This window comes from Anticarsia gemmatalis, chromosome 6 (assembly GCF_050436995.1).
Source record: "Anticarsia gemmatalis isolate Benzon Research Colony breed Stoneville strain chromosome 6, ilAntGemm2 primary, whole genome shotgun sequence".
In the NCBI taxonomy this organism is placed as follows: Eukaryota; Metazoa; Arthropoda; class Insecta; order Lepidoptera; family Erebidae; genus Anticarsia; species Anticarsia gemmatalis.
Genome location: NC_134750.1, coordinates 5,901,810 through 5,973,898, shown reverse-complemented (window position 1 = coordinate 5,973,898; position 72,089 = coordinate 5,901,810). Strand labels below are relative to the sequence as shown.

The 72,089-nt window shown below is 33.2% G+C and overlaps 5 protein-coding genes across 5 annotated transcripts; 4 read left to right on the top strand and 1 right to left on the bottom strand.

Moving 5' to 3' along the window:
• Positions 1–34,540: 34,540 nt before the first annotated feature.
• On the bottom strand, positions 34,541–39,189 carry LOC142973875 (cytochrome b5-related protein-like). Its single transcript, XM_076115898.1, has 5 exons — positions 38,767–39,189; positions 38,193–38,596; positions 36,749–36,937; positions 36,065–36,295; positions 34,541–35,484 (listed from the first exon to the last, which is right to left on the bottom strand). The coding sequence occupies exons 1-5, from the start codon at positions 39,016–39,018 to the stop codon at positions 35,154–35,156; spliced, it is 1,407 nt and encodes a 468-aa protein (XP_075972013.1). The 5' UTR covers positions 39,019–39,189; the 3' UTR covers positions 34,541–35,153.
• A 1,143-nt stretch (positions 39,190–40,332) lies between these two features.
• On the top strand, positions 40,333–43,195 carry LOC142973593 (cytochrome b5-related protein-like). Its single transcript, XM_076115447.1, has 5 exons — positions 40,333–40,754; positions 40,867–41,270; positions 41,554–41,739; positions 42,167–42,397; positions 42,854–43,195. Exons 1-5 carry the CDS (start codon positions 40,500–40,502, stop codon positions 43,137–43,139), a joined length of 1,362 nt encoding a protein of 453 aa, XP_075971562.1. The 5' UTR covers positions 40,333–40,499; the 3' UTR covers positions 43,140–43,195.
• Positions 43,196–44,155: 960 nt separating this feature from the next.
• LOC142973874 (cytochrome b5-related protein-like) lies at positions 44,156–47,020 on the top strand. Its single transcript, XM_076115897.1, has 5 exons — positions 44,156–44,530; positions 44,809–45,212; positions 45,470–45,655; positions 45,840–46,070; positions 46,426–47,020. Exons 1-5 carry the CDS (start codon positions 44,276–44,278, stop codon positions 46,703–46,705), a joined length of 1,356 nt encoding a protein of 451 aa, XP_075972012.1. The 5' UTR covers positions 44,156–44,275; the 3' UTR covers positions 46,706–47,020.
• A 12,295-nt stretch (positions 47,021–59,315) lies between these two features.
• Positions 59,316–61,532, top strand: LOC142973592 (ommochrome-binding protein-like). Its single transcript, XM_076115446.1, has 2 exons — positions 59,316–59,591; positions 60,431–61,532. Exons 1-2 carry the CDS (start codon positions 59,589–59,591, stop codon positions 61,295–61,297), a joined length of 870 nt encoding a protein of 289 aa, XP_075971561.1. The 5' UTR covers positions 59,316–59,588; the 3' UTR covers positions 61,298–61,532.
• A 475-nt stretch (positions 61,533–62,007) lies between these two features.
• LOC142973591 (ommochrome-binding protein-like) lies at positions 62,008–64,614 on the top strand. The gene is made up of 2 exons (XM_076115445.1): positions 62,008–62,126; positions 63,102–64,614. Exon 2 carries the CDS (start codon positions 63,102–63,104, stop codon positions 63,948–63,950), a length of 849 nt encoding a protein of 282 aa, XP_075971560.1. The 5' UTR covers positions 62,008–62,126; the 3' UTR covers positions 63,951–64,614.
• The last annotated feature ends 7,475 nt before the right edge of the window (positions 64,615–72,089 follow it).

Genomic DNA, 72,089 nt, shown 5'->3' with positions numbered 1-72,089 from the left:
ACTAATATTATAAATGCGAAAGTAACTCTGTCTGTCTGTCTGTCTGTCTGCTACTCAATCACGCCTAAACTACTGAACCAATTTGCATGAAATTTGGTATGGAGATAGTTTGATACCCGAGAAAGGACATAGGCTACTTTTTACCCCGGGAAAATGACGCATTTCCCGGGAAAATTCAGGTTTCGCCACCGAAGTCGCGAATAGTCAATATTATAATGACATTGAATTAACAAAATTCCGTTGTCATGGCAACAGTGTCAACAGTTTTAATGGCGGATATGCTTTAGCGGCGAGTTTAATGAGATATAAATAATTTTGAGAATATTTTTCGAAAAAAAAAGCATATTTTGTTGTTAAGGAATAATTAAGCTTTGTATTAGTAAAAAAAATCATTCACGCGAGCGGAGCTGCACGGGTCAGCTAGTAACGATATAAACAGACGACCATTATTGTTACATACTGTTTAATAACGTAACACGAACACTTATTTTTAATTTAATAATTTGTAATTTATGAAAAAAAGATATTATAAATCAACTTTGTATCATAGATTTTTCTGGACAATGTAGGACACGTGACCGCCTCGCGCAGTATACCTCCAGCCTCTTTATCCCTTCGGTCACGATTTGATTCAGTATTAAAAAGTAGTAGTAGTAAAACAAAATAAAACTTAAATAGTGAAATTTTGAGTTAGCCGTTAGTTACAGCTCTCATACATTATTTTAAAAATAAAACAACCAGTAAAATATTCGTATTAAAATATAGACGTGTGTACGAATAAGCCACTTTCCCGCGAATCTCCCGAGGGAAACTACTGAAACTACATTCTCTACATGTAAAGAACTTATGGTGTAATCTAATCTCGGCTAAGACTGTATTTCTTGAGTCCCAGCGAGACTTGAAATGAGAGCTTTTAAACGAATATTTTGGTCTTGTAGTAAATAGCATTATGTGGGCGTCTTAATGCTTGTTTGCAGTATATTTTAACCTTTTTACTATAGCGTGATCCGTAGCAAAAAAACATCACTAGGTATTTTAAATCAATAACGATCCTAATTTTCAACACCTATGGTGGAAGCAGGAAATGACTTACCTCCAGCTTTTATGAAATAATGAAGATATGGTTGTGTTATCGAGGTCCTTGTCGACCTTACTTGTGATGTATGTAGTGATTTTAAGTTAGTTAGATAATCTTTAAATGTATCTATTCCACTTAAAACATTATAACATAGTAACATAGAAGAGTCCCAACAGTTTGTTCTTCGTTCGTCCTAAAGTGTCGTACCACATTCCAAAAAAATATTCGTTCGTCCCTCAAGTATTCTTTTCTGACGAATGCTGACTTGTCTGAATGCATTAAAAATACAAAAAAAAATGTTATTGATGTTAATAATGCGTTCAACTGCAAACCGAAGGTTTTTGCGAGTTTGTAGTTTTGTACTTCAAGTAATGATGTAATGAATGTAGAGTTTAAAAATTATTTAAAAAAACATGCCTGAGTCATTTATCACTAAAACATAAAAACGAAACACAATTAAGTAGACATATTTATCCAGAAATCATAAAAAAATGTGTGCCTTTTGTAACAGCCTTGAGTCAATGTCATTTGACAATTAGTAGTCAGAGTCACTATACTTAAAATTGTGTGACGTCAAATCATATCAGGATTAAAATAATTTCATTATAAAATAAAATCTTAAGATGACATCATATAGGGCTTGATTTCTTTCGCTACAGGTAGAGAGCTGGGTAGGTTGGTAAACTCCATTTGCTCGAGAAAAGGTCTAGAAAAATCTATGTTTGATTCGCTGATGAACAATAATTAACTGGCTTTTAGTAAAACACATTCTAATTTTAACCTGACTTAACAATAGGAGGTTCCACCGTAGCTATAAATAACAGTTTAGAACTTTTTACTTAACAACTTGTTCTACACACAAGTAACTACCTATTTATTTCATATTTTAGAAACGAGTTTCTTAAATAAATATAACCAGAAATTTAATGAACTTCTTAGTAAACATGAATACTTATTTATAGATGATATTTATTAAGATTACTTCTATAACATATTATAGTGACTCAATGTTCTATGATTATTCATATATGTGAATCGATATAATAAATGCATTGCAATTGCAAGATCAACGAATATGACCTATGCAGGTGTTTCAAGGACCACATCTATTCTATACTAATAATATAATGCTGAACGGTGTGTTTGAACGCGTCAATCTCAGAAACTACTTGCTCGAATTGAAAAATGTTTATCGAGTTTTAATAGTCCATTTATTAAGGAAAGTTATGGCTACATAGCATCATGTTATGACTAATATAAGTGGAACAGCTTAAAGAATTGTTAGAAAACGGGGAAACCGAAGACCACGCAGACGAAGTCGCGGGCGGTCACTAGTTTATAATAAACTAGAGTTATTATAGTCTATTTATGTTGTGTACTTTACTATTCATTTTAATTGGCGGCCATTATGCTTAAGCATTACACAACGTTTGTATGTAATCGTTGTTTTCTTTATTAAGTGTTGCAGTTTTAATAAAATGTTATATGCTAGTTAGTTAGCAGATAATATTTTAAATTTTTTAATTTTATAGATAATTGAGTGGAAGAAACAATGTAAAATTTTATTGAATTACCGAAAACGTTTTATGTAAAGTCGTCGCACGTCTATTTTTTAATCTTAAAGCTACCTTTTGGCTGATATACGTTTTTATAATTAAAACAGAAAGTTCCTAACAACTTAACTTTTTTTTGGCACTGGCCGAAACGTCAAGCATTCTATTCTGTAAATATTTGCGTTAATTCTCGTATACCATTATAAAAAAACACCTTAATTGTAAAGTAATAAAAAATACATTTTAAATAACAAGTAGAAGCGGCAGATGGATCGCACGTTCTTGATATTTTATTACATATACGACGGTCATAAAGTATCAGGGAAGCGTGGGTGAACTATAGCTGGGCTAGGTGTTGGTGCAACGTGGATAGGTGCTACAAGCAATAGGGCTGCCACTTTCTTAAAACTACACAAGTTTTATTCGTAATATCTATAAGGTAAACTGCGGTAAACTGACTGTTGCCAATGGTTTTTCCAATGCAGTTTCAATATAGGTATCTTACAGAAACAAAACAGGAAAGTGCCTTTAACAATCATTTGAAACTTGTATGCACTAACAATTTTAAGATTTTCGTACGAAACTTTAAACTTTAAACTATCAAATTTTTTGATCAGCACAACATGTGTTTTTCTTCCACTTTTCTCTATCAGCCGTTAACTCCATCATCATCTCATTCTTTTATTTTCCGCACTTTTCACTGGTCTATTTTTCCGTCTTCGTCTACTCATGTGCCCGTCGTGTCAAATGCCATGTTACATTGAACTTAATGTTTCATTTATCTATTTACTACTCATAGAAAAAAGGTGTATAATATTAAAAAAAAAACATTTATCTATTTACTACTCATAGAAAAAGGTGTATAATATAAAAAATAACTACCAATACGAACGTGGGAACCCTAATTGAAATCCAAATAGTGTTCACGTTGAGTGGCATATCATTAAGTATCTATCTCCCGTTCGATGTAAGTAAAGCTTTACAAATAACCCATTTGGAAACTTTCTCTTTGCTTCAATAAATTGTTGAAGTTAGGAACAGAATCATACTTTTATTATAAAGGTATACTGAAAACGGTGTAAGTACGATTTTTTCTCGAAATAAAATTACGTTTCCAGTTTTAGATTGAATAAAATGATAATTGATAACGACTTACTACGATTGACCTGTTATCTACTTGAATAAATGCACTTGCTTCGCTTGAATTACAACGGTTATACCTTAAAATTTTACATCACTACTTTCTTCGAGAGTCACTCTAACTATTTATGAAACTCGTAAGAAAATCATCGAGTAGATTTTGAGTTTATAGTAAACTAGCTGACCCGCGCAACTTCGCTTGCGTCACATAAGAGAGAATGGGTCATAATTTTCCCCGTTTTTATAACAATTTTCGTTGCTCATCCGCCCCTATTGGCCGAAGCGTGATGTTATATAGCTTATAGCCTTCCTCGGTAAATGGTCTATTCAACACAAAAATATTTTTACAATTCGAGCCAGTAGTTCCTGAGATTAGCGCGATCAAACAAACTCAGCTTTATAACCTCGTAGCTAAGTAACAACCGCGCGCATCCATCTCTAAGGTTAAGCTACGCTTGTCGAGGTTGTTCCGTGGATGGGTGATCATATACTATAATATAATACTCATAACTACTTAAAAGAATATAAAAACAAATTTATTATAACTAACACGAAATAAAACTATCCTACAAATAATCCTACAATTTATTATAACTAACACGAAATATTTAGTGGAAACTATTTCAAACTAATATCAATTCTAAAGAGTATAACCTCAACTGATTAGAATAACGTAAGTAGCATAATAATCAAATTTCGGTTAAAAATCTCCAAAGCGTAGGCTTACCCAGCTAAGACATAAAACGTAATGATAGTGTTATTTAATATTGCCAATAGCGCCATCTAGTGAAAGCGCCAGTGCAACTGTTAAAAGCGGTGGAGCGGTTTCTTCCGATTGTCGCTGTTTTCCGTGCTAATGACATATTTTCCCGGGGTAAAAAGTAGCCTATGTCCTTTCTCGGGTATCAAAATATCTCCATACCAAATTTCATGCAAATTGATTCAGTAGTTTACGCGTGATTGAGTAGCAGACAGACAGACAGACAGACAGAGTTACTTTCGCATTTATAATATTAGTATGGATTAGTATGGATAGTCAGAGACGGCGAGTGGACTTTTTATCATATTATATTATAGAAGAGGAGGTTTGTAAGCGAGCGAAATTGCGGACGGGAGAGGTAAATAAACTAAATATAAAGAAAAAAAATGCTTAACCTAGTAGTCCAAATACTACTAAATTCCGCAATATATAATATTGAGTAATTCAGTTGCAATATTCAAAACATATATGCAATTTTTAATGCAGTTCTAGTCGCTATGTTGAAATGGCCTTCTGAATTTATTCGTATTTTATATTTATATATCTATACGTTCTGTAATATCATTATTTATAAGTAGTCGTTTTTCTTGCAAAATCAATCATCAAATATGATTGTTCTTAGAAATTGGCAAGTTAGCATAATTTATAAAAACAAATCTTCCTCATTTCCTAGTACATGAGATACTAATTAATATGGAGAAGAGAACGTTTGTATTTTTGAATTACTTGAATAATTTGGTGCGGTTTTTGGTTGCATTCCGCCAGAACAGTTTTTAGCCCTTTTCGCTGTTCAGATTCAAACAAATCTTTCGGTTAGGTACTACATAGTTGCTGATAGGGTAAAAAAAATGTCCGGTCTTGTTTCTCATGGACAATAACAAAGACGATACTTTTTACTTTTTTAGATAATACAATAGAGCAATCTATTTACACAGAAGCGAGAAAAGCAAAACAAACTTAAAATAGATTTGAATTGCACTCAAACATATTAAAAGTTTCTCTCAAATATAAGCGAGGAAGTCGTGGGAATGGACGAAAATAGAATAACATTTAAACTCCGTAAAGGTCAACAATTTCGATTTATTCATGCTTCATGTTTTTAAAGTTAAGTAGCCAATATAACTTCTATACAACATTTTCTATTAATAACCAGTTGTGAATATAATGGGAGCGAAAATAAACATATCAACACAATGATTGTATTTCTCCGAAAGGCAGAGGCGTACAGCCACAATAAATCCCAAACGTCACGTATCCATAAATATATTTTATTGATTAGAAGTCTAATTTTTTTGTCTCAGTACCAAAATACTTTTATTCAGTTAACACCATATATTAACTATTTTAAGACTACTTATATAATCTGGTAGAAATTATTGTCCTAGTCTTTTATGGTTACTAAAATCAATCAAATGTTTAAGTTGCATTTATTATTTAAAAAAATGGTAATAGCTAAACGAGAGGTATCGATTCTATTTAAGGATCTTTATTCGTTTCCTTTTTTTACGATGTTTGATACACTTACGTTGAACTCACTGTTCAGTGAAAGAAGAAATAGTGGTAAAAAGTGGTAATATAAATTTATATAAATTGAAATAAATTCGACAGTTTATTAAATCGAAAGCCAACTCAAACATCTCTCGACTACAAACACAGATAAAGAGAGTAGATTACATCAGAACATAACGACACGAGACTACTCGTATTTATATTTCTAATGCAAATCCTAATTCAAATTTAGCTCTGCCAGAAATTCTCATGTAAAATTCTGCAGAATATCACTACGACAAATTCAAATAAGGCCAGCAGCAAAAGCCAGTATTTTAATAAGATTACCCGAAGTTCGTCAAAGATGTAAAATAAATTCAAGTTCTGGCCATGAGCTGAACTTTGATCCTTTTGTGAATTATGAATTGTAAGTTAATAACTTGGTCCAACCCTTTGGTGTTTGAGATCGATTGCAATCTTCGTAATAGCGTTCCCCGCTAGGCTTGACGGAAGCGATTGCATTTATAATTCTATTATCTCCAGCTTCTCTCCTTTATGCTGAATTATAATTATTTTATATACCTTTATATTTTATGAAAATAATATTGAAGTCCAGTTCAGTACTATACTTTCTTTTATTTGTGCCCTATAAAAGCCTTCGTATATCTTTACCAAATATAGAATTATCAGAAAAGGGCAGAATATGCCCCAACAAAAAGACGTCAGATATGACATGACAATGACATTTGTCCTTTTCATTTGTTGATCAATTTCAAGTAATTTCGTGATATTTTTGCTAACGTTATTTCTCCATAGTTTTCTGTTCCTTATCTTTCCTACCTCTGTAGTCTTCAACTAAGATTCCTTGGGAGTTTAAAGTCAATCTGGGAGTCCCTGGGACGATGCCAAGACTAATTGCCAACATTACATACAATGTTTGCACTGGAGACATACAATGTTAGTTCCTTAGCTTGGGAATAACGTTTGTGTTAGGATCAACTTACTTAGCTTTATATTTTTAAAAGTCTTGCTGTAAAACCCGTCTATATTTTGTTGTGATAGATAATTTCTGTATATAACTACGAATTCCTATTGTGGTCGACACGTAATAGCTCACACGAATAACTCGGATCATTTAAGTTCACACACAGTCATCCTATTCCAAACTAAGTAAAGCTAACACTATGATAGACATATAATAATGTATTCTGTACACATAAAGATTAATATATATCGAAACTCACAACAGATACCCGCGCTGTACCGCGATTTTGTACGACTATCGACAACCGGCTAACTATCGAGAAATATTTTGCGTAATAAATTTTAAATGTCATACTGTCGATACTCGATAGTGCCAACTTTAATGATTCACACTAATATTTGTTCTGATTTTCAAGAAGTAGCTATAAATCCCGAACGTCACGTATCTATAAACATTAAACATATTTTATTAATTAGAACGTGTGTTTTTTCCAGTTTCGGTACTGAATTACTTTCATTCAGTTTATACTCTATTATACAGATAGTCGTAGACTCAATTTTTTTCAATTTTTTCGATTGTAGCTGCAAACTACAATCCTAATAGTCTCACAGTTTTCGAATGTTACGACGGCACCTACGTTAAAACAATTTATTTAATTTATATGAGTACCTACGTCCAAATGTCAAGAGTATTTGAATTTAAGACAAGTATGTTTCAATCGCAATTATCTTCTTATTTGTTTTCGATATAAATTCTATTTTGGATGTTTCTATTTCGGTCTTTAAATGTAAAATAAGTACTTAATACCCCTCGTTATATCATTGCCCATTTATTGTTTATTCCGAATTGTATCAATCTGAGCTTCATCGAATGAAAATGTTAATATAAAAGAAAATAAAAGCCTAGATTACAAGAGAATTGTGGTCATTTTATAAATTACTGTTATTTGTGGTGATATATTGTATAGACTGAGAATGATACGGTTTATTTAATTTTGTTCTCATCATTGGGGTATGCTAGTTGTATTAACTAGTTTATGTTTTTTTCAAACATGCCTATTCAATAAAGGACGGAAAAGGCACTACAAGATTTGTCTACCGACGGTAGATGATTTATAATTAATAGCAATTTTGAAAACAAAAAAACTAACTAACTAACAAAGGTAACAAAAGGCAGCCAAATTACCAGTGAACATAATAAAGAATTTTCATTATTTTCCCGAAACTAAATTTTAATCTACGAAAAATATGTAAAAATAATGTATTTTCAACACATTGAATTTTTCAGAGATTCGTAAATAAAGGTCTAAAAACTGCAGCTTAAAAACAACTCTTTAATATCTCTTTTCATATAATCTCTCAGAAAGTTTCAAAAGACTAAAACTGGCAAAGCAAAGCCATTGAAATGTTTCTCGCCTGCTTGTACCTGTATCTTTTATTTTTTGTTCACCTTTAATGTAAAGAAAATTAAAAATGTTTTTCACTTCGCTAGCGATTTTCGTTACGCAATAGATGTTTTTACGGTGTTAATAAAACACCTTATTATTGTTCATTTTTTGTTTTACTAATTACGGTTACAAAAGATTTCATTCTCTACACGATTTGTCTAGAAAAATGCGATGTTGGTGCATTATTATTACGAAATGAGTTATTGAGGTTATTATCAAGAAAAATATAGAGCTCAAAAATGAAAGCGATAAGTATCGTATTTATCAACTCATTTAGAGTATATTAACTGCTATAAATACAAGCTTTTCGCTTTCATCAAACGATATAATGAAGCTGTAATACTGTTGAAAATCAGTAGCTCATTCAGTGTCTGAATGTTCAGTGTGTTCAGCAATTTGCCGGTACCGTGTCCACACGGCTATCTTGATGAAGTTTGGCGCACAATTGAGATTTACACCGACTTACCTTATTGAATTTGTATAGTGTTTCCTTTGGTGAATGCCGGCCAGATTCATTTGTGGTAGCCTCTTTGAAACCGACATACTTAGTTAGATAGTGCTGCCTAACATTGGTTGGGTGAATGTGATTAGTTTATTTCGGTTGGGAGAGTAGGTGAAGATGAAATTAGTTTGTTTGTCAGCTTTTGATATTTTTAACTCGTAATCTACGCGAAAATTATTCTCTACAGAATAAAATGAGATAAGCATTTTACCAAATAAAGAATGTTTTTGGATTCTTATCCCAACAAAATTTCATACTTCAAAGCGAAATTACCGTACAGCTTTGCCACAGTTTTATTTCTATAACGCGGTGTAGTGACTTTACGGTTAAGCACTTTACCCAAAAACATTTACAACTTGAACAGCTGACACCATTTCCTTTTTACTTTTTCTGCGTGAAATATAAAAGCGTATACAATTCAAATACTTCAATAAAAAGATTCACTTCCAAATGGACATAAAAAATGTAACTACAGCTTATAACAGAATGATGTGTACTGGAAAATAGCCTGCAGTTCGAACAGCGTTAATGTGAAGGCTGAAAATATCATAAAAGAAAGCAATTTTTCACTTAAGCGGCGTCGTCGTAAATCCGCGGGACTTGTTCGGAATTAAGTGCACTTTTGTTGCTCATCACTTGTTCTGGGTGTAAATGTGAAGGAAATTTTGCAAAGTCGATTGGATTTCCTTTTCGCTAATAGATATTACAAGGGGATTAGTGCTTGTTTGTAATGGGGTAATAAGTTCCGAAAGTAGTGAAAATTTTCAAATCCTTCTTCAATAGCAAGGTATTTTTATTTTGACATCATATATTTCACATTTTATTTAATAAAGACTGAATAACTGACAGCCTCGTTACGGTCGTACAAATTTTTGTTATGTGGATAACATTGCTGGTTTTTTTTCTGTTTCTTTTTATTATTGTACATCTTGCAACTTCAGCCTATTGTGTACTTCGTCATAACGATTTGCATTTTAACATTAAAAAACAATTAATAACTCATTAAAATTAGCAAGACCAATGCAAAACAAATAAAAATACACTTTTAATAATTATTATTATGTTCATATTTCGGTGAAACATAAGGCAAATTAATATGTCTGTGAACTTCCTTAACACGTCATAAAAACATTTTCTTGAGCGAATAAAGTTTTTCGGCTATGCGAACACATACTTTATTTAAAGCAATTTAACTTTCCTGTCTGAATATTCGTCCTTTTCCCTTAATAAGCAGCGTGAGATGACGAAAATCGAGTAAAAAAGTCTGTCGAGTTTCTTCCTAACTTCGTACGTTTTTTGAGCGGAGAAGAAAAAAATAATTGCCAGGTTTAAAAGGATTCTTAAAAACTGCACTTAAGAAGTTACTAATTCATAGCTTTGAGGCATTAAATAATATGCAGCTCATAATATTTCGAAAAACCAAGTACTTAGTTGAAGATTTCGCCAGTTTTCTCACAAAAATCTTAGCATTTTTGAAACTTATAATTAAACTGAGAAAGATTTTTGTATACGTTTTTTCTTCAAGTATAGTGTTAAAAACAAATTGAGTGGTTTTTCCCGTAATTCAATTACCGTAAGTGGCTAGTGTATTTTTCACTTAAGTTAAATATTTCCTTTTTCGAACAAATGGTAGTGCGATCCTGCGCATACATTCACGCTAAATAATGCTATTTTGAATGAGGGTTGCGTTTCTACTTTGGCAAAATGGTGCAGCTTTGACGCTTTCCATTGAACCGGCATCACATTTGGTATGTAGGTATACCTTCACAGACGAAGACAATTAATTTATTTTACTTTAAAAAAACCATAAAATTAAGTAATATATACATATTTAATTGTTGTAAGTAGGGAGAGATCAATAATATCAAATTTTAGTTTTGTTTATTATTGTCATTAGCTCGTGGCTTGGTTTACAACAGCCGCACGGATCGATCTCTGAGGTTAAGCTATGCTTGTCGAGGTTGTTCCGTGGATGGGTGTCCATCTTATACATATTGAGTTCTTCCGTGTTTCGGAAGGCACGTTAAATTGTGGGTCCCGGCTGTCATTTTCGAAGATCTTTGACAGTCGTTAACAGTAGTCAGAAGCTTGAAAGTCTGACAACCAGTGTTAGTTAATGCCTAAGTAACTGGGTTGTGGAGGTCAGATAGGCAGTCGCTCCATGTAAAACACTGGTATCCAGCTGCATCCGGTGAGACTGGAAGCCGACTCTGACATAGTTTGGAACAAAGGCTAAGCGAATATATATATTATTATCATTCTATTTAATTAAAATGTATTGTTTAATAAATTTTCAGATTATCTTCTCATTTTATTACAATCAGGCACCAAATAGCCCGCAACATTCTCTCCCGACCTACTTTAAAAATTTAAAGCAAAAAGTAAAAAAATCCGTGAAAAACATTTCCCTACAAAAAACAACTTAAATCTTTGACCCTCTATTTAAGGACCCTAAAGGTAAGATGGGTGTCTGATTCATTCAACTCCATTAACAGACCCCAGAGAGGCTATTTTATAAACTTATTTGTAATAATCTACAATTCAAATTGAACTGGAAGTGGCGGCATGTTGATAAATTTACATTACTCGTTACTTAAGGTTTTCGGCTGAGTGTTTCATCATTTTCATATGTAAACATTATGGGGGTTCCGGATTTAAGTTACTAACAACCTGCTTTTATCTTTGACAGGATTAGAGTGAGTAAATAAATCAATATTTTTGATTTCTTTTTGTAGCAACATGTTTTCCTCCGTCTTTTTAGGGATACGTATAAGACCTCGCTGTATGCCTGCCTGTTGGTCTGTTGAAACAGACTGTTGAAATAATTAACCAAATAGTATGGAATAAGGGGGCTACCATAAAACGAACATGATATATTGCTATTTTTTTTAAATAATGGTAAGTCACTCTTCGTGCGCTAGATCAATTCGCACTTGGCCGATTTTTAAAAATAAATTGTAGTAGTCAGTCTTACAATTCCTTAGCATTGTCTCGCAAGTCAAAACACTATTCTACTAATTTATTTAAGAGAAACATTACAAAGCACTATTGTTGGAGTGTTTGACTTGTATAAAACACAATTAGCTTTGCTCAAATTTAGAAATAAACATTTAAAATGCAGACAATCTCAAAGTGTTTGGACATAAATTTTCTTTTCAAAATTGACTACACTAACAAAATCTCAGTACGCCTGTAATTATAAGAGTTCAACATCGGCTTAATTACTTAAGAGACTTTTGCTGTTAATTTACTATCAGGCGTTCTAGGCATTTCGGCGTGGACTTTGTTTTACGATAATTACGCTGGGAGAGATGAATTATGATCGACGTTTGAAACATTCATAATATATATAAATAAAAATGAATAAAACCTTTAAACAACTATGTAAACTAAACTTATTGTATCAACCACATTGTAAAACTTTTGGCGATTGAAAAGAGTGGCCGTGAGTTTCTTGCTAGTTCTTCTCATAAGGCTCTACCCCTTTTTCGAGCTAGTGGTAGATTCAGTAATTGTAACGACTATCATAAGTGTCATTATTTGCCCTAAATGAATAAATGATTAGATTTTAATTTTGAAGTTGTACCTACTATGTATGATTGTCAGAATGAAGTCGGGCCAGCCTGCTAGTTTAATAAAACCATTTCGAAGCCTAAAACTGACATGACGAATAGCAAATATATAAATAATAATAATAGTTTTCTAGACTCTGCTGTCATGAGTTTATTTAGCTTTGATCTTTTCATATCCCAGTAAGTATCGATGTCCAATTCATACTGTGTGATTTATTGAAGGAATAGTTACGTATGGAACATAACCCATTATTCTTACTCAACACGAGTAATCTCGGCTGTTGCCAAGTTCAGGTTTCGGCTCAACAGTGACCTAAATGTCGGCAAGCTCTAACATATTTGTGGAAATACTTTATACTTATTGCTATTACAGTAGCATTTTATAAATGTAAAATTTATTTAAATACCCTAGATTATCATATAAACAATTTTTTTTATCTGTTGGGTTTCTTATAAAAAGTCGTTATATACTAATAGTTTCGTACAAAACAGTAAAATACATTGAAAATAAATTCAGTAGTCAATTTGGGAGTAAGATCAGTTAATATTATGTTAATATTCCATAGTCGTTATATTTATAGTGTTGTAAAACTGAGCAACCTGTAGCATACTATATTTATTTACTTTATTCTTTAAGAAAATATCAAGCAGAGTAGCGTAAGCCAGAATCTCTACATCGGTAAGCTGACATGGCGTGACAAAAACCGATTCAAGCCTGTAAGTAGCTTGTAACACCTGACTACGTTTTCAGTTGTCACCTCTTTACGTATGACATTTTAAATGTATTGTGCGTGAAAAATGTACGAGCAATAGAATATTTTCGCTCGCGATGCTGTAAAAAAGTCATTTGTACGTTTAAATACTAAGTTTGAGAAATATAATAGAAGCAGATGAAACTTTCAAGAATTTTACAACCACTTTCAAAGAGAGTTCCGTAGAATTAGCAGCTAGAACCATAAACAGCTTAGTTATTCTCACCTCCGTAAAGACTAATGGAAGTGCAAACATAAAAATACTATATGCTGGAATTTACGACTGGCTGCGATGGTTTCATTTTTATATTTCATTCCACGCTCCATAGGACACGTTAATTGAACCTTAACGGTCCAAGAAATGGGGCATTTATTGACTTTCAGTACAGGGTTGTAAATCGTAGGGGTTCAAACCGAAACCTCCGAAGTTAAGGGAGCGTGTGATGCGAAGGCTATTTGTCTTTATCTTAATGTTAGGGATAGTGCACATTGTTACGAGGGATGATGAATTGTCGCGTGCTTACATTGTTCTAATAATGTTATCTGTGCGTTGAGGTATAGTGTGTTCTTTATGACGAATTTAAGTACCTATTGTACAGCGTTATATTATTATTAGCTTTCGGGTGATTTTATTGAAGGTATAAAGTTATTTATCTTCAAATTGCGTTTCATATTTTATTAGTGTAGATACCATATCAATATAAAATTTAAAAAAACTAATGTTTTTTTTTAATAAACAACGACAGAGTTTTAGACTTCTAGATATTCATTTGTTCTGAAGTATGGCTAGACACTTTATACATACAGTATCCCTATCCTCCAGTGAGCCAATTTAATTCAGTAAAATCGAGTTCATAAGAAGAGTTTCTAAAACTTTGTTTATACAAAACTTTTTCTAAAGCGACAGAGCAAATACAAATTCTTGTGAAGTTCTGTGTAATTTCATTTCCACGTTTCAATAGAATTGTATTGTTTTCATTGAACAACGTTCGCAATGAATACAGTCGTAATTCCTTTAAAGTTAATTGGAGTTATCCAAGCGCTGCATCTCAATCCAGTACCAATTAATATAATTAGAACTGACTCGTGTTTGAATCGTATTTTTGAAATGATTTTTCTGATATTGAACAAAAAATTGCACAAAATGTTTTTCACTTTTCTTTGATGAGTTATCGCTTCAAGTTTTAATTTATTCGTGAATTCTAAAGCCACTTGAAATAATATAAATAATCTTATTTTAATTTATGTTTTTTGCAAAGATGATTTGTTATTCAAATACCTATTATTTGAAGTTTAAAAATAAATTACAAAGTATTTCTTTTAGTTGTGGATCTTTATCGTTACTTATTTTAACCCCAGGGAGAACGAATCTTCAGAATTATGAAGTAAGCGATTGATAAACTTTGAATACTTTAAAAATGAATTAGTTCCTTATAGCAAGAAGCCATTGGCTAGGTACAAAAATAAATCGAAGGGTTCAAGTTCTAACTTGTTGAAACAATGTGTAAAACATTGCCTATATTTCCAAGTACCTTACAATACTAAACTATTGCATCGATATTTCGAAAATCATCGACAAATTTATCTCGCTCTATATGCTCACGTATTTCAAGTATGCGTCTCGTTCGAGTGGATTCGCATAGTGTACTTTCGTCCTGTTTGACACTCGTGGATGTCATTGTTAACTGCACGCATACGTGTGATTTCAAATTACTGAGTTCGACTCCTACAATTTTATCAACCAACGGACCGTGTCAGGCTGCATTGGTTTTTTTCGAATATCGATACTGGTTGAAGTGACTGCAATTATTTTGACTGTCTGATTGCGACGAAATTGGTATTAATAGGTATGAATTGGTGAAATGGTTTTCCATGAACGGATGTTTATTGGTTTTGATAAATGGTATATTTTTACAGTCGATTTGCGATCGAAATGGGTGATAATTTGTTGGAATAGCTATCAAAGAATTCTCAATTTCGAGATGATATCAAGAATAACTTACTGTATGAATATAAAGGTTCTAGTGCGTTCCCATTTTTAGTTAGTTTTTTGCAGCTTCTTGATACAAATGCGTACTAGCCAATATATACATATACATATTACATATACATACGTATTATCAGCTTAATCGACACATTGTCACTAGTAGAAAGCAGGAAAGGCGAGAGCTGGTAAAGATTAAATTATTAGAATTAAAGACACTAGAACAGAGCGCAGTCGAGGTTTCTTATTTATTTGCTCTTTCTCGCTGCTTTCTAGATAATCTAAATGTGTCCTAATTGGAAACCAATTTTTACTTTGTTTATTTTAGAGGTGATTTTTAAATTATCAAACAACTACTTAATTTACATAAAATAGGTTTTAGATTTTCCTTGATCATGTACTAAGACTTTATCGGGGCAACATACATAGTTACTCGAATGAAGTGATGGAAAATGGAAAAGTCTACATTTCCAGTAACAGATTTCATGATAAAAAGTATTTGGAAGCTTTAATTTATTTAAGCACACAAATCGTATAAACAGCTGTCAACGGTGAGTGTGTGAGTTAATGACCTAACTTTGCATACAGACTGCTGCGAAAACTAGCACTTTTATTGATATCCCAATTCTGTTGTTCTAAATATTTTCGCGGTATGTTTTCAGTGTTCAACATTTTCTATTAAGCTACTAAGCTGGGTACAGGTCAGCTACGTGACTTTACTACGGTCATACCCACATTATACAGACAGTTGAGCAATTACAAGTATATTGTACCACCGCCACAGACCTTACAAATAAATTAGGGATCCAAATTAAATTGTACACCTGATTAAGAAATTAAATGGTAAAATAATTAAGTTTATTAGGAGTTGCCTTGTTTAAAATTATGGTAATACAGTAAAACGATTTTGGATGTGGATATACAAACAAAAATTAACCTATTACGGTCCCAATGCTGTGTCAGTTCCTAATAGTAGGACTGCCGCTTGCCAAGTTCAGGGAGACTACAACCCTTCGAAGTGCTTAAATAACTTTCAACTTGCAATATTTTCTACACAAGCAGGTTTTTTCACGGTGTTATCGAATTGTTACCTCATTTACTATTTTTATTCAAACTCTATTAGATATCAGCATATTGAATTTCACTTATTTCTCGAAGATCTATATGAGATCGAAACGATGCCGAAGTTTGATTTGTTTCAGCAATCTAAGCAATTGAAATAAGTTTGATGTCATTTTGAATTTCAATAACATCGCCATCGTCACATTCTGAATGAAGTCTCCATTCAGTCTACCTCCGATCTTCTTTATATTTAATCGCAAGAGATATTACCCAGTAGCACCTTTTATGGAGCTCTTAAAACAGTTTACACATAATCGAATCAGAGTGCATGATGTGACGATAGCCAACGTCGCCGCGTCGGTTTATAACGTCGTTAAACTGTATTGAATTTATTATCACGAACATTCTTACCTACATGTTGAACGTGAATGTCTTTTTGAAACTAATTTTAACTGATATTTTCCCAAGTCGTGAATTAGTTTAGTTTTAACGTACAGTCATCAACACACTACATGCCTAAATATTCTTAATGATTATGTTTTTTGATTATTATGTTATAAATAAAAAACTTTGTCCTTACCACTCCGTCGGAAGGTTATGATTTCGATTACCTGAAATAAAATATTTGTGTGATAGAAGTAACTTGTGTCGTCATTATGCAATAGAAGTTTTTAGTGCAGTAAATGTATTTTTTGAAAAATAGAAGAACCGCACGTTTTAATAGACCAATTCCTATTACAGTATACGATCGAATCCATTTTGGATCGAATTTACTTGATCAAAATCGATCCACAGCTTTATTAAATTAATTATAAACGAGTATTTACATTTAGTGGGCAATATCTAACGAATTTAACTGAAAATCATCATTGGGAATGTGTTATTGCCATTCCTGGCTAAGTGTTCATATCATTTAATCTATGCAATGAATACCTGATCATATTGACCACTAAGCGACATGAATGTCCAGAGCATGAATGAGCACTATCATATTTCAATTATTGCAAACATTCATATAATCCCACTAAGTTATTGCAGCGTTAGAATAAAAAAAAAATCAAACAACATAGGTATCGAAAACTAGCTAACTAGCGACAAATTTTGAAAATCTAATCAGCGCCCCTAGCGGGCGTCGCGAGAACTATTTTTGCAGACCATTTTAAATGTAGAATTGATTATAATATTATCGATGGTACCGGCTGTAGAAAAACTCGCCACAGGACTCTCGTGTCTCTTATTTATAACTAATAAATATTTTTTACATTCAATTTTCCTTATTTCGCTACAACTTAGAATATCTATTTTCATAATATTATAATAATAATTTATGATAAAGCATGCAAAGTGCGTCAAACGTCAAAGATCAAGTCTCGAGACCTTTCGTAGATCGAGCCGTTCTAAATATAATAATTATATTTTTGTTACTGCGTTTAAAGTTATCATTCGTATACTGTCGGCACAAAACATTTTAAAGGGCTTTGACCTAATAAATATAATCTTAAAGTAATTAATTATACAGATATTTCACACGAAGAAGTGTGTCGAGCCAAGGTCAAAAATATAAATATACTAGAATTTGTACAACTTAAGCAAAAAAGTGGAATTCTATTCTATTCTATGGAAGTACCATCGGAAGCTGTTTAGTATTTTAAAAATAAATTTTTTTATGCGTATGGCATTACAGGCTAGTTAACGAGGTTTTTGCTAAGCTATTTTTGAGTTAGTTATCCACGTGATGAAACGGGTAAAAATTATATAGGTAAGTAGTAGGTCTTTGGGCAGCCAACAATTTTATTTTATACTAGCTGACCCGCGCAACTTCGCTTGCTTCCTGAGTGACACTATGTTTTTTATTTTAACTTATATTTAATTTATTTTAATTTATATGGCAAAACAACGTTTGCTGGGTCAGCTAGTATTAGTATAGATGAAATCGGACTTGTATTAATTAGCTAGTCTTACTCTAACTTTACGGGTAGCAACATCACCTATACTAATTTATAGATTCAGTATGTTCGAGGACACTGATCCAAACTCGTTTGGAACTGCGACACCTGTGTAAAACAATGAGTCGGCAAATATCTCGCTTTGATAGTGCAGTTACTAAGGCTTACGTGTGACGTCACGGTAAAAGCTTTGTACACCGAGCGATGATGGATCACTCATCAGAGCTTCTATAGTACAGAATGCAATACATTGTAGGCTCGCTTTGATACGACACCGATCGAAACAAAATATTGGATTTTTATTTGCTTTTATGCTATCAGAATTAAAAGATGTGCAAATCCTAAAGGTCCCTAAACATGACGACAATTTAAAGAGCTTACTAGAGCTTTTTATTTCTCAATGTTTCGGCCATATAATATTGACCTTGGTCGAAGGATGACTAGAGACCATTGAAAAAAAGTAATTTTCGTAATAAAACGTCGTCTGAGATTACGTCGAACTAAAATCAGCATTAAATAGATAAAGTAATTCTAAAAGCAAGTATTACATTACACTTGGGAAAACTTATTACTTTTTAAAGCCTAGAAAGTCTTTGATTACTCAATTTGAGATTCAGATTTGATTGTCAGCTATTTTCATTGATAATAGTGTTACGGATTTTCTCTTTTAAAAGCATTTTTTTAAATATTGTTTCAACCACTTTGTTAGTACCACTTCACTACATAGGTACATGTAGTAAAAAGAAAAGTCGTTTCCCACATGTCTCTATGTAGATCTTTAAAACTACGCGACGGATTTTGATGTGGTTTCTTTCAATAGATAGGGTGATCCAAGATAAATGTTTATGTGTAAAATATGTAAAAGTTTATTTGTGAAAAAACTGTTTAAATCCGGCAAAGCTGGGTCGGGCAGCTAGTTTAATATAATGTTAGTAAATATAATAAAAAGGTACATAAAAGTGAGCGCAGGGTGTCAACAATGTTGGCCTCTGTTCTTGCACAGAATTCTCGCTTCACGCTATAGACTTCCGATGCTCTTCCGTTGCCACAGGATGTCGCCTAGTCCGGCTACAGAGCGTTTTTATTTTCCTTGTGAATTTTATTCTAACATGATTTTATTATATCCTAGCAGTTTCTCAAAAGACTTTCTCGTTTGATTTTAATACTCATGAGTTTTATTATAATTATTGGACTCAGTTTGCCAGTTTTAAGTTATTAAATATACGGTATTAAATTATGCTCTAGTGATAAAGCCTAATATTGTTAAGTATATTTCCCTGCTAAAGTACTGTATTCGCAGTATGTCTGGATACGTAACTAACAAATTCATTGAAACACAAGCTCTAAAACAAAACAGGGTGTCAGAAACACTCTCCATTCAAATAAAAAGCGGGCTATTAATCTTTGCGGTTTGACAACTCTGGTGCGACTTAACCAAGCAAAATTGCATTGTAACGTTGTAAAGAGACGTGACCAAAATTTATGTTCGAGCGACGGGTGTTGGCCAAATTTTCGTTGTCAGTGGCCAAACTACTGGACTCCGTGCAGGATAAGTGGATTAGCCGGCCGACGTTGACGAACGGCCAATGTTCACCTACCTTTGTTGAATTATTAGTGTGGTATTTACCCTTAGAAACCGACTATCACGGAAAAGGGTTCTCGAGAATTTGCAAGTCTACGTGTAAATTTTCTTTTGATCTTACCTTTATTTATGCGTAAAATGATCTGCTTTGCATAAAACTTGCGATTCACAGACAAACAGATAAATATTATCGCCTACTGTATATGTATATTTGTGAAGTCACGTAGAAACGTAACATGTAATGTTTTTACAATTTCATCCGCTGAGAGTAGGCTCTCGGATTGTGGATCGACGAAACTTTAAGCCGCTTACAAGCCGGTTTGCCACAAGAAATCTTTGCTCTCGGAAAATTCTCAATTTTCATACCTGTCGGCCATAAACCCCTTACAAAGTAAAATATAAGATCATACAAGACAATTACATCGTAGTAAGACAATAAAATATAGTATAGGGGTCAGCAAAAAAAATAAATGTGCCTAGTATTATTATCATCTCTACGCGGTTCTAATATTAACTGTCTAACATACTAAAATACACAATTTTGGCTTTTATTCCAGTAATATTGTTTAAAGAAATTTTGGGAAACAGATAATATCCAAAACTGAATATCAACAATCAGATCCGTTTACATTCAAAATATTTTTTCGCCGCGAGACTGCTTCGTTTTTCTTAGGTAAATACTACAAAAAATGGAAAAGCCATCACTTTACTACCAAAAATTACTCAAAATGTTTCGATGGACGCCCACTTTTCACTCAGAATAAACAAACCTAAGTAAAAGTATACGGTAAAGGAAGCTTTGGTTGATTTAACGTTGATTCACGCAATTGTGAATGGACAAACTTTTATTGTATCTCAGAGAATATTACTCTAAGCGTAACCTGACAAAAGGTGCTGGCTTCGGGGATTGTCGAGTTCGCTTCGACTCTCAACTAACGATACCTATTATAAATTCAAATGCGCTATAATGAGCTCCTTTTCTTTCCTCTAATATTGCCATTTAGTCGCAGCATTCAGAAGCTGAGTGAAGCCCGTTTTTTGGCACTTTATTCAAATAATAATGGCGAACGGATCCTCTGAAATCCAAATTAAATCTTTCTTGGGGTTACGTGAAAATGTATCAATTTATTGATAGCCCTAATGGTTTTGTACGAAATTAATTCTATTAAATACACACAGTAATACCGACCTTTATTTAATGTTTAAAGAACTGAGTCGCAATTAGGACCGAGCTAATAAAGATTACAATAAAAGTCAATGTTTCTGGCGAAATCTGGTAATGGTCATGAACAGAAATGATTCTGTTGGGATTCCACATAAAATGAGCATTATACAGATTAAGGATTTGCGTTGCGGACTGATTTGATTGGAGTATCATTCAAACAATGTACCGAATAATTTATCAGAAAGGTCAGACGATAGTTTATAAAATAAAAGAGTCTAATTTATATTAGCTTTTTACGCAGAAATAGCCAGAGTTAAAATGTATCAGAAAATTAACATACAAATCATTTTAATCATTGAATCATAAAGCTTGAGCGATGAGCTTTTAAAATATTCTTTTGAAAATTTTGCGCAATAAAAGTTATCTTTATAGAGTTTCACTTGTAATAACAGAGCAATGACGTGTCAATGTCAATTAGTGAATTCATAGGCTAGCTGGCTTTCGACCCAGACTAATACAATTATGTAAATGGCATAGACGTGCCAACTCATGAAACTAGACTTCACTACAAAAGTGCAAAACGGACTCTGATTACATTTTACATTCCAATGCCTTTTGCATCTGTAGTCTGTGAATAAATTCGTGGAAAATGAAGCAATGTATGTAGTTTAGCAAATAAAATACGAGCTGTGGTTCGACTGAGCGTGGTAAATAAAATATGTTCAGAATTAAATGGGCTACTCCATTGAACGTTTTTACGCTTGTTGTGTACGAACTAGAAGTGTTTTTGTAGTATCGTAGAAATGTTCGAGCATTCTGCGTTTATGCATTATTTTTATTCGAGCTGTATAGATTTTTTTAGACACCAAGCATGTATCAATTAATGGTTATCTATACATCATATAGAAAATATATTTTATAGAATAGCTGTGTATTTATTTTAATATAATTAGATCCTAGCTTCACCCTTTAGAAATAATTTTAATTTAGAAAGTATTTAAATAAATAAGTTTCCCATATAAAACTTATTTCAAAACAGGCACTTGAAATGCACTGATATGCTATCATATGATATCTATAACTATGATATGATATCTATAACATTAACATAAAGAGTTAATCGCACTGACTAATCCGCAGTAAAAAACAATCGCACCGTGTTTTACGATCAGTAACAGTGTGGTAGTTTTAATCGTCTATTCAAACGACACCGCGGTCAAAGGGTTCACGTGCGACATTTATCGCAAACGCGTTGTGTTATCTGCGTAAAAGCGGGTGCGAGAATGATTGGTGCATTTGAACCAACACTGCACGCTCAAAACGCGTTACAGCGGGCACAAAGCAGACAAAAATTAGGTTTGTTAGAATTCGGCATGGTTTATAAAAAAAAAATTAACCTATGATTGTGCCACTGCTGCAATACTCCGGTCAATTTAGACATTTGACCCACGACAAATTCAGGGGAAGCTGAAAATTCTTAAAATTGTTTAAATTATAATTATAAACATTGTCTTAAAAGTCCCAACCGATCCCATGTAAGGAAAAAATTTTAGCGGGGTAATAAGGTCCAAGAAATGAGTTTTTCGCGATTTTCTTGAAAACGGTAAGTTTTATCGCAAAATTACCCCAGACACAATTTGTAGATCAGGGAATTTCCTATAAAAAAGGTATCAATAATTTTTTCCCTAAAAGCCACCGCTTCTGAGATATAACGATGCAAAACCTCTGGAAAAGGATTATGTATTGAGAACCATTCCAAAAGTTTTCGTTAGTCTTTAGCATCTTTTTTTACTCGTGAATCACTTGCATCAACATGCTGCTCGGTCGTATCCATCCTAACATTAGCCAGATCTTCTAATTTTTCACAAACTGTATTCATTGCATTTACTTATGACACTCTGTTTTGTGCTTCTTCCCCGAGCAATACCTCCATCTGTCTTCATAGCTTTCATCATAGACTGCTCAATTACCATGTCCGTTGAAGTGCCACAGCTTAATTTGTCTGAACGTCTCACAGTGAAGAATCCTTCTGAAATTTTTTTATAGACTTCAGGATCTATGAAATTCTCTAATTGTAGCATATCCTGCAAGTATAGGTGTGCAGACTTAGCATACGGAAAATGTCCAGACGCGTGAAAGTAAGGAAGCATTTCTTTGACGCAGTTTAAATGAGCTTTCCAATCCCCCATACGTTCAGCTCTTAAAAACTCTTTAAGAATTGAAACCATATAAAAATATTGAATCCAAAGTTCCTCATAATCCTTAAGTTTTTGATTCAGTTTATTAAGTAAAGCTCCAGGTATTTCATCATTTTCAATATCATTGTATGAAAAAATTTTATCTACTATATTTTCGATATTAATTATTAAATCATCCATGATGTCATCGATTTCAACTTCTTTTAATATTATAATTGCTAAAGCAAGTTGAAGTAGTGTATGAGTGTATTATGACGCTCGCAATTTTTTGCATCGTTATATCTCAGAAGCGGTGGCTTTTAGGGAAAAAATTATTGATACCTTTTTTATAGGAAATTCCCTGATCTACAAATTATGTCTGGGGTAATTTTGCGATAAAACTTACCGTTTTCAAGAAAATCGCGAAAAACTCATTTTTTGGACCTTATTACCCCGCTAAAATTTTTTCCTTACATGGGATCGGTTGGGACTTTTAAGACAATGTTTATAATTATAATTTAAACAATTTTAAGAATTTTCAGCTTCCCCTGAATTTGTCGTGGGTTTACTGATTTTTTGGTCTAATTTGACCGGACTACAAGGGGCATTAAATTATTATGATTTACTTTTTTCGTTTCCATTTGTGGAAGTACCCAATTGTTGAAAGCTACATCACGTGGTTTGCAGTCGTATATGCTACCGCTTTGACCACCGAGGCTGTTAGGGGCAAAGCAATACGCGTTTGTTTACTCAAATCTATATCTTTAATGTGAAAGATGCTTGACAATATTAAGGTTCTATGATTTTGCATTTACAACGCAACAAACAGACGCAGACTTTTATATTTGTAGTATTAGTATGTTAGTATACTTGTCGCAGAACCAGACATACTTTTCACGTTTTATCGCGACGAAAAAATACAGCCTTGTCATCGTCCACTTTAGCAGTGAGCTTTTAACCAATTAACGGAAAACGGTGATATTTTAAACATCCGCAGTGCGTAAAATGTCACTACACTGCGCTTCCTACGTCTGAACTGTTGATATTTACGACGCTCGTCCAGTGTGAAAATCGTTTTAACAACAGTTTATAAAAACGTTGACAGTCTGAAGGTTGATATAATTGAATTTTGCGATAAACGAAAAATTTTAAAGCATTTAACGTAGCAAGCAATCCAAAATACTACTATTAATCTTGTTTTTTGTCTTTGGTCAGGTTGCAGGACATACGCACGGACGTGCTAAGATGTTTGTTTCGTGGAGTCTACACCCCGAAGTTGCTGATGCGTTCCCGATCTTCTGACTCATGTCGGTAACGTGTCGTCGACCATGGTTTATTATAAACGTATCTTATTGGCAACTTATAAACTGCGCTCGAAAGGGCGCCGACATAAACTTGTCGACACATCGGTGTCTTTGGTGATTGGATTCCCGAATAAATGGAACGGATATCCACACAAATAAGTTAACAACTTAAACCAGGCTTACTGAAAATGTAAACATAAAAACTAAAGCTACTACAACTAACTATACTACATTTTTACTAACTACTAAAACTATATTTTTTGTGTCCCGCCATAACGATGAGAACAATATCAGCTGAATAGCGTTGTTCAACACATTTTATTTTATTACAAGCATTTTGCTATCAAAAATACTCGTGGCTTATAAATTTGCGTAAAATAAAAGCATTATAACATAGCAACAATAAGCCGACGTGGGCCGAATATTTATTAAGTAGGAGCTCTAATTGCTAGGTTATCTCAATGATGTATATGTTGCTGGGAAAGTGTGAATTATGGTGTTTGGGCGTATTTCTGAAGAAGGTTAATTATATTTTAGAATAAGTACATTATTGTGAAATTATTACTGTTGATAAGTTGTGTTTTTTATTCCCTTAGTTTTGGTTTTACCGTTTTTTAATACAATTTTGCTTTAAAAAAGGAGATTTCCTTTATTGTTCTATAATATTGTAGACATAATTAAATTTGATATATTTGGCAAGTACTTAATATTTTCTTCAACTGTTTTTAAATGTCGATAGTTAAGTAGATAACGAATAAATTCCAATCCACTTTCAAAATGTTCTATTGATTTTTATAGTTTTTTTGCATAAGTGAACATTCCTTGATTTATGCCGACTATCCTCAAATGTCCGGCTCAAAGATTGCAGTACAATAAAAGCTTTATTCCCCGCAACATGTATAATATTGGGGCAGTTTATGCCGTTTTCCGCGTCGACTCGGCGTCAGTTGTAATTCTAAGCAATTTGCCTTCCTTCCCGCCTTGAACTGATTCTGTCGAGTCGCAGCCGACTTAATTATCTGGATGCGGGGTTTAATGTGTTGCAAAAATGTTTTGCCATTCTAGCATATTTAATTAGATTAGGTTTTTAAAATGCTGAGACTGTGAAGATTATGTAATATTTCTTGAATAAATTATTATACTTGCATTAAAACGAAATCAAGCGTCAGGTTATGCTGTAAATTGCACATGGTATTTACGAATAGTAATATTATTTACTAATAATTAAATATAATTAAGATTTTCCAACAGCGTCGTTTAGTCCTACAAGTTAGAATCCATGACTATTGCTAGCTCTTATTCTAAACGATCTCTCTTCTAGTGCGAGGTCTGCCAAACTTTGATACTTTTAGGATACGTCTATAATTTGCCTCACCTTACCTCAATTTACTGTGGTCTATAGCATCACAGAACATTGTTGAAGACTCGGAAAATGTATATTTAACATAAACAATATTTTCTCTAATACCAAAAGTTGTTTAATCTGATTGGTGAGGAATTTTCGCAGTACTTGATATTGTGTAGGGACACAACAGATGTATTGTCACCCGTGAATAATTTGTGCTTTGTGTTTTGTCTGGGTGTACGGTGACATTTAGCGTCTATTGTTCTGGCCCAAAAATATGCACATTGTTCGCGAGTTTCATGTTTTGGGCTTGTGAATAAAAATAAAGGTTAATTTTGTTGTAAATATTTCAGTATTCGCTAATCTGTAATGTTAGGTATTATTTCGCGAAACGAAATCAATGTTTTAAGAACGAAATCAATCTAGAAAGTCGTCTAATTTCTAAGATTTCAGATTTTACCGTCACCTTTTAGTCTTTAAGATAAAGCCTTGAGAATAGAATTCTTTATTTTACATTTTACTTGTAAGATAAGTTATGCTTTCGAGTATATACAGTAGTAAATTTTTCAGTGATTACGTTTTCCGGTCATCCGTTAACCGGAATGGCGGGTCAAACAAATACGATTAAAAGCTTCACAGCCTACATTACTGTGGCCTGCTAATTGAAAATTTATACAAGTAGCTTCATTCTCGTATTTTACTTGATAATCTTTGTATACTGGAGATATTTTATTTGTTGAAAAGAGCGTCATGTTACTTTCAGAAAGTCCAGTGTTATATTATCAGTTGCAGAAGTGTTACCAGGGTGTATCGGCTAGGCCAGGGTAATAGGCTTGCCGTCATTTATGATATCTAACAAAAACTTTTAAATAGGAACTTGATAAAACGCTAGTGTTTCAATAAAACTGCTTACAGTTTTAGGTGTAACAGACGTGATGTTATAAAACAGTGATTCTATATATGTATAATATTATTATTGAATACTGATTTATCATCCGACAAAACAGAATAAAACGATTCCAAGGCAAAAGTCGACGATTAATAGATTCGAATACCGAGTATGTTCTCAATCGCTATCATAAATAACGATCTCTTCGTAAGAACAACGTAAGCCTTTAAGCCTACACAGATGGAGAACTCATTGGCTATATATTAGGTAGGACTCATTGGGTGATACATAGCGTTACTTTGGGAAACTTTGTAGACTAATTTAACTACCCCAAATTCAAGATTTTTGTAAGAAAGCCTGCTGACTGAATAAATGATGTACGTCTATCAAATCACACCTAAAAAACAAAATTTAGGTGTGCGAAAAGAAAATATGATTGAGAGTAAATAAGAACTGATCACCATAAAGATTTTTAAAGTTCAATGAATTTTCGTTTAGTTTAATTTGACGTGAAAAAAATATGCCAGCAAAGTTTAATATAAGTTGGGTTTTATTATAAGAATAAGCTTTTGGCCATGTGTTATGCTTTTACCGCTAAGACTATCCCCCCGTGTGATTTATCTATATTTCACGCTGTTCAATGGAAAACATAACTGATACGTAGACATGCTAAAGGTAAATATGTAGATAAATATTATAAGGATTATCTAACGAGTACAGTAACAACTGGAACGAAGAGTATTTTTCAGTTTGGTGTTTACGTTCCCTTTCACAAATATTTATCCCAAAAGTTGCTTTGGTAGTTCGAATCATAAAATATCACCTAGCCTCACTTGCTTTATTCTGCATATATTTCGTATTCATATATTAATTTAACACCAAATAACTTTCTGCGGTCGCATAATTAAAACCACAAAGAGCTTAATGACATTTGTTTATGAAATATGGTTTACAGGTCATTAGACATTCGTTCAATGAACCTGAACTGTTTAATTAGTGCTAAAAACAAAAAAAAAATTGGTGAATAATATACAGAATAAGTATAAAATTAATATAAATCTATCTTTTATGAAGTTTAGTAATAGGAATTAAGCCGAACACGCATTTTGTGGTTGCAGGCTGCGATTTGCAATATAAAAGATATAAATAATTTTAGTACATAATATTGTGTATATTAAATAAGGCTAGAAAGAATTTGTTGAAAATAATAGGCATGATAAGATTGACATAAGAAACGTTAGGCATTTTAAGGTAAAATGCGTGTTCGCGTCCTGTATTCTATTCTATATTAAACATGCAACGCGAGAGTTTAAAAGTTACAATTTAAAGTTTTTAATGACTGATTTGTTTGGCTAAGTTATACAAACGAGTGAGACATCAGTCAGGACGTTTACTCATTAAGAAAAGTGGAGGAACTCCAAGCTTAACTGTAATGGCCAGCTGCATTCGCCTTCCCTGATTGCTCGTTAATTTTTTTTCTACATTATATCATTCAGATTTATTTTGTTCATTGTGATTGCGCTGAGTATTTTTTTATTTAAAACTATTCAGTAATGTACTGCAAATGTTACGTTACGCTTGTGACTTATAGCGTGACTTGTTTGGTTATATTTTCAAATTCGTTTGTAATCTGATTCAGATTGGAAAAGAAGGTAATAAATTAAATGAAATACTGGTGAATCATCAACACTGACATTGTTTACTCCATACCTTTTTCTTATTTGAAGATCTACAGTACATTCGGAGTCATGATCAGACCAATTTCAGAAATGAGTGATTTTGAAATTCAATCTCACACGAGGTGTTAATTTTACAGGTTATAAAATTAAAATTGCTTCACATAAGGCTATAAATTAAACGACTAACATTCCTCTTGTAACAAAGAGAAACTGTACTACCACAGACCCACTAAATAAGCTTATAAAACAAAAGTTTATACTTCAGGGAAATGCTTCTGAGAAAAACAACATTTTTCATTTCGGTCGAAATATGATCTCTCGTAAACGGCCATTCTCTGAATAAAATTAGGCTAGCTGTATCTATCTTACGAGCTATGACTATTATGAAACTAAAAAAACTCGTTTACGCAGTAATGGAGTTCCATCTGTCGGACAGTGGGCACATGCGAATACCCTCGTTATTTTTTATTGCACATAACATATCTATACACATATGTCTACTTTTAACAATGGAATAGAATTGACATTGAACTAGGCTTAGTAAGTTTGATTCTACGTGATTCATGTCCTACTAGTAATATAAATGCAAAGTTTGTAAGGATTGATGTATGTATGTAGTTTCGTTACTTTTCACGCAAAAACTAGTATATCGGATTGTCATGAAATCTCGTGCACATATATTTTATAACCTAAATCAACACGTAGGCTACTTTTTACCCCGAGAACTGATTTTACGTGGACGTATCTAGTATTAGATACCTCAAAAGATGACTGCTAAACTTTCTCGTTATCATCATTATATTATAGTCAAAGTCAAAGGCAAATATTATGATAACAAAGCTTGGGACTGTGCTGCTTCTACCAAGTCTATTTCAAAATAATGTATTACAATTTGATATTATGACATTGTTATTAATTTGTTATATTTCATTATTATGACATTGTTATTAATTTGGAAATATTGACATTTAAAAAGAGCAAGCCGTGAGTTTCTTGCCGTTTCTTCTCACGAGCAACAGTTTTTCCGAAACGGTGGTGGATAAAAAATATTTTGACGATTTCAAATACTTGTTAAAGTTTATGAAATAAAGAATATTTGACTTATAACATTTTAGTTTGTCATGTTTCATCAGCCTTTCTTCAAATGCAGAGTTGAATCCCACATAACTAAGTCTACGAACAGATAATCATATTCAATAGTCTAACACGTGCAACCTCTCCGATATTTCGTGGAAATACGTCCAGCATCAAGTGTGATTGAGTAACAAACATCGAGCCCCGAGCCGACGTCTGTGCACGCCCTGACTATTCAACCGTACGGGTTTATGCATTGATAATAGTAATCATAGAACGAGCAGGTGTCACACGTGTATACGTTACCAAATAACATGATCAATAGGAAATTGAGCAGAGTAGTTGACACTGCAGTTTGGTTTAAATAATGATTGCTGTCCACAATATGGTTTGTGAGAGATTAACGTTATAATAGAAGTGTCCTGTATTCCACGATTCCCTACTTCTATCGACTGCCGACAATGGGCGAGCTAGCGAGATAAAAATAAAAATCTGTTTAGCGCCTCTAGCGGACTCCCTTAGAATTATTTTGGCAGTACTTTAATGTCATTTTAAATGTCAAAGTTTCGATACTCGACAATATCGACTGTAGAGAATTGCGCTACAGTATTACTTAGAATAGATGTAGTTCCATAATAATACACATTTTAGCCGAAAGTATTCCTCGTTATTTTGTTCCTAAGAAAGTTTATGTAATTTTTGCTTTATGAACATACAAATAATATGCTTCAATGAGTAAAAAAATATTATAGAAAAAGCAATGTTTCTGAATAGCTGCCATATACATGACGTATAACGGTAACGATTTTCCTCAACAGGTACAGTTGACGATAAAACTAAAGTGGACAAAAAACAACGTTAATTTTACTAGTCATTGTTTGTACGAAGTAAGTATGCACATAATGACACGGGTGTCAAAATAACAAAACGCATATCAGTTTAAATTGAACCCGAGTCAGTATCAGAGCGTTGGTCACTCAACTATCGAGTGAATGAGTAAACTATTCGAAATGATAAGTTAACTATTCGAAAACATGTTTGTATTCAAAGTTCGAAAGTAATGTGCACCGGGGATAGTTCTTGTATGGATCGGGAAAATGAAAAGCACACAATTTATTTTGAGACGATGTACTGTAGCTCGATTCTTTACTACTATCGACCATCGCGACCGGCGAGCGATCGAGAAATTTTACACGAAAATCTGTTTATCGTCTCTACCGGGCTCCGTGGAAACTAATTTGGCAGTACATTTTTAATGTCAAACTTTTGATACTCGACGCTACTGGACTAGGGTAAACGAACTATGGACCATTTCATCATTCTTTAATAGGTATACTGCAATGTGAAACTTATAGATTGATTTACTGAAACGATTGATTTACAGCCATTACTTATCGACAACTGTCTCTTTGGCGCGGTTGTTAGTATATGCGGCTGCCGTGTGAGAGGTCTCAGGTTCGAATCCTGGGTCGGGCCAAAAAGTATTTTCTGAGATTTTCTATTTAGAATTTCTTAGAGATTTCCCGGAGTTGGAAAGTTGAGGTCGAAGACCTCCGTACCTCGGAGAACACGTAAAGCCGTCGGTCCTGCGCCTGACCTCTCACTGGTCTTGTCGGTTATCCGTCCCACCAGACTATGAGAGTGGTGGAATAGAGAGTGTACCTGTGTATTGTGCACACACTTGGACACTATAAACAAAGTCCTGCACAGATGGCCAGTTTAAATGAAGCTGACCGCCGTAGCCGTATATCGGCTAGGAGGACATTATTATTACTTAACGACATTGCTCGATTTCAGCATATAAAGGGTTTTTTTTATTATTTAAAGTATACTTTAAATTGTATACATTGATATGTGCTCGTTGATAGTTTAATGTGATTTAATTACATCATTTTGTTGCGGTCGCACGCTTATGCAAAGTGAATACATTTTTGGGTAGAATATTGCATGTTTATTTACCAAAAATATTATAGTCACGTCACTTGAATTTTACCACAATTATTCGTTACATTACATGTTGTTTTATAAAAAAAACTCAAACAAATATACAGCTTTAAATTTAACTGTGCCGAATATTTTTGTTTTTAGTCTTTGATATTTACTGGATTTAAAAACCACGATCTAGTTTGTGGTCGGTGTTTGATTTGAATTTTGCTGCACCTGTTTCTCGAAAATCTATAAAAACTAACATAGACGGACTGCGAATTAAATAGACAGTTTTTTATGTCTCTGTTAGGAAAGAGCGTTCTGTGAATTTAAAATATTTCAGGTTTGAACCTGCAACCACTTGCTTGGGAGGTATCAACAAAAATAAAATCTTGGATGTCAACTGTTTGCAAATCCATATCACTGTGTGTAGAAAATCTCGCTTCTGCACTCTAATAGTACACATTACTGCATTATAACAAACGTGTATAGTACCACAAAACTTTGTATTATTGCTCTTAAAGGAGCATTTTATTGTCATTACACACAAACAACATTATGCTAAATAGGTCCTATGAGAGAACTTTAATTAGGTTACAAATAGTTGTACAGAAACTTTTAAAATCACGAATGGTCCTTAAAAAGTGAGTTTATATTAAAACAAAAATATTATATTGTGAAAACGTTGAAATTAAAAAAAAGCATCAAACAAGATGTATGGATATTAATGAAGCAAGGGAAATTTGTAAGGATCGTACCATAGTGGGTTTTGTGTAAATATATCATCTTTGTACCTATGTATTTTCTATTTACTTCTGTCTCGTTCTACAATTTCGTTTTGGGTACTTATCCGATTTTTTTATTAACAAATCCTGATTTTTTCTGTTAGATACATCGAATCTGTAGTCGAAAGATCGAAAATTGCGTGTATTTGAATTATAAGTACTGTAAATTTCACTCACCAAACAAAACATGGCGATAAAATAGGAAAAAGTCGTTCCAATTGAAAAAGATCCGTTTTCCTTAATCCCAGATCAACAAAAAAGTAATAAATCCACTATATAGCATTACCAGCCCGGTTGTCATTACCACGGCGTTATTTCATCGCGAAATGAAAATAATTTGCTTTTACAGGTATTTTTTTTTCGTTCAAGTCGTTTGACGTGAAAGGAGGTTTTTATATTGTGAGGCAAACAATAAAGAGCAGTCGGTAGCCCTTTGTTCCTTTCTACGGGCTTCACTTGCACTGTTTGTTTTTTATTTCTCAACTTGAAAAAAATATACGTTTCGTTGCTTAAATCATTGGATCAAGTTGCGTGGGACGAAAAAGTGTGGGAGCGAAATATTGATAAGTATTTTTGTATGTAACGAAATTATTTTGCCTGATGTTATAAATCTGATAAAGTTGTTCCATTTTAATATAAAATTTTGTTCAAGTACTTGTTTTGTTTCCAATAGAAATTAGGTATGATATGAATTCCTAGTAATCTTAAGGTATTTTGTAGAATAAATGTTTATTGTATTTGCTAGTCTTTAGTTCTAAATATGTTCATAAAACTATTCATACAATTTATCATAATAAATTCTCCATTGAATGATGTAAAACTTTGTTACTTACTATAATCTTTTGAAGATAGGCCGACTTAAATTTGATTACAGAACAAAGTTTTGATCGAAAAATATGCGTGAACAAATAAAACCTAACACAAATATCTTCGAAAGTTTAGAGGCATAACACAAGATCTTATTTAAACTACAAGATTTTATAACTTTGCCTGCTTAATATTGTCATATCTTTGTGCAGTGAGATTCGAATTCATTTTCTCGCTTTCGTATTTAATAATATAATTTTGAAGCGGCATATGAAAACATACAGGTAGGTATTTGTCTATGACTACTGTCTTCGTTGATGTGCCGGCCGGGATCAAGGCATCAAGGCCGAGATTCTGCCATGCCCGAAAATTTCGAGATCTTCTTGAGTTTTCACTGCAGTATTTCGTTTTGATCACATTACTAAGCAATTTAAGGATACATTAATATATGTTATCTATACCATGAAAAAAATATGAACGATTAACTTAAACATCTAATATCCAATCTTAAGTGAAATGAGAAATATCTTAATTTTAGTGAGCACGTCAAAATAAGCATGTTTATCCAGAGGGCGTACGTTCAATAATAATTCATGGTTGTACAAGGATGAATGGCCAATTTGTGTGGAATATATTGCCAGATCTGGAGATAAGTTCGACCTGTGTATTCAAAATAAGAGGGGAGTCACAGGTTACGGAAATTGGATAATAAACTAACAATACTTGTTCAGTTTATGAAGCAACTCATACGAGGGAAATTAAGTGAAAAGTTTTTGGGGAAAATATGAGTAAATATTTTTGTTCCCCGTGATATCTTTTCGAGAATGATGTGTCGGTTTTCAATAAAATAAAAACATTATGACTTTTACGTAATATCACGCCTGTAATACTCGAATGTGTATGCAGAGGTGTACGAAATACACCCGAGATTTGCCCTTAACAATTTGCAATGGAGGCGAGCCTATTGCCATATACCGGGCGCGTTATCAAACTCCGGGCAAGTCAAATATTCTTAACATACATTAGCCGTACCCCAGACCACACGATCGGTAGCCGATTGCCGATCGCGGCACAGAGACAAGTTTCTTTACAGCTTTTGTAGAGAATAGAGAAATAAATGGAAAAAGTATTTTTGAAAATTCATCTCACTGGAGGATAAAGTTACAAAAACATCATTAGTGTCTCCGGTAACAGTAACGATCCTTTTAATCAATATTACTCGGTGATTAGCTAAATTAATTGGCAGTTTCTGAAAGACAGTCTTCCGTGTTTAAGGGTTAATTCAGACAACGCGAATAAATAACACGATAAGTTAAACGCGGCGACAAACGGCTTGAAGTAGCGAAATAACGCGACCGCGCCGCGAGTCGCCGTTGAGTTGTTTAATTTTAGTTTCTTCTACAACTTTTCTACTTAGTACTACTCGTATACAAAGCCACGTTTCGGTTGGCTCAGGAGTTTACAGATGCTACTGTGGTTTGAAATGAATCGGTCTAGTAGAAAACTTTATTTCATTAAACTATTTAACATTGCAGTAGATCTTAAACTTAGGTATGAAATATAATAACATAGTTTGAATAAGTAAAATCTTTACGCAAAATTAAAATTATACATAATTTTAGTTCTACTTTTATCTTTTAATTTATCGTATTCCATTGTATTTAGTTCGGATCGACCCTTATCAAAGAAAGCAAAACGTTTCAGCAATAACATAGTAACATAATTATTACAGTTTACGTAGAAAGTGTCTCACGGATATCACTTTGATAATATAATTAATGTACTTCCAAATATGTGTTAGTGAAGTAATTTCTCATACATGGGAAACTAACTCTTTAGAATCCTTGCGGGAACTATATAATTTACATGACGAAGTAACGAGTACCGTTTTTGGCCCCAGTTCCGTTTGCAAGGGGGCATACTGAATTAAAGTACTATTTAAAAGTTAGGTTTATGATAATAATGGATTTTTGGTGTTTTTGTTTCAATTTTGTTTTGATAATGAACTGAGTTATAATGAAAATATCACAAAGTTTTACATATAAAGGCTACAATCGCTTTATTGATTTTTTATCAACAAATACTCATAAAATAAATAAATAATTGAAATGAATTTACTTCGATACCCAACTTTTTTTTGTTGCACCAAATTCACTGAACCAATTTACTTTGGTCTGCTTTACGCCTGCGAATGTTCGGATGAGTTTCTTCAACAGTTTTGAATTCCGTACGCATTGTTTCCTTTATCTGTCCGAGCACCATTTTGAATTGGGTCGAGACCCTGTAATTCGCTTGGTACTTCTCACAAAGGTCGATGAAGATAGGATGCAGGTACTTTAAGAGAGCGTGATCCAAAGTTGGGAACATGTGATGGAGTGCGTGGTCACCAAATAAAGTGACTACTGCAAAAGTGTTGGCGTTTACGTCCTTACGGTCCAGAAGAGCTTCAACTTGATGCATGCCCCAATCTGGCGTTTCCGACCTGAAAGCATGACGTAATTCTTCCTCAAACGAAAGTTATATGCCTATGCTATTTATGCTTTCAAAATTAATATTGGGTTCAAGGCTAAAGGCTCTCAAGGAAACAACCTTCTTCCTCAAGGAAAAATTAACATAATGGTTGGCAGATTGGTGATTCCATTAACAATTTTGTAAACATGTAGTAATAGGATGCTGCCCTTTAGATAATTGAGAAAAATTATGGCCAAACATAAGTATTATTGACAATTAAGAGTTTAAAAATTCTTGTCAGATGTATTTTTTTGTTAATAATTTAACTGCACGTCTAACGCAGTAGTTAACGAGGTCGCCTGGCTACAATGATGGAAGGGCCGCGTGTGGCGGGTTCGAATCCCATCCGAGACAAATATTCGTATGATAAGCACGAGTGTTTATTCTGGTCGGAGCCTCGTTGTAAATTTATCTCTTTAAATATGTATTTAGAATTATTTAAGTATGATACCAGCTGTTTGGTTACCATAGCACAAGCTCAGCTGAGTTTGGAATGGCATGACCGTGCGTGAATTGACCAATAATATTGATATTTATATTTTCTTTCTTACATAGGTTGATCTCCATCCTTGATGGCATCAGGATGATGGTGTGCTGCATTCACTGCGATCGAATAGAATATAAGACTGCCAGTACAATTGATATACAACCACGTAGAAATGACATGCAACAATGGTGCCCCGGAATTTATCCACATCCACACTGGAAGGAGTAAACCTATGGCATCGTGCCATCGAAGATGTCTTCTCAAGAAACCTTGATGACGGAATATGGAGACAAATCTGAAATAAAAACGTATTTTTATTATAAATTAATTAATGTTAAAGGTGAGGTAGATGTTTGCTTCCATACCTTTCAAATGTTGCTTTCGATGTTTATTATCTAAATATCTTACATATATTGTACGGGAATTACATTGGATTGCTAATAGTGTTATCTATGCCAGAACTTCAAGTAATCCAAAGTATAATGTATTCGCGTGAATAAAAAATCGTGTATTCAATCTGAACATACATTTAAGTACACACATATAGAACTGGTTCGTAAGTAATAGTCACGGGTGAGTGTTATTCAAAAACATATGATAAAAAACGAAACGTAGCGTATCTATCAGAAAATACAATTATATAAGAGCATTACGTAAACAGCAGTGATATAATTACGATCAAAACAACTGTTCACAGATTGAACGAATTAAGCTTTTAAAAGAGGTAATTAAAATAAACTTGTCTTACCTTTTCGTGAAACTTAACAAGAAAACAAAAGGGAAACAGAAAATTTCGGTAATAAATCCCAACTTCGCATGTAATGGTTTGTCTCTTCTCGGATTGTAGAACAGGAAAGGTTCTAGGGAACTAATCTCCAAGTCCATGAGCGTGTTGGTGTATAGATGATGGGATAAAACGTGAGATACTCGGAAATCTCTGGAAATAAATTGTTACTTATTGAATTTGTACATTAATTTTCCATGTAGGAATAATTTATTGTTTCTGTGAATGTATTTTCTCTTAAACATAGAGTATATTTTTATAAGAGTTATTTCATTTTTGTTAGAGTACATTTTGATTATACGTTGGCAGGTAGGATAGAGGATCCAATTTGGATTTATTTTCGTGTTTTAAGTAGTACGTAAAAATAAGGTAGTAACAAAAATGTATTTTCTTAGCTGTTTTTTTATTTATAGTCGTTATTGATATAACGAATAGGTAATTAAAAGGATTATCGAGGATTAATTTATTAAGATGAGAAAAAGTCTTTGGAAATCACGTATTATAGTCTTGTAAGTATTTATGCAATAGTACTATAATGTTATTTGTGTTCTCAAGTATGACATTGTGACCTGCAATGTCCCCAGCCTTGATAGTCTCGTGTAATCTAAGAAAATATCACATAATACATAGCTCGTTCATATGTAGTTGCTGAATACTGCAAGTAACGCATTGTAACAATTTTTGTTAGTAAACAAATAGATTTACTTTTTAACTTCTGTAGAAAATGTAAGTGAACATGTAAAAAAGTGTACAAATAATGGTTAAATAATTTTGTACAAAACCATTATTATTGTAGAGGCTAGATCAAAGATCACAATAAATTAATTTTACACCAGGAAGATTTGAGCTTTTAACACAGATTTGTGCTATGTTAAGTTTTTACTTTTTATTTCAATATTATTAATGTTACGTCTTAGAGCTCAGTCTTTGCTTAGTCGATTAATGTTAACTATCCTAAGGTTTTAGTAATTAGTCTTGTCTGGAACCTGATCTCGAGAAATTAATGAAATTTACCAAAAATGTTCGCTCAATGGAGCGTTGGAATACAATCTTATCTCAATCGCTTATTACGTAATGTTCCGATAAGAAATGGCAATCTATAAAACGAAATATATATTTTTTTACTTTCACGTGTTAAATAACGTGAAAATTACCACCATGTGGCTACAAAAGTCTGATAACGTAAAATTCTTGCATCCATGACACAATTTAAATGGGACAAAAATACGGGTTGGGCATAATCTGTCGTATGTATACCTATTAGGATATGACGATGAAAGGGATAAATTAAAACAACGTAAAACACCGTCCTCATAAAGTAAATTAAAAGTATTGCTTTCAAAATACGCCATAACGAGTCTTGAATTGTTTGTAAGCCGACAAGAATGGAAGTTATTAAGGACCTTACCTGTAAGACCACATGCTCATATTAAATAAATACATCCTCCAGTTAGTTCTCCTGTGTATAAAATTATGGCCCGCTACCGTCAACAAAGCTAAGCTGATAGATGCATAAGCATACCAGAAATTTGCTGCTGCACTATTCTCGACCCAGCAGGCTACGGCAGAACTAATTAGTAGCGATATAAATAAGCCGTCAGTTATTCTATCTGCACTCTTAGATGCATCTTTAGGGATTTTCTTAAGCTCCTCAAAAGCCGCTCTCTTTAGCGTTTTATAAAAGCCATCCTCTTTGAAAGTGAACGGCGAATTACGGGGAGTCTTCGCATCTCTGATATAATATTGTGTAAGAATTTTCTCTGTGGCTGGGTTCAAGTGATGAGATTCAAACGCTTCTGTTATGTCGGTGCCCTACAATTTACAAATTGAAAATCGTCAGATTCTTGTAAACAGCGAGTCGATTGTAATTTAAGGATAAACTCAAAATATAAAGTGCTAAATGGAATACAAAAACGGGATTGGCTTTTGTGAGAGGTAATGTATATTGTATGAGAGTATGATAAAATTATATAGGTACTTACTTTAGTGAGTTCCAGCCATTCTTCTCCACCTGGATGTCGTTTTATAAATCTCGTCAAGTCGTATAGTTTGTCGTGAATACGCCACAGCCCCTCAGCGCCATCGTCCATTACCTTTCCAGCGAGCCATTGTATGGGGTCTCTCATGCCATCGTCCCTCAGAGATGGGTATTTTAACTGTGGGAAAGTCACATGTGTGGTTTTGGCATCCACTCGTTTTTGCGCCACGGTTCCCCATTCGGAATGCGGGGGCATTTTGGACCAGTAAAATCTTGTAGAACTATCTATAAATGTTAGACAAGACGACTATCTGGTGATGCATAATAACTAATACTCATTAAGTTGTAAATAGTATTGATCCGTTAGGTTATTTGAAGATAACACTGTTAGAAATACATGACATCATAATTAATAGTCACGCGTGTCGAAGTAAGTTCATCAGGGGATTAAATCTCGGGAATATTAATTGTTATTATCGAAGAAAATTTATTTACTTGCTTCAGAAGGTCGTAGATATCAAAAAACAACAGTCAAAGTCAACAAATAAATATACAAATGGTATTTTACTTATTGGGTGTTATTTTCTCAGGGTTTTATTTTATTAAATAAAGAATACACTAACAGGGTCTTTGTTAAAATCATAAAATATGTTTTTCAAATGATTTTTATTACGTTACTTACGTTAAATTAGGAATTATTAAAAACAACTTTTATCCTGTAAACAGACTTCGCAATAAACTAAATACAACAAAAGCTATTCAGCTCAAAACGTCATGATTTACTTTGACAATATTAACTTAATGTTTTCGCTATTTCAGCCAGTTATGTAACTTGAAAACAACTTTTTGCCGATGAAGTGAAACAAAGGGGTTTTACGCGAACGGCGAGAGCTTGTGAATTTTGTGGTTTGTAGTTTTATTTAGTACTCTACCCAATGTTCCTGGAGCGGCCAAACTGGCACGAATGATTTATTTAAAACTAGCCAACTTTTGCTCGTGACTTCGGCTATTTGTTTGGAATTTGAACAAACGGCATATTAGTTTGGCTTGTGCACGTATTGCGTTCAAATTGCTGGACTGGATAAATGGAACTTATGTTTTTTTGGACTTGGAGACTTGGAACCGGGTCAGATTACAATTTTACACTATACTCCGTAGGTAAGGTAAAGTAAGGTTAAGATCAAGAAGACCTTAAAACGTAAAATGACAATATCCGATTAATTAATTATTTGTAAAACAAATAAATATATTTTGAAGTCACTAACTAAAAAAAGAGTAACACGATAAGAGAGGCCAAGCGATAGCTTTTAAAATAGTAATAACCAGATACTACAAACAGGCACGTGAGAAAAATGTTATAAATACGACTTTCGTGTGCAACCAAAGTCTGTGAAGAAGAATAATGTTAAACAGTAATATTTCTGTGTGTATAACAGAAACCTATCAAAACTAATAATTTAAAGCATATGCATCAAAATAATCTTAAACCTAATATTAATTGTATAAGTTATCAACATTATATCTATGAATTTGTTATATTCCACTTCTCGCCTGCTCTTCGCCCTCATTCGAACGATAACTTATCCACTAACTGTTGTGTTTTCAAAACATACACTTTAAACAATTATATCTTATTATTGTAATATAAAAGAGTTGTGCGATAAACAATTAATTAAGAAGGTCTTTACATTTTAAACAGTGAGCATCTCGATTTAGAAGTGATATGAGTTAAATAAAATGGCTCCCAAAGGCGCGGAATATATTGAATTTGCCCATCGAAAGGCGGCAGAAAAGAAGACTCACGTGAGTTTCCCTCAACTGAAGTATCCTTCGCTAAGAGATGAAGGTTTGAGACATCCTGTACAATGGCTGCAAGGAAAAGCTTTAGACGACGGAGCAGAAGGCTTGTGGAGAGTTCACGATGGCATTTACGACCTTACTGAATTTATAGATAAACATCCCGGCGGTGCCGACTGGTTGGAATTGACTAAGGTAATTTAATTTCAATTATAGTTAAATGAAAAATTAAATGAACAAATTCAAGTGTATATTATCAAATATTTAAATGGTATAGATCTGTATAACATTTTGAATATCTTTACAGGGCACAGATATCACTGAAGCCTTTGAATGTCATCACATAACGAATTTTGCAGTAAAAATGCTAGAAAAGTTCCACGTAAGGGACGCGAAGACACCCAGAAATTCCCCATTCACTTTCAAAGAAGATGGTTTTTACAAAACATTGAAGCGAGAGGCTGTGGAAGAATTGAAAAAACTCCCTAAGACTGAGGGCAATAAAACTGATAGGATTATTGATGGGCTTTTTGGAACCCTTTTGGTAACGTCTGTATTGTCGCTATGGTTAACAAACTATTGGGCAGTGATGGCTTCGTACTTGATCGCGTCTCTTTCGTTGGCCTGGACAGCGGTGGCTGCACATAACTACCTCCACAGAAGAACTAATTGGAGAATGTATTTGTTCAACTTGACTTTGTGGTCGTACAGGTAATTTCCATTATGACGTTATTGTGTTGTACCATTTTGTAATGTTCGAAACTATATTCTACTACGTCAAAGTTCCTAATTTTGCTTTTATTTTAGATTTATTACAACCAGACTATTCTTGTTGTGTATCGCACTATATTGTACACTAATTAATTACTTCATAACTACTATGACCAACGTGTTTATAATTCAACGGGTCATTGACCTGACCGGTCGTAGGCAAGAATTTACACGCTACGTTTACTATTTTTGTTATTAAATGTACCTTTTTATATTTTTACAGAGACTTCAGGGTGTCCCATGCGCTTTCACATCATCTTTACCCCAACACCCTTATGGATTTAGAAGTCAGTGGGTTGGAACCCTTTTTGTTGTGGAACCCGAGGAAAAAACCTTTTTACGCAAAATTGACTCTTCTTATCGAGCTTGCACTTTTTCCGGCACTTTTCATCATAACTTTCCTTAAAAGGTAAATAATAACGCTACTTGTATGTAAGTAATGTAACATTTTAGATTTATTTTTCAACTCAAATCTGATGATGTGATTTTGAAAAGTTTGTGGTTTTATGGGCTGAGGCATTTTAATTACAAGTTTATTTTTAATAAAATTATATACTAAATACTAAATGCATTGTATAATTGTAAATATTTTCTTTTTGTTAATTAGTCATAGTTCAGTTTAGTTTAATAATTTACTAATGTAAAAATTATTTAAAAAGCATTAAATAAGCCACCATCTGTTCATAATTAATTCATTAGATTTAGATTAGATTGTGGATTTAATGTTGATATTGAGAATTAACATTAACATTATAAAAAATTAAAGCCTTTAAGCCGTCCCGATTGCCGAAATAAGTATTTATTTTAGTTATCTAATTAATGAAAATGTGTTTCAGGTTTTCTCTCAACTTTACCAGGGAGGGTTTCTTCAAGAATCACTACAAGTGGCACGACGGTGTCGGCTTCCTTCTCCCGCTGTGGATGTACATCATGGGTGGAGCTTCCTTCTACGATACCATTGTTATGTGGTTGTGGATCAATTGCACAGCTAGTTTCATCTTCTTCAGTATCGGATCTAATGCGGCCCATCACCATCCTCAGATCTTCAAAGACGGTGACCAAGTCAGGTGCGATACTTATTTTATATAATTCTCTCTTTCTTGCTATTCGTGCGATATACTGATGGAGTTAGCTCCATAAGTAAAGTTAGCTTTACTTATGTGTTCTGTACAGTGTACACTACTTTATATATGTACACTTCATTATAATTGACCTTGTCTCCAAAAATATACTTTTATGCGGGTAATCTTTTTTGCGGATATACACGTGTCCACCTTTATTTAAATGCTATGTATACATAAGAAGCAACTGAAACAATCGTATTAAATATGACATTTGGGATAAAGGTTTATTAGATACTAGCTGGACCCGGCAAACGTTGTATTGCCATATAATTTTTTTTTAAATTTTGTATATTTGTATTAGATAATTCTTTATTAAAATTACCTGGACCAAACCTATCAAGCTATTTTTGTAGTTGTTTGGATATAAAGTATAGCATGTTTTATTTTTCGAAATTGCAGAGAAACGACTGTAGACTGGGGCATGCATGAGCTTGAAGCAGTCATGGACCGCACCGACATCAACGGCAATCTGTTCAAAGTAATGACCTTCTTCGGTGACCACGCAATGCATCATCTCTTCCCTACCGTTGACCACGCTTACTTAAGTCACTTGTACCCGATATTCTTAAGAAACTGCCAGAAGTTCAAAGCTAATTTCAGAATGACGTCGTCTATTGATCTATTTATCGGCCAGTTAAAGACAGCCGTCAAAGTTGACCCTAATGTCTTGGAAGACTCTTCGTAATTTAACTTTTGTTACTATAAACTTTAATATTAGTTAATAAAAATCATAAAGTGAAACGGTGTTTTGATAAACGGTAAGACGATTCAACGAAAATTTGCTGAAGGAACCTATTGTTTGTTGTAAACGTTAATAATATTTTGATTGTTATGTATCAATTATTTGTATGATCTTAGCTAAATACAGTTTGACATCATTTATTTACAACACTAGAAATGTGATATGTGGGAGATATAAAACAAAATAAAAGACTAATCTTCAAGTTAATGATGTTTACTGAGAATAATACTATGAAAATATAAAAAGAATATAATCGTATGATAATAATATAATAATAAATACTTTACGCCTTTTTTGATGACACGCGTATCTTATCAATGCAAGTCCGACAATTGAAAATATTTACTACGAGATAACAAAAAATCTAGTTATCATGATAATGTGAAGAGCATCCTCAATGACATTGATCAAAAAGATATTACATAACGAAAAAAATATTGACGATTTAAAATATGATATCGTCATTTTAAATTAGATTGTACTTATCTCTTATAGTTACAAGTTTTATAAATAAAAGAGCACCGAAAGTAATTAGACCAGGCCTGGTATACGCTAAGAGAGTGCTGCCCTACGATAGGTATTCCACGACATATTCGGCAACATCGCGCATTTTAAGTCTGTAACCACGTGTAAAGTCCCACAACATAGCACGTTTTCACTCGACGGCATTAGCGATAAGTGTCACATTTACCTCTTAGTGTCACATTAACCTAATATTATAGTGAAGATATTTTTCTAAAAAAATAAGTTACTATTATCCTTGTTCTTAAGTGACGGTAGTATCTTCATCCGAGAATGCAAAGATAACAGACTTGATACCTATCAAGTCTGTTATTATAAGTACCTACTTATAAAATACAAACTCACTCTCAAATTCAAAATCATATCATTGATAAAATGACACCAAGATCTTGTCCAATCTCATTAAAAAAGACATATATGTACAGAAGACGTATTAAAATAAAAATGCTGTTTCATTGCGATACAGATAAAAAAACAAAGTTTTATACTGCGAATTCAATCGTTTAAAACGTATCACGGTGAACACACACTGATTTATTGTGCTATGTTTTGATACAATGGCGCCTAAAGACAGTGGTTATATCGAACTTGCCCATCAAAGGGCAGCGGAAAAGAAGACTCATGTAAGTTTTCCTCAACTAAAGTACCCTTCGCTAAGAGACGACGGCTTGAGACATCCTGTACAATGGCTGCAAGGGAAAGCTATGGACGATGGTGCAGAAGGCCTGTGGAGAGTTCACGAAAAGATTTATGACCTCTCAGAGTTTATGAACAAACATCCTGGAGGCGAGGAATGGTTGGAACTATCGAAGGTAGGCTTTTATTCTTTTAATATTTTTTTAATAAATATGATCTGAATATTTTTTTTGTGTTTATGAGAATTTAAATACAGATCCAATACAATGCATATAAATAGAATGAAAGCATTCGTAGTCTTTTTAAATTACTCGCTTTATCAATAAGGTCAGCTTCATAACATTCAAAAAATAAAATAAAAAAATGTATTTGAAAAAATGTTAAGAAATACATTTCATCAGCAATAGACCGTAAACAGACTTTTTGCTATTATTACCAAAAATCTACATTTCAGGGAACAGATATTACGGAAGCATTTGAAGCGCACCACTTAAACCCAATTGCTGAGAAAACGTTACAAAAATACTACGTCAGAGATGCCAAAACACCTAGAAACTCTCCTTTCACTTTTGAAGAAGATGGTTTCTTCAAAACAGTCAAACGAGAAGCAATGGAAGAATTGAAAAAGATTCCTCCAAATATATCAAGCAAATCTAATTTAATTATTGATGGTCTTTTCGGAACACTTTTGGTAACATCGGTATTGTCGTTGTGGTTTACAAATTACTGGGCTGTGATGGTGTCATACTTGATAGCGTCGCTTTCTCTTGCGTGGATGGCAGTAGCTGCACATAATTACCTTCATAGAAAAACGAACTGGAGAATGTACTTGTTCAATGTTACTTTATGGTCCTACAGGTAATTTCGAAACTCCTTTATTTATACTATTATATTATATCTATACCTTTTATGCCTTAGTTGTTTCATAAATTTCTTGTGAACATGCGAAGTCCCCAACCCGCACTTGCCCAGCGTGGTGGATTTAAAGCGTAATTTCTCACTCTTTCGGGAGTAGACCCTTGCCTGGCAGTGGGACAAACGGTTTGCAAAAAGCTAAAGGAAAATACCATTAAGACATGTTTGATGTATCATCTATGTTTTTTTTTTATTTACAGGGATTTCAGAGTATCTCACGTTTTGTCACACCATTTGTACCCTAATACGCTCATGGATTTAGAAGTCAGTGCTTTCGAACCCATGCTGTTGTGGAATCCTAGGAAAAAACCTCTTTATGCGAAGTTCACTTTCTTGATTGAGCTCGCAATCTTTCCTGCTATTTTCCTCATCAGTTTCTTTAAAAGGTAAAGTAGAAAGTTTTTTGTTTTCAAGGATTAACAAAAATACGACTTTGTCAGATTAATTTTGTTCATTTTATGAATGATTATGAATTGCCTCATCAGAGTGAGTGGCTTTACTAAGATTATGATTATTATTATGTTGTCGTGCCGATTTTTTTTGTTAAATCACCATTACCTTTACTTTTAGGTTTTCATTAAACTTCTTAGATGAGAGTTTCTTTAAGAAACATTACAAATGGCATGATGGTCTTGGTTTTCTACTCCCATTGTGGATGTATGTCGTCAGTGGAGCTTCCTTGTACGATTCTATCATAATGTGGCTATGGATCATCTGCACTGGTAGTTTTATATTCGCCAATATTGGAGCCAATGCGGCTCATCATCATCCTGACATCTTTAAAGACGGTGATCAAGTTAAGTGAGTAGAAGAAAAGAAAAATACTTTGATAGCATGTCTTGTTGTCTGAGCTGTTTATTGGTGTATGTAGTCAGTATAAGTAAATACAATTTGTTTTTGAAAGAATTACTTTAGTCGTAAATATCCATTTGTGATAGAAAATATTTACTTATGAGTATATAGAATAGTACTGGTAAATCAAAACTATCTAATATCTAAGTCTATAAAAAGAAATTGGATGCTGAATCTATGTGAAATATAATGAAAATTTATCAAAATTTTATAGTCTGATCATAAAACTGATGGCTTGTATTTGAAAGCAGCAGCGTGAATAATTCTTAATATGAGATATAAAAAGCAATTTATCATTTTCTAGGGACGCTACTATAGACTGGGGACTACACAACCTCGAGGCTGTGATGGATCGAACTGATATCAACGGCAGTCTCTTCAAAGTATTGACATTCTTCGGTGATCATGCGATGCACCATCTCTTTCCTACATTAGACCACGCTTATTTAAGCTATTTATATCCCATATTTTTGAAGAATTGTAAGAAATTTAGAGGAAACTTCAGAATGACGTCTTCTGTTGATATGTTTATGGGGCAGCTAAAAGCGGCCATGAAAACCGATCCTAATGTTTTGGATAGTTAAGCATTTTTTTCTAAATTACCATAGATAATAATAAGTGTAATAAATCAAGTTAAAATTGAAGAATAAATTTTACTAACTAGTATATTATTTTGATCAGAAAAGCCGTCGTACAGAATTAAGTTCTTTAAGTGCTTACTATTTCAGATTACACAGTGTGTAAATATCTCTAAAGAAAATACACGAACCACTGAATCTGTTTCAATATTTAAATGGATGAATATATTTTTCTAAGACATATCTTTTTTTGTTTTGCCTGAATGATTTCATAAATTATTCTGTTTAGTTGTGATATTCAAGTATTTATAATACTATGTTTTCTTAGTTGGAATAAAAATATTTTCAAATCTTATTTGTCTTCATAAAATATAGCTTTTTTAAAAATAGCGTAATTTATATTTGACATAAACACACGAAATAAAGATAATATATTGTTTGTGTATACCTATCTTTAGTTTTAAAAATGATGCTATAGCATCCAATGCATATTAATATTTTCATATAATAATTATCATTTATGAAAACATCGTGAGGAAACCTTGCATGCCTAAAATTTGTTTAATACATTTATTGAGGGCATGCAAAGTCCCCAACCCGCACTTGGCCAGCGTGGTGGACTTAAGGCCTAACCCCTCCCTCATTACGGGAGGAGACCCTTGCCCAGCAGTGGGACAGTAATGGGTTAAATTTATTATTTATTATTATCGCCTTGAACGCGGGTACATTAGGGGGTAAGTCTTAGTTGAATTCACTAATATTATTCTTGTTATCTATTTCAATGTTATTTAGTTCTTTATTCTTAGAATTATTTATTAATTGCTAAGTGTGACATTTATCAAATTGACCCTCGTAGTTCTGACTTTTCTTATCAATGGTCAATAAGCAGCTTATCAATGCAAAGCATTCCAAACACATACCGTTTTGTTTAAATATTCATTAGTAGTTAGAATGTCCAATAACAATCACTCAAAAAGTTATTCCAGCCGGCTTATCGTGGATCTCAGTTGACAACTATACGTCAAATTGATGGTCACTATTAAGTGCATTGCTACTTTGACGTAACGTATTAATCACTATAATCTAAGTGAGAAAACAATGTACACCATAGTGGCTTTGTAGTGGCAGGCAGTGATAAAGGAGTAATGTAATAGAGAGTGTGTACACGCTTGAACACTGTAAAACAAAGTCAGTAAGTTTTATTTGAACCGACCGCCTTAGCCGAATATCATAAAGGTGAATATTATTTCAAAATCGATAGTCGCCATTGTCCCTCTGATTAGGTAGTTAGTTTTAGTTGCCACAGAGAGACATCATTCTATAAAATATGCCACGTTGGCGCTAGCGTTTGTTTTATAGCTACCGTAGTGTTCTAGACTACAATAAAATTTTATATAGCACCATTCCTGTCACACATAACATTTTGATCAATAAAAGATTTAGAGTCCACAAATATTACCTATGGGTTTGAAATAATTATATCCTTTATTGTTTAGAATTTCGGAGATGTGACGTGTACTTTACGACTTTCATCAAAAAAATCTTAATAGAAAGTTTTTTTGCGGTTTGAATATACGTAACTATCATTTTTTTCCAACAATATTCATATGGGAACATTCAAACGCATTTTTGACAAAGCGGACTGTCGTGGCCACCTGTTACGAAATTTACAAAAATAGAACATGTAAATGGCATAGTATTTTACAGCATTGGATTTTATGAAAGCTAGAAAAGGACTTAATAAACTATTATTATACCATAATACACCTATAATTTAATTTATTAAGTCTGTTTCAAAGAAGAAGGATCTAAAATTGACCTACGTCCTATAACGAAGAGACGTATCTCAAAAAAGGTAAACATGAGTATAAAAATTTGTTGATTATAATTGAAATTATAAGTAGTATCAATGTATTACAGTATTCGGAGATATAAATATATCTTTAACACATTGCAAGATTACAGGCCATCATTACCACCATAGGCCTCAAAATTTTATTTCAACGGCTTCAGTTTATCAAACCTCAAATCTGTAATCTTTGAAAATTTTAATATTACGGCGCACTTGATATAGCTAGAATATAAATTTATTTGAATAGAAGCGCTGAACCAGTGTTGTTGCTACGCGTCGGCCCATTAAGCCTGCTGGAACACCTTCATCAGCGGCCGGACTCCAATAATTAACGCTAAGATACGCAACTCTGAAATGAAATAAACCTGCCTCCAAAGTTATTACCGTGATTTAAATTCGAATGCCTGGACCAGCCGGTGGATAAGAGCATCTAAAATTTGTATAAAATCGTTTGATAGAATTAGTTTTAGGGATTAGAGTCGAGCTATTAAAACATTTTTTTTAAAAGTTAGCTGTTAATATAGTAGTGACATATACGGAAAGTGACATCAGAGTGATAACGTGAACATAAGAGGATGTGCAGTTTCTTTACTTCACTCTAGGAAATTTACTTTTAAGGGTTTCCGCTGTGTTTGTTAAGTAAACAGTGTAAGCAATTAAAAAAGCTAATTATTGCGTCACTGCTGAACATAGGCCTCTCCCTTGGAGTCAATTGTTGTGGCTGGACATTTGTATACGTACATTCATCCAGGAACTCGTCCAAGTCGTTGACATATCTCCAGTGCTAATAGCAACGCAAAAAGATAATAATACTTTAATTTGATTGTAGAATTAAACCTTTGTAAGATAATTCGATTCTGAAATTGTTTGGGGTCAACGACCGCAATATAATAACACTGTTTCTTTGCTAGTTATAGCAGATGTAAAAAAAATACTGGCCATATTCAACATAGTATATAATATTACTTAGAATAAGTAGTAGCAATACAGTTTCATCTTGAAAAAAAAAGAAATCAAATTACATGTCTAAATAGGAAAATTTGTTTTAGCGGACAACGGCATAGAATTTTAACCATGCATCGTAAAGGATATTGAAGTCTTCTTTGAAACGAGCCCTACCGATTTGGTGGACTTTGGTAAATGGATGCGGGTAAAGTAACAAAACGTTTCTGTCCTATGTGGGAAACTATCCGTCGCGTTTAGTTATCGAATGGGTACCCTAACCTTCCTTATTTTATTTCGTTCCTACAAAACATGTCGTAAATAAATGATTCAAATTATATATTTAGTGGTATAAATAGTTAAATATAGTTCTGTAACACAAAATTGTTATTTGCTAATATTGTTTAAAAAACATTAGTACTAAAAGTATTTGAAATGTGATTTGTATAGTTTTATGTGTGAACTACATAAATAGATACGTTTAAAAGTTATTTACAAAGATAAACGTAATAAACAATAGGGCCGATTCTATATTATTATGTATGACGCACCTACATTTATTTAAAATAAAATATTAAATGGTTATATTTATTGGGAAAGAATTAAAGTCTGTCATAACTTTATGACATCTTAATACTTATACAAACACAAAGGCTCAATTACCTATACAACATAAATTAGTTCTATTTTATTGTAGAACAGTCTACAATAATTTCTGAAAGCGAATTTAAAAGAGATTCATGACAAACAAATTCCGTAACAGCATTGAATTGGAACACAAACTGACAAAACAGGAATCGTATGAGTTGTACAATAAATAATCCAAAATAAACAAGTACTTGTGAAAGGAAAATTGGAAAAAACGTAATTTCCGTTGGGCCTTGAATCACATTTTAAGCGTCACGCTTCGCCGTCAGTAATACTTTCGTTCTACCCTTACTTAATTATTGGAAACGGTTTTGCACATCGATTTTGTGAGTAAACCATTGTATTTATATTTTTTTATCGACGTTTAACTTTACTTAACAAAATCTAATACTTTTGTATGGACCCATAGTTTGTCTTTAAACTGTCAGAAGACATACTGTAATTAGCTTAAGTATATTTTTATCATTGTATATCTATTTCTCTTCTGCGGAACTACATATTATTTGATTGTCGTTCTGTTGCCTAGATCTTAGAGTTTAACAACTTTCTAAAAACATTCAGACAAGAACAGCAGATATAAACTAAAATGTTATATATATATTATTCTATGTAAATGAGATCTATCGCTTGACGTAAAAAAGGTTCATAAGAAGATAATTTTCATATTATTATAATAATAGAGTAAATTGTACTTCAAACGATATTTCATTAAACATATTCATTCAAAGTAAAATTCAGTGATATTTATGCTAATATTAAACTCCGAGCGTCGCTACGTTGATGAGATTGGATGTCTCAAATTACACCAAGAACATTAAACCTAATGGAAGAGGCTTCAGGAATTGGGCTTTAAAGCTTATTTATATATTGACCTCGCGGGGCCACTTCATATAAATACTATAAGGCCATAAAGGTGTTTAAGGACTATTTATGGCTTAATGAAGTCCACGGCTATTATTTGCAAAATAAGGCTGTAAATTCAATGGAAGCGCTCACGTGGGAGGCATCGCTCACTGCCGACAGAGGACGCTCTGATTGCGTCTACGCTAGATTTATTTCAGCACTCCATTTATTTCTTTGAGCGGGTTACTCAAGACTCTAGGCTGCACTTAAGGCGTTAGCTCAGAACAGAAGTATGGAATGAATACAATTTTTAAATTGAATATCTTTTTGATAGAGTTCATAAATGAATTACGAGCTTCAACTATGTTAAGGTGATTAATATTTAACTACATAATTATTTGCTTAGTCATCTCTTTTGAAATCCACCTTTGTAAAATCTTAACAGATTAAGAATTCTACGTAGAATATAGATAGAAACTTAAGTTTATGCTTCAAATTTCAAGAAATCTTATGATACTTTATACTTCGTTGACTTTCGTAAATATTACATCGGCTACTGGGTACAGACTTGTTCCTTCACACGTTACATCGAGTCCATACATGCTCGACTCGCATGGTGGAGGGCGCCCCATTCTTTATTCACTACAAATTTGCAAGAATTCGCGGAAAACGCGCCTGCTATGTATGTAAATACTCGTAATGTGGAGTCTCGATATTGGAATTCTGCGCCTGCTATCTGAATTTATCGATGCAAACCTGTTACCTACGACACTGTAAGTTCATACAAAATCTCTCTACGACGCGACGATTTATTATAGAAATGCGTTATATTTTGAAGATTGTGTGATTGTTTACCCGGAGTAAACATGTGGTTGACAAATACACTTCAAGTGAAAACAGACTTCGAATAATCGTATGTTATTGTATCTGCGTGGGAGGAACTTCACAATCTACAAGTAAACACATTTTGTTCAACGTACGCGATCACTGCATCTTATTCAACTTTGTGTAAACAACGGGGGATGTTTTCAAGCATTTGTAAGAGACGGGTGTTGAATGAAACTAAAACAGTTACGACCGTACAGAGTAGGAAATTGTCTTCATTTCCCACAATCCTTGTCGGAGCGTTTCCTCTACGACAAAAAAGAAAACCCTCTGAGGAATAGTTCTTTATGCCGCGAAGTTCAAAGAACTCCCTTCAATTGAGTGGTACTCAGTCTTGTACTCAGACCTATGAAGTGAGAGAAAGCTACACAATACTTTTTCTTCCTAAGAACAATAAGAAATGCTCACTCATTTTTAATTCAATTTGGCCGTCAAAAGAAGTATTAGGTATATTGAATTGAAACTTTTACATCGAACAATTTCTCTTGAGTTCCTCGAGCGCTTCCTAAAGGTTAAATACCTTAGCATTGAAAGGCGGTTTGGATACATTCGTGTTTAAATACGTGTAAAAAGCCTGATACCACTCGGCAAGCTACAGGCTCTTCGAAGCGGTACATAAACATTTGAATACGCCGGCAGACAAATAAATATTTCAGCACGGAGTAGGGGCGAAGTGTAAGGCATTCATCGCCTGAGAGTGTCATTTAAATGTGATTCATGAAAATGTACTCGGTCGTCGCGTATTCGAAAGTTAGAGAGCTACCACACTTACTTAACCGCCAAGGGCAAGTCCTACATTTAATTTTATACTGCCTGAAAAATGGTACCCAATTTGAGCGCTATAAATGTTATATTACTGAAGAACTTTTATACTGCAGGATTTCGTTTCTAATATATTTTTTCATTTCATTTTCTTTACCAAATGTTTTGTTTTTATTCATGAATGAGACTAAAAATGTAGTTCTTTATAGATTTAAAAATAATCCTTTTCAGCAGTAGTTGTTCACACTTTTGCGTCTAACGTCCACAAAACTTGTATCAACCACACAAACAAAGCTTACAACGATAGCTAGTACAGTTACAAGGTACAGAGGGCGTATTCCAGTGAGCACCGCCGCCGGTAACATGGCAGTGTAACAGGGAGGTAGTATTTACATAAAGTTCGCGGTAGCCCACCGGCGCCCGTGTGTCAGGTCCCTAACCCCACGAATATGTATGCAATGCAGCCAGCTCTCTAAAAGCTTTTGTCCAACACGCACGGTTATTTTCTTGAGATGCTCACATTCGCTTACAATGCATATTTTATTTGAGTAAACATGTAGCTGCTTTGAAATTTACTCGGTGTATCACTAGTTTAGAAGTCATGTGTTTCACGTGAAATATACAGTGTTCCTAATCGTGGAAAGAAAATTTGTTAGTAAAAGGTTTTTTTCGTGTGAGTGAGAGTGTGTTCTCCAAATAATTGGTTTAGAGGACCCGTAATTTGTCACGTATTTATATTTTCAAATTTGCTATGGTATAATTCCGATGAAGTCTGTTAATAACTTTGATATAAAACAGTCTAAGAAAAAACTCATTACCATTTGCGTGATTGCCTCGTTAAAAAAGGTGAAGTCCGGTGACAAAGAAGCTATGTAACTTTTCTAGAGAAATCCCTTAGTCAGAACGCATTCCAAATGGTATTGCCTATTATTACATAGTATTATCCTTAATAATAATTTTGTAAACGGACAATACTTTTGCTTAATTCTTACTATTGTCTGGCAAAATATCAAAACAAGGACTGTTTTCACGGCTTATAGGCAAACAGTTGATAGTCTATCTAGCAGATAAGCAGGCAAAAAGCGTGAATAATAATATGTTATCATTTCATAAATATTTTCATAATATTGTTTAGAGCAGTGATAGCCGAGTGGTATAAGTTGACACCTCCCACGCAAGTGGTCGCAGGTTCGAACCCGAGGCAACACACCAAGGACTTTTCGAAGTTATGTGTGTATTAGAAATAATTATCACATGCTCCAGCGGTGAAGGAAAACATCGTGAGGAAACCTTGCATGCCTAAAAATTTGTTTAAAACATTTATTGAGGGCGTGCAAAGTCCCCAACCCGCACTTGGCCAGCGTGGTGGACTCAAGGCCTAACCCCTCCCTCATTACGGGAGGAGACCCTTGCCCAGCAGTGGGACAGTAATGGGTTAAATTTATTGTTTAAGTAGTAGTTCTTTTACTGCCCACTAGTACCAACGCCATTCTTACCTACAATAATAAATTAGCAAGATACCACAAAAAACCAGATTTAAATAGATCAGTTAAACTTTATAATTCTTGTATAATAGGTGCTACTACCGCAAAATGCCAATTTGGTAATCACAAACGACATTCATTTGAATGTAGGTCGTATAATTGGGGGCGTTAATGGAATAGTAAAAGAGAAATGTTCGTCAACACCACTTGGAAAATTTTCCACACTCACAAACGCTTAGTGCCTGATTGTTAGTACTTAGCAGTTATTTTTTTATGCTGATTGCATTGAGATTTAATACGAATCGTGTTATATTTGACGTTATTAGTTGAGTCAGTTTTCAAATCAGGCTAATGTTTCTGGATGTTACAATTATTTATAGAACCACTCTTTATAAAGCATCAGAAATAATTTGTGACTTATATCGTTCACAAATACCGTTGAACAAAAACTTATAATCGTCTGTTAGTAACTATTGCTACTAAGCAAATCAAGTTTCTTAGTGAAACAACACTTTTAAGACAAAAGATAAGTTCAAATAATAAAATATCACAATCCTAACTTTATCTCAGGATAAATTTGTCTCATTTGTTTTCATCTTAAAATATACGTATCTTTCTGTATAAGATAATGAAGATAAGTTAAAATTAATTGAATAATTGTGTTGCCATTAGACGTTTTGGGGAGCCACGCTTCAGCCGCTCATTAGTGTCACCCGCTAATTATTGAGGAGCATTCGCGTCACGTAATAATTATTCGAGCCGCGACTCTGAATGCCACAGTAATGAAAAGGTTTTTAACTTATAAAGGGAAGTTGGCATACCTCGGCACGTCCTTTTTACTGTATTACTTTTTCTTCCCGGTCTAATTTTAAATTCATAAAGCTATCAAAGAGTGTGGATTAGCATCACAAACGCAGAACAATGGGCTACGTGATGGTATATAGCGGCGTATTACATTTTATGGGGCTGTTATATGAACTGTTGAGTGATGGCTGTTTCGTTGTTGCACGTAAATTGTGCTAGGATGAGAAATTTACAACATGCGATATCAATCTAGCTCTTAGCACTAAATAAATAAGTATATAGCGAGTGTTCGTGTAAGTTTAGTCAGCTTTTGACTGATGATGATATAAATAAAATAAAAATAAAAACCAATCTACAATGGTTTACTTAAAATATTCATACAATATCCTACATACATGAAAGAAAGTAATTTTATCCTAATGGCAATAAATTGTGATCCTCCAAAGCTATAAACATTTTGTAAAAAAGTACAAGTTCAATACATTTTTCTGAAATAAGTTACCTACTAGGAATAGGTACTAAGTATTTTCCGTTACGTATAAATATCTCAGGGAATTACCTCAGTTGCCAGTGAAAAATGGTGTGTCATGTTTGTAAAATCGAAGACCGATTTACAGAAAATAAAACTCAAGTTTCATCCGAAGATTTTCTAGAAGAATCTATGTTTAAATTCTACTGGTATTTGAAGGTAAATCGACACAGTGGAAGCGTCCCCGATTTGTTGGAAACATCGATTTTCATTCTGTTCCAGTTTGTTCCTATTGTATAAACATATTGCTGATGTGTCGGAACTCTGATAACGTGTACTGGTTCTATTTCAAAGCCTGTATTTTAAGTTCAGCATTTCCCATTCCTTTGTTTAGTTTATAGTTGAGGTGTTTTAGTTTAAAAAAATTGAATGTTGTGGCACATTGGGCATTCTGAACGTGCCAAAGTTAACGTTCAGAAATATTTTACAATTTTGTAGGTACACATAGACGCATATTAAACGTTATGTTAGTACTTTTCTTAATTTCGCTAAACCTACTGATTTATTATATATTAAAGCCTGGATAATCTCAGACAATATTTGCATGCGGACGAAAATATTGTAGTCAAAGTCTAGTAATTTGCAAAATACAATACGATATTGATGCAGTTGCTGGCTATTCGATTAAGCTGAAATTTTGCATGCATGTCATGGTGTTCATATTTGCTATGTAAATTCGATGACTAAGCAATAATATTGTGATTCTAAGCTAATACAGTGGCTAGATTAGTCAGCATTATTATCGAACCATTCAACAGTTTGCACTGGTCCATGGGTTATGATTAGATTGACACTATAATTATAATATTAATGTGTTATCAACATTTCGAAATTGTGTATTCATAAACTTTTAATTTAGTATTACTATCCTACAAATTGCAGTATCGGTTAAACCTGACATTCTGACGGTTTTCATCCCATGGAAAATTATATTCAGTCGGTTAGACTAACTAAACTAATAACAGATTTAGAAAAAAAAATGTCACATGATTGCCGAACATACATTGCTATTGAATATTAAATTTAAAAAACACACAGTCGTATATAAAAACGGAAAATAGTATCGTAATCGACTGCACTGACATCGTAAAATCAATTACTAACCCGTATTTGTTCCTCGATTCTGTACCACTATCGACTACCGACAACCGGCTAGCTATCGAATTTTGACATTTAGAATGTACTGCCAAAATGTTTCCTACGACATCCGCCAGAGGCGCTGATCAGATTTTCATACAAAATTTCTCGATGACAGCTCGTTTGTCGGTAGTCGATAGTTGTAGAGAATCGGGCTATTGGCCATCATACCCAAGATTTAGTATAGTTCAGGGACATTTTACATGATGCACGTAATCTATCCCAAAGGGGAAGCTAATAGCCCACTAATCCATGGTACTCCGAGTATAAAATGATATATTTTTAATACCATAAAGTGTCAGAAGCAAACACTCCCCAGTGGACGCCGCGTCATGAATTTGAAGTAGCCAAGTGATCATTAATTTTATTCGTAGGATATTATTTTAGAAAGCAAATTGAATGTGATATTAAATTTTATATAAGAATTAATGTTCTATTTGCTAGTCTCCTGTTAGATGAAATTGATAAAAGTTATGAGGGAATACAATTTATAGTGAGGATAAGATTTTGAATTTCTATGTCATCGGATCTACGGTTGGGTTCGCAATTTTAAGATAGAATTAACTACTAAAGTTTAAAGAAAGTAGTACTTACATGTTTATGTCATTTTGATTTCGGAAAGGTAATCCAACACTTACCCACTAGCTGTGTATTCTAATTTACTAATCTTTTTACGCGATACAACAAAACATTTCAGTAAAGTTAGTAAAGTCAGTAAATAAGCAAGTTCTTAGTATAAGCGTAAAATTGTACTCGGAACCTATTCAGCACATCGGTACAATAAAAAATCCACGGTACTACTTTATACTGTCGAACTAAACCAAAAAGTGAACGATTTGCCACTAACTAATCCATATGTCTAAAAAAAAGTTACAAACGTGACTATTGAAAAAAATATTTTGTACTAACTTTTTCCTATTCCTATTGAACGTTTAGTTTTCATTACCTTAATTGGATAAAACTCTCTATTGTAGAATTTTATTGCAGGCTTTAATTGCAACTGCGTTTAGATTTACATTTCGACTGCACTGCGCCAATGGGACTTGTTTACTGACACATTTGATATCAATGAATAGCTATGCTGACAATTTGCTATTATTGCTACAGTCCACCTGCTGTTTAGGTCGTAAACGGGCGGCGTAGTTCCTACTAGTTTCAAGTACGTAATGTACTAGATTTTGTACTAAGTACCTAATAGATTTTGACTAGACAAATAAGGATTTTTTGTTTAACCCTTTTTTTGTATGGATTGCTTGAAATGACCGTCACTAGCTAGTATTTTTGTTAGGATTAAATAAATGATTAAGTTTCAATTACCTTGTTGTAAATAAAAAAAATCCAAAGCTCTAAAAGTAATCGCGTTTACATCAGTATTCGTGATTTCGTTTCAGTCTTTCTGTGCATTTTAACTTTGGACTTTACCTTTAAGCCTTTCTAATATTCTATTTACCAAAACCTGTAACAAATATCTGTGTGCTTCTAAAATCGAAAACAAGAACAAACAATCTACAGTAAACAGAGATTGTACATAAAACTAGAAGTGATTTGCAGACAATTTGTTACTCGAGTGCTCAACCCGGAGTGCACCCATAAGTTGTCAACTCATGATGGATGAGAGAGCACGGAACACATATTTGTCTATGAAGAAATATCCCGATGATTTGTGTTCTATTTGAGACAATACATCTCTCTCGGTTCGATAGCATTTCCTACAGTAAATTACTTTGATTTATAGAATAATAGCCGCAGATGTATTGCATTCAATATTGAGGTCTAATCATATTATGCAACACGTTTCAAGGGAGCATGTAATAATTTTGACTGGATCAATTACATGTCTTGCACTAATTATGCTACTACATACTTACGTCTGTCCCATGTACAAACATATACATAATAATATACCGTTTATAACATTGTCCCTTTTAAGTAAAATACCAACCCAAAAAATTACGATTTTCAGTTTTATTACTCGAAGTAATTTTTATTCCTAAAAGCACACATTCCACGAGAGTCGAGAGTTATAATAGCCGTTGCATAATATAGCGGAGTCGTGTTCTTGCAGTTCGGATTCACAGTAGTGGTCATCACAAGGGTCCCACCGGACCATGCTGGGTGAAATATGGTGCCATAAATTACTATATTATCGCGCGCAGTCGATTTTATGCCACCGTTCTTGAACGCTTCATTACCTACAAACGCTGTCTCTATGGTAAGTCGGCTTTACAACCTTGGGTCTAGCTATTGACTTGTTTATTATCTTTACTTTTTGATGGTAAAATCGTTTATTTTTCTACTATCTTCATCCCAGAAAATCGTTTTATTTGACGACGATTACGAACTGATGATGATTTTAGCAAAGGAAAAACAACAAGATTATGATGTCAGCGTAATACAAAAGAAGTTTGGAAATCTCCGCTCATACAAAACGCATACTTTTTAAAACTAGCCTGTTTAAAAAGTACCTGAGACTTAATTTTGACATGTTGATATTTCAAAATGTTTATTCCAAATTTTTACTTGGTTCTAACCTCTTTTGATACTTCAAAACAATTTCATAGTTTCGGAATTATTTGTCACTTCTAATAACTAATATTGTCACTGTAGTCGGTATGTATTTTTTAGTATGTACACACCAATTACGCCGAGATTCTGATCCGATTTACGTGATTCTTGTTTTGTTAGTCGCGGTATAGTTGTCATTTGGTCCAAATATACATTTTTTTAAGTTTGGTTCAGTTGTTTATTTTAGCATTTTTATTAACTTTAGCAATTAATATTTCATGACAGATTGGTAATATTTTTAAAGTGCATAATGTCGTCATGTGTATATTATTCATCAACATTCTAAATAGTGTCAAGAGACCTGTCACCTATGATAACTCGCTTGAACCTTTATATTACGAATAAGGATAAAAATATTTATATTCATTGTTACTTCGGAATTATTGGAGGCAAGTCTTGTTTTCGGCACAAATTAAAGTAACGGGATCACCAATTTCCATGGTACGTACCAATATTATTTTATTGAATTTGTTATATAGAGATAAACTTAGATACATGTTGGTGTTGATTAGAGTATTAGACCGAGTTAGGTTATAAAATTTGTTGTTATTAAGTTCATAATTTGTTTGACAGTTTCGGAAGTTGTTTTTCTATTCTCAAATGCTGCTTTTGTGTGTTAAAAATCGTACCTAATTATCATATCGTAAGACGTTTAAGTTCGATAGAGAGGTTAATTTCGATGGCAACGAGTTTGAGTATTACGTATCTCAGTTGATAACAAGTGTACGTTAGTTTGATGGTCACTACTCAGTACATTGCTGCTTTAACTTAACGAATTAAACACTTGATTCTAAGAGATAAAACAATGTATAGCATAGTGTTCAAATTAGGAAGTTTGGTTAACAAATACGTTTGAGATTGCCGCGGGACTCATAGGGGGAAAATATATTAATAAAGTTAGAAATAACTGGGTTAGGTGTAAAGTGAATCATATTATATTTAATTCTTAAGTGCATTATAATGAGTAACCCAATTAAAATTAACGATAACATATACTAGTGGTCGCAGTAGTCATCTACATTTATATGTTTGTAACATTTTTGAACAATAACTCAGTTTAGGTTATATATATATATTCTAAAGCCCGTATGACTCTTAAATCTCCCCGTGTACTCAAATGTACTACTAAGATGATGCCTTTAGATGCGTCTGTCGACGTGTAGAGTGGGCTTTAAAGTTTTATGTCAAACAACGTGACCTTCAACATGATAATATCTAAGTATACATATAATATTGTCTCGTTTTAATAACGTAGTAACAAACAAACTTTTTTCTTACAGATGAAGTTATTCTTCGCGATAACATTGCTCGCGTTTGCAGAAGCTGGTTTAGTGAAACCAAACAAAGAATGTATAACTATCGGCACCAACGTGTATGAAGAAGAAATCCTTATGAATAATGTTCCTAGTCCCTACCAATTGGCCATCGACTATAATACAAACACGTTATTCTTCAGCTACTCATATAGTTCATCGATTCCGTTTAAAATTGTTTACCAGAATTTGAAAACGCACGAGCATGGTTTAGTGAATGGCATTAACTCCGGTTTTGCAACGGCGGTGGCAGGTGGAGATGGCATATCTCATACCGTCTACATGGGAGGTAACGATGGCCTGTACGCATTTAACTACTACACTAAGAACGCGACTCGTATTGCCGGCCTTCCCGATATCAGTATTTGGCAAATGTTTTACAAAGACGGCCTGTACTTTACTACATACCCACACGAAAAGGTATTTTTCTATAAAAGTGACGAATTGATTGAAGTACCAGAATTAAGAGAAATAAAGGTTATGGTACTCGCAGTTAAAAATAATGGAGACTACGTATATTGTAATTCGTCTGGACTTTTTACTTATGACAAAACTCTTAAGAAGACTGTATTCCTAGGTGATTATGTAGCGAATGGGTTCACAGCAGATATTGATGGAAACTTGTATTTCTCAACTCCAGGTGGTATTTTTTACATTGATGATAAAAAGGGTGCGATCACGGGTTTGGCAATGTTTGAAAGCATTTATGGAGTAGCTGTAGATAAAATTGGAGCTATCGTTTACGGAACAGATGATAGTGTTCGCAGACTAAGGCCTACAAAAGCAGATTGTGCTGTTAATACAGATTTAAATCTTACAGAAAACGAGGTTTAATTATAAAATATTATAATTACGTACTGAAAAAAAACTCATTTTGAAACCGTTCAAACTCTGCGCGGATAATTATGTAATCTCAGATAGCTATAACACTTGTATAAATGTATTAATTTTATTAACTGACACACAAAATAATATTTCTTTGTATTATCACTTACTTAAAGTAAAGATTTCCTAAAATTATATAAAAAAGAAATGTAAAACTTGAATAAACGTGAAAGGATATTTATAACTTGTTTTTTTGCTTTTACCTCCTAGCAATGATTAATAAATTCAATTCATTTCTAGTCAAACAGTGTTATGTAAACCTAATACGTGTTACTTAACATTAGAATGAATTTACAGTATTTTATATAAAACTTAATGACCGAAACTGATAGTAATTTTGTAAAAGTATAGTAAGCAAGTCCAGTAACGGGAAATAAACATGCGATTGGAAATATTTCACTCATTACAAAACGAGCATTAGTTCGAAATCTATTAAAAAATAAACTGGCACGTTTGATTTTCGTAATGTTTTATATGAATATTTCTAATTTCTACTGGAGATTGTTTCAAAACAGTTCTGTAGTTTCAGAAATATCTTTCACTACCAAAGATGTATTTTTGATAATATTATTAAAGGACATAATGACATATTTTAAATGTTAATCATCAACATTCTTAATAGCACCAAAGGACCTGTCACCTATGATAACTCGGTTGAACCTTTATAATAATTGTTACGAATAAGGATACATTATGGAAATTATTGATATTCATTGTTACTTTAGAATTATTGGAGGCAAGTCTTGTTTTCGGCCCAATAGGATCTACAATTTCCACGGTATGTACCAAGATGTTTTAGATTATATAATTTGTGTTTATTAGAGATGCATTGTATATTAATTATAGTCCGGCATTATAGCACTGGTAGAGTTATAATAGTTAGTACAGTATATTATTATGAAATCGTGTGAATAGAATGTTACAAACAAAACTTAACGAAAACTAACCTAAAATACCAAAATCCCAATATAGAGTTTCTGACAAACGTGCACTTCAAAACTAATAGAAAAGTGTCGACCGTTTGGTACGGAAAGGTCATTGACCTGCATTGAAGAATCATTTAAATATGCTTGAGTTTAGCGCACACATTATTTACAGGGAAAATAAGTTATTAAAATAAGAAGTAACTGGGTTAGGTGTAAGGTGAATCATTTTCTAAGACATACCAGTTGAAATACCAATGTATATGAATCAACTCAGGGAAAAATTCATATTAATATTATTAAACACTAGCTGACCCGCGCAACTTCGCTTGCGTCACATAAGAGAGAATGGGTCAAAATTTTCCCCGTTTTTGTAACATTATTCACTGGTACTCTGCTCCTATTGGTAGTAGCGTGATGATATATAGCCTATAACCTTCCTCGATAAATGGGCTATCTAACAGTGAAAGATTTTTTCAAATCGGACCAGTAGTTCCTGAGATTAGCGCGTTCAAACAAACAAACAATCAAACAAACAAACTCTTCAGCTTTATAATATTAGTATGGATTTTGTTTATTGTTAATTGCATTATCATGTACAAAACATTTAAAATGAATGATGACAGACTATCAGTGAACGCAGTAGTTACTTATATTTGTGACAATTCTTATCAATAACTCAATTTACATAATATTAATAATACATATTCTAGGAAACCTTTTGATTACGGTTGCATGTCAACAACAAGACATTTAATATGATAATATCGAATTAAATAATATTGACACGTTTTTAAACACGTAATAACACAGATTCGTGTTTTTTACAGATGAAGATATTCTTCGCAGTAACATTGCTCGCGTTTGCGGAGGCTGGTTTAGCGAAATCGAAACTAAAATGTGTAACTATCGGTACAAACGTATATGAAGAAGAAATCCTCATAAAGGACCTCCCTAGTCCTTTTCATATGACTATCGACTATGATACTAACACGTTGTTCGTTAGCTACTCATATAGTTTATTTATCCCGTTTAAAATATTATACCTGAGTTTGAAAGACCATGACTATGCACTAGTCGACGGCATTAAAATAGGTTTTGTTACAGCGGTAGATGACAATTCTCATACTGTATACTTGGGAGCTAGCGACGGCCTGTTCACCTTCAACTATAACACAAAGAACGCGACTCGTATTGCCAGCAGTCCTGATCTCAGTATTTGGCAAATGTTCTACAAAGACGGCCTGTATTTGACTACATACCCAAATCAAAAGGTCTATCTGTATAAAAACGGAGAGTTTACCGAAGTGCCAGAATTTAAAGAAATAAAAGTAAAGATACTAGCAGTGAAAAATAATGGAGATTATGTATATTTTAATTCTTCTGGACTGTTCACTTATGACAAAACTCTTAAGAAGTCTGTATTTCTCGGTGATTATGTAGTGAATCAGTTCACAGCTAATATTGGTGGTGACTTGTACTTTTCAACACCAAGAGGTATTTTTTACATTGATGATAAAAAGGGTGTCATCAAAAGTTTGGCAATATTTGAAAAAGCAACTTTGGGTGTATCTATAGATGGTACTGGAGCTATCATTTACGGAACAGATAATAGTGTTCGCAGAATAACTCCTTCAAAATCAGATTGTACTGTCAATCTTACAGAACACAACATATAATGTACTATACGTACTCTACAAAATCGTACTTTTATTATTACTATTTAAAAGTCCAATTAAGTGATTTCCGATAACTACTTATATTATATGATTGATTATTTTTATTAAATTACTCAATTTTATGTCTAATATTGTATGATAATATCTGTACGTAGAAACGTAAGAATGAAAGGAAAATTTTGTAAACCGAATAAACAAGAAGAGACTTTTACAAGTTTTTTTACCTTAATCACTAGCAACGATTAATAAATTCGATTAGTTTTATTTTATGTAAAGATATTTGTATAATAAATTAAGTCCTGAATATTTGTTCAGCCTATAACAATAACACACAGCGGGTGTTTTACGATGCGTGAAATAGCGCCGATTGTGATATTGTACGTAAATTTCTAGTTGCATACAGTGTTATGTAATAGTAATACGTGTTTCTTTCGCAATATAAATGAATGAAGTGTTTTTAGTGAGTTTAATCAGTTAATTATACTTTTTTTGTTTTTTGCAAGCAGTTTGTTTTGAAAACCTTTGACTGTCGTGGAGAACGTGATACTAACAGAATATTATATAAAATGAAATACATTTCAGAAATAATAATAAGGTTTGGCAAGATCAGAAGGTAAGAAGAGTGGAAAACACAGATTATGTAAAAATAAAATTGTAAATTATATCTCCGATGAAGATTTTTATATTGGAAATATTTATGTTAAGTTTTACTACATCTGCAGAAACGACTAATAGCTCTGAATGTAAAAATATAATAACGATCCGTAACGAGACATATGAAGGAGAAATTCTACTACACGATGTTAAAGGACCTTATCATTTAGCAATCGATTATATTACAAATACGTTGTTCTTTAGTTATACCGTACAAAAACCATATCATAATGTTAGTAAAGGCCTCATACCAACGTTTGAAATTGGCGTCCTTAATTTAAATACAAAGAATTATAGTTATGTTAAAGAAATAAAAGGTGGTTTTGCAACTGCTGTTGATATCGTAGTGAACAATAATAAAGTGTATATGGGAGGTGAAGACGGTATCTATCAATATGACTATGAAACTGAATCTGCAATAAAACTAAATATAACAAATTCAAGCATCCAACAAATGTTCTTCAAAGAAGCGCTGTACTTCACAACTTTTCCTGAAGATAAAGTTTACAAATATGAATATGGTATATTAGAGGAACTACCAGAATTTGCAAATAAAACAAAAGTTAACATGTTAGCTGTGAAAAATAACGGTAATTACCTGTTTTATAATTCATCAGGTTTATACGTTTATGACAAAACTAGGAGTACGTCTATCAAGAAAGCAAATTTTGCAGTCAACGGCATTGCATCAGATGGTTATGGATATTTGTACTTGGTGACGAATAATGGAATTTATTTTATGGATGACGATAACAAACTTACGAAATTGGCGAAGGTCAATGATCTTTTCGGAATAGTCGTTGATGATATTGACACTTTGATATATTCGAATAGTACTAGCATCATAAGGATTATTGCAACTGATAAGGTTTGCAATGCAACTAATTCTACGAAACTGGCGTGACAATTAAATTCTCTTTCAATTAAAATTGTAGTTTTGATGGCTTCCTTAACATGATTATAATTTTTATGTATATGTCTTGAATATTATAATAAAATAAGTATTTCTGTATAACACAAGATGTTTGACAGATTAATACAACATTTTGTTTGACGTTACTCCACTGTGAGGCGTATAAAAAATATAACAAAAGCAGAAAAATATGGTTTAGAATTAAAATAATAATAAATATTACTCAAAGATTATTTTTTCATATAATTTTATATCAATGTAGAAGAAGTAGTTAACTAAAGAGTAGTAACTCCTGATAAAATGGTACAATACACCTGTAATATTAAATTCATGAGAATAAGAGGCATATTTTGTTTCTTTTACAAGGCTTTAGTGGCTTAATAAACGGGGCTCCGATCGTAAGAAGCAGTAAAGAGGGCAGGTAAGATATTGCGTCATATTTCAACCCGTACGCCACATGCTTTTCATGGCGTTTTATAACACAAATACCCTTTATTCCGATGAATTTGCACTAAAATACGTTTCTAATTGCATACAAATAGTAGCATTATGTGTACTTATTTTTACTTATGTCTGCTTTATGCTGGTTTTATATAACAGCAAAATTTATTCGATTGGTTTGGGATTAATTTGTATGATAAGTTTTTGCAGCATTAACTAATACCTTCATGTTGTGGTATTTATTGGAATTAGTATTTTAGTAAACATTGAACATGGCAGTGCCTAATACCATTTTAGACGTAGTACTCAGGAATGCAGGTTTTGGTCGCAAAGTACATAATATAGTCGGCAGCCTTAGTATTTTTTTTCTGAAAGTCATCTTATTCAATAATTTTGGAGCTGGACAAATCAACTACTCAAAATAAATGGCATAAAAAGTGGCTTTATCAATAAAAATCCTTATGAATCAGAAGTTCATTGTGAGTTGTAAAATATAACATATTCGATCATGTGTGATTTTAGCGCGAGCTTCGTTACGGCTTATACGAACTTTCGTGTGGCATAAATTATGCGGCAAAGGAACGTTTGCTCTGTAATTCATTTCACGGTTCGTTAGCTATTTTAACGGACTTAAAAAAGGCAGAAGACCCGCAAAAAGACATGTTAGTCTTCATAATTGAGTTTAGAGTAGTAGGACTGTACATTTGATTCTACTCGCAAGTTGATTGTCAGCTTAAACACTACTTAGCATGGGCAACGTTGCAAAGAAAAATAAAAAGGCCGAAAACCTAGGTGCTTATAATGATATTTTGTATCGTGAAATTTGACACAAAGTAAGCATTCTATAGTATTTTTAACAAATCTTCAGTTAAATGTTATGATAAGCATAATAAAGTCCTTTGAGCATCAGATTATATAGTAGCATAGATCTATACTAATATTATAAAGCTGAAGAGTTTGTTTGTTTGTTTGTTTGTTTGTTTGTTTGAACGCGCTAATCTCGGGAACTACTGGTCCGATTTGAAAAATTCTTTCAGTGTTAGATAGCCCATTTATCGAGGAAGGTTATAGGCTATATATCATCACGCTACGACCAATAGGAGCAGAGTACCAGTGAAAAATGTTACAAAAACGGGGAAAATTATGATTCTCTTATGTGACGCAAGCGAAGTTGCGCGGGTCGGCTAGTATAATATAAAAACAGTCTCTGAGTCAATACTTTAATTTTATATCTCTATAGATATAAAGTTAAACCTATATCATCAAAACATAGTTCACCAAATAGATCCACATAATCAAATAAAACTACGTTACAAAGTCGTAATCCCGACAAATTATTACTCCGTAAATCTCGATAAAGGGAACATTCGTTGAAGCTTTTATGAACTTGAAATAAGAAAGGAAACTAAGTCATCCATTTCGGGCGAAAGCGTTTACCCCGCCAATGTCTGTAACTCGTAATTGAATTCAACAAAGAAGATAGAAAAAAGTAAACTTTGTACGTGATACGAAAACGGGATTGGAGACTATCAACACTTGTTTTGTAAGTCAATGAGAAAGAACCAATACTGTTGTATGCCTACGATATCAGTCTTTAAGAATAAATCTGTGTTAGCAATAACAAATAACTGTTAATGTTTATTTATGAACACAGTTAAGGCCGAACAAGCTCGTTACTTAGATCTATTTACGTCCTATCGATACATAAAGTACGAATGTAATTGCTCAATGTATTTTCCCCTCAGTGTGGACGTTATTCTGTAAGAGTCGGTCATTTACAAGTTAAAGCAATTGAATGTAACATATTAATTTAGATCAATTGCCAAGATTGCTTTAAGTGTTAATTATATAAATAATATTTTCCTGCTGTACGTTTTTGAGCGCCCTTTATTATATTGTACTATTCCATATAACTATTTGGTGTAAATATGTACGTCACGTCAATATATCTACTAGTTTGCTTTACTCAAATAGTTGAGCAAATATCATCAATGTACATTAATCGATAGTAGGCAGGAGTGTCTTGTATCCAGCACAATACCCATGTACTTTCATGAAAATAATAGCTTTATGCAATATAGAATATAACCTTACTAGTCCCATAAAGCAACAAAAGATAAAATGTCTTGTAATTTAATATTTTATATCAATAGTAGCGTCTAATAAACTTGTACTGCATTTAAGTCCTTTCACAAAAGCATTTTGTTTCAGAAACAAGAACTAATTTCTTACAATAACAAGGATATTGCTTAGCGAGACAACGTCGGACATCTTCGTAATAATACCATTGCGCGGAATAAAAAGCTCTATGTTTATACTTTATTCCCTTCGCGGGCTCTTATTTGCTAAGTAATTAATTTCCCCAGTATTTTATTATTAAATCATAAGGTACTTTATTTTACGTTTGAATATGACTTGAATTACTTATGAACTTCTAGTTTAGGTGCCTGTTATTAGGTCGTTTGATGTTTGACGTGAAATACTAAAATGATTTTACCTAATTTCTTGTTTAAAGTCCAGAAAATATTTTGAGTCTCAGAATTTAAATGTTTAATATACTAGATACATTTTTGTGCATAAAAAAAGTTTAGAATATGTAAAAAAACCGTATATCGTACCTACCATCAAAATATATAAGACATTATGTTATCTTTCGAATTCTGAAATATTTACTTCTAAAAGAAAGATAAAAACATTCGAAATATAAGTCTACGAGCACAAGATTTTTTAATCATTAATATGGCCTATAATTAAGTTTTCATCTTTCCCGTGCACTGGCTTGTCTGTACCCTAATGAGTATAAGGGTAATAGTTCTTGATTCAATATTTAATTTAGTCTTCACCCTGTCTTGAAGTGTCTTGTCTTAACATAATATTTAATCAACTTAATATTCTAAGAAAAACTGAAAGGTAGAAGAGCTACAAAGCTTGAAGTTTAGTGCCTTTGCAATTATGTTTAATCAAAGCTGATTTAATATACTCTTAAATATAGTAGCGTCGAGGAGCAGTGTGAGTGAAATTAATTTGCTTCTGCCGAAAGCTTTCAGAGGTTCCGGAGTGATATTAAATTTATAGTACTTATACATTAAATAATTTAACTTGAATGTTCGATAAAGAGATTTAACGGATGAATTTACGAAATATGCGACATATTATTATTTTCCGGGATTACGTAAGCTGTAATAATCGAGCTTAAATTAAAATTCAGAGGAGAATTTTAAATTAATTATTAAGTACAGTGATATTGCATGGAGTGATTTTATATTCGTTGAGCCGGCCGGGGCTCTTGTTAAGCGTTCGTAAATTTATGATTTCTGAACTGCTTATTCGTTTGAATTTACTGAAGGTTGATTTTATCATTTGATTTCAAGAGCGTGAATGATAATTGTACCATCAATTGACGTAATTCCATTTTTGTTTTTGATAGATTCACTGCATGTGCGTGGAATGTAACTTGTTGTAAGATCTTTTTTGATATAAGCATAAAATGTACACAGGAGTATATTTTTTATGTTGTTATTCTCATACTATTCAGTGCTAATACAATATTTGTCGAAAATATTCAATGAAGGCAGATAATTTATCTGATAATGTAAGTAATATTATCACCCATGAACAAATGCTCGCAAACGGAAACCTTGCGTAAAAAAATATTATAAGCCTCGTGAAGCGCTTAACCTCCCAAATATTAAAAATATAGTAAGCCTTATGACCACACTTTAAATTAAAAGAGGTGAACGAAAACCGTGGAAGCGTGGCATTTTTTGTTTAGCGGAAGGACCCTAGCACCCAAATAAATCATTCATCGGTACGGTGAATCAATATTTGGAACACAGAGGGAGGCCTTGCAATATTGCCACGGGCCTATTAAAATAAGGGAAAATTATGGGCTCCATTTTAAATGATACTTTTATTTTTACGTTTTAGATGAAAGCCGAGTTTTGCTTGTAAGATATTCCGTATTAATAAGGGCTTAGGAAGAAAATATATATCCTTTTTTAAACGAATGGTTGTTTTATCTCGCCTCTCTTATGATATTTTTAGAGTGAAATAAAAAAAGACAATGTTGTCTGTTACGTAATTTTGTAATAGACAACATTGTGTTATGTTTTTTTTAACCTTTATTTTGTGAAGTTTTAGGAATCTCTCTCACATATATTTTCTATTTTAAGAAATTATAGCTAAGTTAAATTTTAATGGATATTTGTCTTTCTAATTTACATCATGTGTCACTTTTTTAGATTTTAACGAAATAAGTAGTTAGTTCACATATTCTGAAAGTAAAAAAAGTTTTCTTAAAAACGAACATTTTATAACATTACTCTCCGTTATAGGATATTTTTACTAAGAAAACCTATATACCGTCTTACATTTTTCTTAAAAGCAGAAACTGTAAGAAAGAGCTTGGAAAAATACTCTTCAACAGAAAATAACTCTCACAATCAGGCTTAGAACTGAAAGTACTAAATTCGAATACCATTCCTCGAGTGAAAATAAACTATGTTATTGCCTCTAGCCTTGTTCCTCCTAGACATTCCATTGAGGATCTGAGTTTACCAGCTGAATTTATAGTCCAGTATAAATCACGACGACAAATTATGTGAGTCGAATAACAATTTCGCATATCACTTACTCTTTATTTCATTTGCTAACGAATGACGTTTTATGGCACATAAACTCTGCAGTGAGGCTATAATATCTTCTAGTGATAACAAGGCTTGTCGTTTTATAGTGGGAAACCAATCAGTGCGACCTACCACCCCCCTTGCTTACAAACAAAAAGATCATGGTGAGAGGGTAATTTAGCAAAAGATCGCAGCTCCGCTATCGCTGGCCACGTTATAAAGACCATTGGAACGCTCCATGCAAGAAGAGCTTTGTGTCGGAAACTTGAGTAGTAACAAATCTTTTATTTTCTTTTCTCGTTTAATGACGTGTACGACAATCTCTCATCCAAAGTAGAAAAAAACGCTTCCTATCGCCTCACTACAAAGGGGAACAATTCCTCTACATTTTGTGATTTTATGAGATTTTTTTTTATTTTTCCCCGGTTCCGGTGGGTGAGTGGGGAATGGGATAATTTGGGTGAATATGTCACGAGCGTTACAATGGAATAGAAGTCGTTGGCATTCATTATTCGAGGTGGCGAGACCAGGCGCTGCGACCCGCCCATGTTTGTGCCCGTCACTGACAGACGTGTTACACTTGCGGCGCGGTACACTTCCAAATATTTTTTGTATACATTTGTGTATAAACGTCCAACTCTTCCTTCGGGTGTCGTAAAAGGTGACTAAAGAAATGAGTGGCACAAATCCGACTGCCGCGGTTGTGATTATGGAAATATTTCCCGAGGGAGGTTCATTATGACGGCTTATGAAGTAGGCTTGATAGGGGACATTCAATGATGTAATGATGATGACAGCGCATTATTTTTAGTACATTTCTTCTTGTTTATTTTGTTTTGTAATAATATTATGACATCATATTTTTTATTACTTTAAAATGATTATGTAAAGCGATGAATTTTGTTTGTTTCCTAAACGGTGACATACCTAAACTAGCGAATAGACAAAAGTAAAGCATAGCTTTAAACACATTAACTACTAAAATAACCTATTTCTTCGGTGTGGTTGTTGCAATAAACAACTGGTTAATTTTTCTTAACTGAAGTGTAAACATCCAGACATTTTCACACAATGGTAAACGGTAGCGCATAATAATTTACGCTAGGTACCACCTATATGTCACAGTTCCGCCCCACAAAACCTTTACACCGCACAAACCGAGCTCCAAATAATTCATTTATAACGAATGGATGAAAAATCAAATACACATGCATAAATACATGAATTAAAGCATTCGTCGCCGATGCGAGCGGGAGAAAAAATAACTCAATTGAATGGAGACCAATCATTGTAATGAAGCTAAATAAAACGACTGTTTATTCATGTTGAATACCGTTTTGTTACTCAATTAAAAGTTTAGCAAATCATTCTATGATGATTTCTTTCATGAAGATACATAGAGGTATATTTTTGAGCAGATACAGCTTTCCTATCTAAAGAAAATTAAGGAGTCGATATATTTAAAAAAATCCTTTGTCCGCTTTAAAAATCGTTCATTCCATGGAC

Bases quoted from the DNA above. Each gene is read 5' to 3' on its own strand.
- LOC142973875 (XM_076115898.1), bottom strand. From the start codon at position 39,018: ATGCCCCCGCATTCCGAATGGGGAACCGTGGCGCAAAAACGAGTGGAT. The intron at 36,296-36,748 runs GTAAGACAAGTT...TTTTTATTTCAG, and splicing joins TTGTTAAGTTTCACGAAAAG to ATTTGTCTCCATATTCCGTC. The intron at 35,485-36,064 runs GTAAGAAAGAAA...TCATGCTTTCAG, and splicing joins AAGGATGGAGATCAACCTAT to GTCGGAAACGCCAGATTGGG.
- LOC142973593 (XM_076115447.1), top strand. From the start codon at position 40,500: ATGGCTCCCAAAGGCGCGGAATATATTGAATTTGCCCATCGAAAGGCG. The intron at 40,755-40,866 runs GTAATTTAATTT...ATATCTTTACAG, and splicing joins ACTGGTTGGAATTGACTAAG to GGCACAGATATCACTGAAGC. The intron at 41,740-42,166 runs GTAAATAATAAC...AATGTGTTTCAG, and splicing joins ATCATAACTTTCCTTAAAAG to GTTTTCTCTCAACTTTACCA.
- LOC142973874 (XM_076115897.1), top strand. From the start codon at position 44,276: ATGGCGCCTAAAGACAGTGGTTATATCGAACTTGCCCATCAAAGGGCA. The intron at 44,531-44,808 runs GTAGGCTTTTAT...TCTACATTTCAG, and splicing joins AATGGTTGGAACTATCGAAG to GGAACAGATATTACGGAAGC. The intron at 45,656-45,839 runs GTAAAGTAGAAA...CTTTACTTTTAG, and splicing joins CTCATCAGTTTCTTTAAAAG to GTTTTCATTAAACTTCTTAG.
- LOC142973591 (XM_076115445.1), top strand. From the start codon at position 63,102: ATGAAGATATTCTTCGCAGTAACATTGCTCGCGTTTGCGGAGGCTGGT.